This window comes from Nelumbo lutea, chromosome 1, assembly GCF_056320005.1.
Source record: "Nelumbo lutea isolate HS-2025 chromosome 1, American lotus-T2T, whole genome shotgun sequence".
Lineage (NCBI taxonomy): Eukaryota > Viridiplantae > Streptophyta > Magnoliopsida > Proteales > Nelumbonaceae > Nelumbo > Nelumbo lutea.
Window position 1 is genome coordinate 113569908 of NC_142684.1, and position 60948 is coordinate 113630855.

Sequence of the window (60948 nt, forward strand, 5' to 3'; positions counted from 1 at the left end):
ATCTGATCAAGGTCATTTTGATTTTGAACCTCATCTTGCACCAATCATAAATCCAAGACTATAAGTACGTAGATCCCCAAAATCCAAATCCTATGACACCAAGATGACACAAATTTGGCATCGTTTACCCCTTCATTTTAAGACCCAAAGTTGGAACCAATTTCCATTGCCCGATCAGGGTCATTTTGATTGTGAACATCATCTCACACCAAATCAAAAATCCAAGACCATAGGTATGTGGAGCCCCAAATCCAAACCCGACTACACCAAGATCACCCAAATCTAACACCATTTACCCCCTTTATCCTAAGACCCAAAGTCAGAGCTGATTTTAATCGTCCAATTGGAGTCATTTGGATCCTGAACCTCATTTCATGTCAAATCAAACATCCAAAACCATAGGTACAAAGAGACTGAAAATACAAATTTGACAACACCAAGATCACCCAAATCCGACATACCCCTTTATCTTAAGGCCTAAAGCTGGAGCCGGTTCTAATTGTCCAATTAGGATCATATATTTTTTTATCATGAACCATATCCCACATGAAATTTGAAATCCAACCTTGAACAGGGATAGATATCGAAATTCTAAGTCCGACAGTATCAAGATTGCCCAATTCCAACCCTGTTAAGCCCTCCATCTTGAGACCTAAAGTTAGATTCGATATGGGCCCTCTGTTTGGAATCTTCTTCACTACAACTTCAAACCTAGGGCATCCCACGGCCAAACCCTTCCCCTAGCCTCTAGAACCATCTTAAAATTTAAAATCTAACCAACTAAGGAGCCTCTAATCAATCAAGCCAATCACCTAAACTTGGAATGTCCAATTTTGGTAAATTGGTGAAATTTTCCACTATCTTGATTGATTGATAGGATCTCTCTCAAAGCAATCTTGACAGCCCCTTCCCTCAATCAACCTCCCTCAAACAACCCTTTAAACCTTAGCCATTGATCTACCTAGACTTCCTATCTCAACCCTCCATTACCTTCTAAAACCCTTCTCAAAAGTCTATAAATACCCCCCTTCTCATATTTGAGATACAAAATCCAGCTTAGGGAGAGAACTCTACCCCCATTAAGCCTAGAGAGATTACCCTCACTCACTAGTCTAGACAATACCCCCTTCACGTCCCAAGTAGCTCCAACCATTGGCCCCCACCATTTTTCACATCCCTAGAGTACCCCATATCAATACTACAATGCAAAAAATCCCTAAGTCATTCTTTCTATAGGTACATGATGGTCACTTAAACCATCAAAGCACAAAAGGTGTCAAACCAATACTACACAAATGCTTGCGATGAATCCATAATTCATCACACATTTGCGATGAGCAAATAACTTGCATAGACATGAGATGAGCTTATGACCCAAAATGAGTTGTGATGAGCTTAGGACCCACGCGGACCAATGATGAGCTTAAGTTCATTGCACATCCGCAACTGGCGCAAGTTCATCATAGGTCTGAAAGAAGCAAAAGGAATATGTGCATCGTTGATGACATACGTGAATGACGCATGTGACGGGATGTTCCATAGGCTTAAAAAGGACACGCAAGATAAGTAGTGACGTCATTCATGCCATATCGGTTTGAGAGGGCCATGAAAGGAAGTAACACACATATATTATGAGAATGCTCAGACGAAAAGAAATTTCATCCTTGAAATATCTCATAAGACACGTGGTGAAACCCTAGTAGTATTCCCTAACAACTGACACCAAATCCAAGATTCCCTTTCATAATGGGAATCAAACACTTTTGTCTCCTTTCACTCAAGACCCCAAGATCTCTCCCTATAAATGGGGGCCCAACTCATAACGAGATAACCATTCTATCACTTCATTCTCCCTAGCCTTTAGCCTTTCTCCTACACTCGGCTTTCGTTTGTCCTTCAAGGAGACCCTCATATGTAGCCTTACCTCCCTACTCACACTTTCATCAATGGGGTATGCTTTGAAGCGCATTTGATTTTAAAAGAGTGCAGCAAGAAGTCTTAATAATGAAATAGTGTTCCAAACCAATTGGGCCACATCTCCAGCTATGTGAACACCAACCTTGTTGATACACGTTAAAGATCACGGCTTTTGGATTAAACAATAGGGAATTGGTTGCTTTCTTTTCTCGGTTATTCTAGAGAAGAATACTTCCAACCTTTTAGTTTTTGTAGCTTCATTGTTATGTTAGTTATTCTACTAAGGTAATTTCATTTCTCAAGAATTTCACTTTAAAGTAGTTGAATAGAGAATTCTTTTATCAAGGATTGCTTAGACATATAATTAGCATTATTGATTTTTTTTTATTTTACTTAGTAACCAATCTGCTTGGTTTTGCAATTTCTCTTGGCGTTACTTATTCCCCATCTATCATTGACCCAGACAAAAAACGTTAGACCAATGAATCCATTTTTTCCAAATGCCCATTTTACCCTTTTGTAATTCTCTCTCTCTCTCTCTCTCTCTCTCTCTCTCTCTCTCTCTCTCTCTCTCTCTCTCTCTCTCTCTCTCTTTAAGCTTTCAAATGTCCCAAGCCTATGCATCAGCATTACTTACAACCGATCCAGCATCTAGAAATGGCTCGATAGTGCCAAAAGTAGAGAAATGTTATTTGTTACAGTAGGTTTTGCACCAACCAGAGCACCACTAATGACTTACAAATGCTTAAATCAGGGTTTCAGCAAATGGGTTCCCATCGTTTTAGGGAATCATTCACCCTCTACTATTGTTGCCGCTGAAACAACCAAATGATTGCTGAAGGGATAGGAAACCATCATATGGACGCCCACGATTGCAGAATAAAAGGGGGGGCGAATTTCAAAAAATTTTCTTTCCCTTCAACTGGGAATCGAATTCCCTATTTAGAAAATCATATTTTCAATGATCATTCTTGAACCATAAACTGAACCAGATCTGAACCAAAAGGAGGAGAGAGAAATAATACCTGATACAGAGAAATAATATCTCTCAACGGAGGTGTTCACGCCCAAGGTAGAAACCAAAATCTGCTCCCACTGAAGATGGCGCAGTGTAAGGCGGAGCAGGTAGCTGAGACAAGCCACCCCAACCAACTTGGTGGCACCACAGTGTTAGCCTTGTCAGGATAGGTCTTCCCAGACCGACCCACTGGCTGTGAACATTCTAAACTAACACGAGACTCATTAAGTGTCCAGTTTAAGGGTATTACACAAAAACATACCAAGGGAACATTAATCAAATATGCACTTTTATTCATTTACAATAAACTCATAAAGTACATCATCTTGATTGAAGCTAAGGGCATACAAATGATTGCAACATTGAAGCAGAAAACAAAGGACCAATCAATAATCTTAAGTTAGGATTTTCAAATACCTAAACTGGTAGCACCTGAAAATGGTCTGACAATCTTTTCTCTTTTTAAAAATAGAAATTCCCACTCATGAGTGTTGATGGTGCGCAATCTGAGAACTCCTAGCTGGCAAGGGGCCACACTCTAAGATGGCGATGGACGGTACCTGAGAAGAAGAAAAGGATGAAGGATTCCAGGGGAGCTCGCCCGGCGGGAACACTCTGATACTTAAGTTAGAACACTGGGAGAGAATTTCTAAGAAGATGAAGAAAGCTAGAGTGCAGATAATGCAAATGCAATTCCCTTTGCCCCTTGAGGGTCGGGGTCTTTTTATACTGATGCCCAATCAAATCTGGCATAACCACCTCTGATTCTCTGCTGCAACCATTACGGTCAGAGCTGAGCTGGTGGGCGCAAGTAACCGTTATAGGGTATGGCCCTGTTAGGCAAGGGATGCTTGTCAAAGCCTGGCATGCACGATGCCGCCTGGCCAGAGACGTGGGTGCAGTCTCTAGATCTAGCAGGTATGGTTGTCAGGCGATACACCGAGTTACCTGGTACCGAGCTACTACTGACATGTCGAGGTGCTTCTACCTGAAGTAAGATTTTAAGGCGGCTACTTAGGTCTGGGCAGGAGCCTACTGGCGAGCTTACTCAAAGTGCCTTCAGTTCGGGATGTTCCTTACACAGGGATCTTAGATCAGGGTGCACCCTTCTTGACGAGGAGCTCGGGGGCTCCTTACTGAGGAGCTTGAGAGCTCCTTGCTAGGGAGGAGCTTGGGGCTCCTCACTTGGAGGGACCTCGGGGGGCTCCCCCTTTGGGAGAGAGCTCGGGGTAAATACCACCTTGTAGTGAGCTACTGCCCATGTCGACCTATCAGGATAGGCTCCAGTGAGCTCATCATGTCGAGTTGCGGCCAGGCTGTCATGCTGAGTTGTCACTTATGTCAAGTCATGTCCACGTGTCCCCCTATTACGAGGTCAGGCCAAATCACCCTTAATCAATTGCCCCCCACTCCCTGTGCTAGGGGTCTTGACACAGCGCAGGGAATTCACGGTGTGAAGGGTGGATTTCATTCGGAGTTCAAGTGTCCAGCCAGGCAACTCGTCAGTCGGACCAGTCCGTTGCTCGACTCAATCAAGGGTGACCCAGGTCATGTGCAGTTCACGCATGGATTGTTAGACAGTTTTGTATGCCCTTAGCTTCAATCTGATTTGATGTACTTTTGTTATTTAGTGGAAATAAATAAAGTGCATGTTTGATTCATGTTGTTTGGTTTAATTCTATGTAAAACCCTAAAACTGGACATTTATAGAGACTCATGTTAGTTTTAAATGTTCACAGCCGTTGGATAAGTCTGGGGAGATTTATCCTGCCAAGGCTGATACTGGTGTGCCACCAAGTGTTGGGATGGCCTGTCTCAGCCATCAGGGTAAGACCCGAGGCACATGCAGTATGGGATTACTTGAATCCTTGAACCGGACCAGATTTCCAGTATTGCCCTGGACCTTGGAGATAGATGGGCAAAACTGGAAAGTTACACCTGACCCCTAGACTCGATTATGACATTTCACTAGGTGTTGGATCAGACTGCCTTTGATATGCCAATCAGTGAGATCCTTAGCGGGGATCAAAACCTGGGTATGTTGGGGCAGTTTGAGAATTCATCTGAGTGGGTGATCATAGTGACAGAATCAGCCACTTTGTCGGACAAAGGGTAATGATCGGGAATGCACTCTCTCTGATGGAAACCAAACTGCCGACAGTTGATTTCAATCGTTGGAATTTTGTTTTGCAAAATTAATATATTTATATATATATGTACGGTTTCGAATTGTTTGCAAATGGTTTTAATTCCCGGGATCCATGTGAGAGGAGAGTGCGGCACTGTTCCTTGCAGCCGAGGGAGAGGTCCTCTCTTGTCGGGCAGTGCTTGATCATTAAGGGCTGAGAGGTTAAGTGTAAGACCATTGAGGATAATACCTGATGGGCTAATCTTGCACCTGCCCACAGTCCCTGGGTTTTTATAAGATGGCTTGGCCCAGGGACCACTTAATGTAAGTGTTGGGCCCATAGGGTCTATATGATGGACTCAAGGGGTTCATTGAGTTTTTCAGTAAATTCGGTTGGGCCTTGTATTAAAGGCTGGGCCGAACCCATGTGGCTGGTGTGTAGATCAATGCTTGGGTCCCACGCCATACAAAGAAGCCCAACTGGGCAGCAGATTGGAAAGTAATTAGACACTGAACACTTAATGGGCCAAAAGCCCATTTCGAGGTGGGCTGATATGATCACCCATCCATGGGGCGAATTTGAGATTAAAGTTAGTAAAAGGATTGGGCCTTTTAGCCTTATCCACTCTAAGAGATCAAATTCAAATTAGATTTGAATCTGGTAACCTCCTGATAAGATCAGGAGTAAGCTAACTCTATCTGCAGAAAGGATTAAGATTATCCCCTATCCAAATACTGATTTGGATTGGGATAACTCCTAAAAAGGAGGTTTCTTAATCAAGAAGAAAGGAGGAGATTTTGAACCACCTTGAAGAGGTATAGGATACCTCCTGCGAATTTAGATCTGATCTGATTTCATACTCTCAAGAAAAATAGAAAAAGCAGTTCAACCTTTTTCGTTTTGGAAATCTCCTCCTGCCGCCGCCATCTGCCATTGCAAGATTAGATCTTTGCAGAGAAGAAAGTCAAGAAATATGTTCTTGACATCAGTCTTGCAAGAAAGACTGAAAGGATTCAGTGTTTAGTACTTCCAGAGGATTCTTGTGAAGGATCCAGTGTGTAGGACGCACCCTGCTGGTTCTGTTCCATCCACAGCTGTGTCATCTTCAGCAGGAACGGATCTTGGAGCATTCTTTGGGCGTGAACACCAACTTTGGGAGATACTGCTTCTCCGGATCAGGTATATTCCTCCCATTTATCTTTTGGTACAGATCTGGTTTGATTATGGTTCAAGTAGGATCCTTGAATATTGTATTCTAAATTTAGGGAATATGATTCCCAGTTGAGAGAAGGTAGGAAATTTTTGAAATTTGCCCACCCATTCCGCAACCTTTATGGCGTCCATTAGATGGATCCTACCATTCTTTCATGGATGTCACACGATTTATAACTCCACGGACGTCAAAAAGGTGCTAAACCGATTTCACCTCGGGCATCGAGTAGCTGGTTTTCTTGAGAGTCGTCAAATCATCTTGATCTTGACCGTTGATGCCCAAGCATAGCAGCTATAAATTCTTCAGTTCGTCAAATCATCTCGCCTTGAGGTTACACAAAAAGTCCTCAGCATGAATTCTTCAGTTCGTCCAACTTTCCCAGTCCAATTGTGTTTCCTTGGGTGTCTCCCTAGCTCCTTCTTTCAGTTCGTTTCTAGTTTTTCAATTTCGTAGTTAGCTTCCTTTAGCCCATTGATCAGTCTGTAGCTATGCCAAACCATAGCTATGACAATCTCTTAGGCGAGCCTTAGGTGGGTGCCCCGGCTCCAATAAATAGTCTATTGGATGAGCTCAAGGTGGATACCTCGAGTCAAGTAAGTACCTCTGAGGCACATTCCACTTACGAGGTGTGGAGGACCTCAGGTAACCCAGCATCCACCTCTAATCAAGGTCATGTACCAGACAAGTTCGGTCCTTCTACCATGATGGTAGACAGGCTTAGGGGCCTGATATCTCGGTACAACCTTCCTAGGGAGTACACCTACCACCTTCCTATGAGCGACTTCCCTTGAGAACACGATCGTAATGAGATCATGAATTTTGGGGAATAGCTCGCGGCCAGACTCCACCTCACACTACACCCCCTCATTGTTGAAGTGTTAAATCACTTCGATGTAACCATAGATCAGATCCACCCGAACTCTGTCTAAAACGTAGTCAGAACAATTTCCCTCTGCTTCGACTACTCCCTTCCTCTTGACCTTGAAATTTTTTCTTCCATCTTGTTGATAAAGAAGAATGCATCTAACGTTCTTCCTGAGCATAGGCGGACCTACTACCTGTTAGACAATGTTGTATGCCCTTGCCTTCAATCAAAATTATGTACTTTATGAGTTTATTGTAAACGAATAAAAGTGCATATTTGATTCATGTTCCCTTGGTATATTTCTATGTAATACCCTTAAACTGGACACTTAATGAGACTCGTGTTAGTTTAGAATGTTCACAGCCAGTGGGTCAGTCTACGGAGACCTATACTGATAAGGCTAACACTTTGGTACCACCAAGTCGATAGGGGTGGCTTGTCTAAGCTACCGGGGTGAGACCCTAGGCACTTACAGTGTAAGATTAATTGAATCTTTGAACTGGACCAGATTTCCAGTATTGCCCTGAACCTTGGAGATTGATGGGCAAAACTGGAAAATTACACCCGACCCCTAGACTCGATTATGATACTGCACTAGGTGTCGGATTGGGCTGTCTTTGATGTACCAATCAGTGAGATCCTTAGAGGGGGTCAAAACCTGGGTATGTTGGGACAGTCTGAGAATTCATTTGAGTGAGTGATCATAGTGACAAGATCAGCCCCTTTGTCGGACAAAGGTAATGATCGGGGATGCACTCTCACTGATGGAAACCAAGACTACCGGCAGCAGATTTAAATCGTTGAGATTTGTTTTTGCAAAATATATTTCATATGAGAATAAAAGTATATAAATTATGGTTTCGAAATGATTTGCAAAAGGTTTTAATTCCCAGGATCCAAACAAGAGAGAGTGCAACACTGTTCCTTGCAGTCGAGGGAGAGGTCCTCTCTTGTCGGGCAATGTATGATCATTATGGGCTGAGAGGTTAAGTGTAAGACCATTGAGGATAATACCTAATGGGCTAATCTTGCATCTGCCCACAGTCCCTGGGTGTTACAAGGTGGCTTGGCCCAGGGACCACTTAGGGTAAGTGTTGGGCCCATAGAGCCCATCTGATGGGTTTCACGGGGTGCATTGTCTTAAACAGTGTATTCGACCAGGCCTTGTAACAAAGGCTGGGCCGAACCCATGTGGCTGATGTGTAGATCAATGTTTGGGTCCCACGCCATACAAGGAAGCCCAACTGGGTAGCAATTTGGAAGGCTAAATGAATACATAACCTTAAATGGGCCTTAAGCCCATTTCGAACTGGGCTAATTTGATTAATCACTTAAGGGGTGAATTCTGAGATAGATCAACTGATAAGATTGGGCCCACACCCTATCCACTTAGAGAGTCCAAGATCTAAATAAGATTTAGATCTAGAAACTACCTAATTAGATTAGGAGATGGCTGATCTAATCTGCAGATAAGAAAAGGATTATCCCTTATCTTGAAGGGACTTCTAATCCAAATATGATTTGGGTTAGCAACTCCTAATGGGATTATGAGATGATCCCTTTAAGTCTATAAAAGGAAGAGGGGGTGGCAGCCTTTAGACACAACAATCACAAGCAACAGACAGTCTTGTCTTCAGAGCTGAAATCACAAAAGAGAGAATTATGCTCCCTGCAAATACTCTCTTGCCGCCTCCCTCCTACAGCCGCCGCCTACAGTAGTTCAATCTCCAGTTCTTGGGAGAAATCAAGACTGGATCTTGATTCCAATCTTTTGGAGAAAAGATTGGTGGGAGTTGTATTCACATGCCGTCCAGGTGATTCTTGAGAAGGATCAAGTTCTATTGGAAGAACACTATTGATTCTGCTTCACCCTACACTGCGCCATCTTCAATGGGAGCAGATTTTGATCCTACCTTGGGCATGAACACCTCCATTGAGAGATATTATTTCTCTGTATCAGGTATTATCTCTCCTGACTCCTTTTTGGTTCAGATCTGGTTCAATTTATGGTTCAACAATGATCCTTGAAAATATAATTTTCTAAATAGGGAATTCGATTCCCAATTGAAGGGAGAGAAAAATTTTTGAAATTCGCCCCCTTATTCCGCAATCTTTGGGCGTCCATATGATGGATTTCCTATCCCTTGACAACCTGTCCCCTCGCCCAGGCTTCAAGTTGTTACATAAGCTTCCCAGTAAAGTCCCAACCTGGAAACGGGACTACTTTGTAGTTCGTAACACTGCGGGGTGGCCTTTCCCCACTCACTAGAGGGTGGCCATTCAAGACTCCGGCATTAAGGTGGACAAGGATACAAGTGAGGTACTTCAGTCTTGGGCGGAGCTCGACTTCGACTACAAGGACTACCTTGCCAAGAACAAGCTTATTAAGGCCAGTTTGAGTCCTGGTAGGTTGCCTTGTTAAGAGTTTAGTATTTTTTCCTTCGGTAGTCAGTTTCTACTTCTTGGTGGCATTACTGATGTCGAACTCTATTGCAAGTGGCATGGAGCGATTTAGTGCGGAAAAACTCTTCGGCAAAATGAAGGAGAGAAAGAAAGTAGCTGCAAAGAGAGCTCGTATTGAATCTCCACGGGCTTCTACTCCCTATCCCGAGCGGCCTGTTGAGCGACCTATTGATGCTCCTCTGGTGATCAACTTGGAGGAGTCGAAGAACCCCTCACCTCGGGAGCCCAAGGCAATTGAGGAGTCTGTTCCCGAGACAACTACGTAGCCCGCTCCTCAGACTGCAGCCACTACTTCTGGAAGTGGGGAATCAACCCGGAATATTCTGAACCCAGAGTACAGCCTCTGGAAGAGCAAAGGGGTTGCATGTGCCGAGGAGGTCTCTAGCTAGGCTGAGCTACCGCCTGCTCAGCTCGGAGCTTGAGCAGCTACCCATTGAAGGGATAGGAAATCCATCACATGGACGCCCAAAGATTGCGGAATAAGGGGGCAAATTTCAAAAAAAAAAATCTCCCTTCGACTGGGAATCGAATTCCCCATTTAGAAAATCAAATTTTCAAGGATCATTCTTGAACCATAAACTAACCATATCTGAACCAAAAGGAGTAGGGAGAGATAATACCTGATATAGAGAAGTAGTATCTCCCAATGGAGGTGTTCACGCCCAAGGAATGATCCAAAATCTGCTCCCACTAAAGATGGCGCAGTGCAGGGTGGAGCAGAATCAGCAGTGTTCTTCCAAAAGAACTTGACCCTTCTCAAGAATCACCTAGACGGCTTGTGAATACAACTCCCACCAATCTTTTCTCCAAAAAGATTGGTATCAAGATCCAATCTTGATATCTCCCAAGAACTGGAGATCGAACTGCTGTAGGCGGCGGCAATGATGTGCATTAATCCATGGTGTACGTAAGAGCCACTGTCGAATGAGCATGGGCTAAGTACTTATTGACCATGTACGTAGCACATCACACATACAAACATCTCATGTAGGGATAAATTGATCCAATCAATTAATTATCTGTAAGGCCCATTGGAAGCCCATTGAAAATCCATAATATTAACCATTAATATTATCTAGGTATATGAGCTGAATTAGGGTTACCCAATTCGGCCCATATAGCTTTATCCTTTCAAATGGGCTTTTAGCAGTTTTAACTATTTAAAACTGGGCCTTGACAGGTTGGGCCGAATTAACCATTTAATTAAATATCAATCCTCAGGCCCATTAGTGGGAAAAATAGGGTTGACTTTCAGCCTTGATTAAACCCTAGATTTGGTCCAAACAATTTGAACCAATCTTGGTTCGAATGGGTCTAGGGTTTGATCTTTAATTAAATCTTAAATTCAAGAAAATAATCTGAAATTAAATAACTGATAAAAGAAAATCAAGAATTGGTTAATCAGGGTTGTTCGCACACTCCATCCTGCAAAACAGAGGTTAGATCACAAATTGCAGTTTCACAAACTGCAAACCGCAGATAGCGAATGTCCCATCTGCGATATCTCCCTTTCTGCGTCGCCATCTTTGATCCAAAATAAAATTAAATAGAAATCCTATTTCTATTACTAATTACATCAGATCGAATGCCTATACATTGAGTCTAAAAAAAAAAATTATTTACAGACCAAATGTAATAAATAAATTCAAGAAACTGCAAATCTTGCAATTCTCCCTGCACAAATCAAGAATTCGATCTCCTCTTGTACGAATAGCCCATAAATCAAGAAAATCGTATAGAACTATTCTAAATAATAATCAGATTTATATAAAATTAATTTCAAATTATTTGCCCATCAATTTTGGGAACAAATTTCCCAAAACCCATATCTACGCAAATTGGGTAGAACACCTTCTCCCCATTTGCGCAGGTTCAGATCTAAAACAGAATGGTTCAAGATTTTAACCATGGCTCTGATAACACTGAAGGGATAGGAAATCCATCACATGGACGCCCAAAGATTGTGGAATAAAGGGGCGAATTTCAAAAAAAAAAATTCTCCCTACAACTGGGAATCAAATTCCCCATTTAGAAAATCATATTTTCAAGGATCATTCTTGAACCATAAACTGAACCAGATCTGAACCAAAAGGAGTAGGGAGAGATAATACCTCGTACAGAGAAGTAGTATCTCCCAATGGAGGTGTTCACGCCCAAGGAAGGATCCAAAATCTGCTCTCACTGAATATGGCGCAGTGCAGGGTGGAGCAGAATCAGCAGTGTTCTTCCAAAAGAATTTGATCCTTCTCAAAAATCACCTAGACGGCTTGTGAATACAACTCCCACCAATCTTTTCTCCAAAAGATCGGTATCAAGATCCAATCTTGATATCGCCCAAGAACTAGATATCGTACTGCTGTAGGCGGCGGCTGCAGAAAGGAGGAGGCAAGAGAGTATTTGCAGGGTGCAGATTCTCCCTTCTTGTGATTTCAGCTTTGAAGACAAAAATGCGTATTTTTGCATGTCATGTCTAAAGGCTGCCGCCCCCTCTTCCTTTTATAAACATAAAGGGGTCAACTCCTAATCCCATTAGGAGTTGCTAACCTAAATCATATTTGGATTAGAAGTCCCTTTAAGATAAGGGATAACTCTAATCTTATCTGCAGATTAGATCAGCAATCTCCTAATCTAATTAGGAGGTTTCCAGATCTAAATCTCATTTAGATCTTGGACTCTATAAGTGGATAGGGTGTGGGCCCAATCCTATCAGCTGATCCATCTCAGAATTCGCCCCTTAAGTGACTAATCAAATTAGCCCAGTTTGAAATGGGCTTAAGGCCCATTTAAGGTTATGTATTCATTTAGCCTTCCAAATTGCTACCCAGTTGGGATTCCTTGTATGGCGTGGGACCCAAATATTGATCTACACATCAGCCACATGGGTTCATCCCAGCCTTTGTTACAAGGCCTGGCCAAATACACTATTATGGATAGTGCACCCCCTGAAACCCATCAAATGGGCTCTATGGGCCCAACACTTACCCTAAGTGGTCCTTGGGCCAAGCCACCTTGTAACACCTACGGAGTGTGGACAGATGCAAGATTAGCCCATCATGTATTATCCTCAATGGTCTTACACTTAACCTCTCAGCCCATAATGATCATACATTGCCCGACAAGAGAGGACCTCTCCCTCGACTGCAAGGAACAGTGTTGCACTCTCTCTTGTTTGGATCCTGGGAATTAAAACCTTTTGCAAATCATTTCGAAACCATAATTTATATACTTTTATTCTCATATGAAATATATTTTGCAAAAACAAATCTCAACGATTGAAATCTGCTGCCGGTAGTCTTGGTTTCCATCAGTGAGAGTGCATCCCTGATCATTACCTTTGTCCGACAAAGGGGCTGATCCTGTCACTATGATTAAACACTCAGATGAATTCTCAGACTGTCCCAACATACCCAGGTTTTTACCCCCGCTAAGGATCTCACTGATTGGTACATCAAAGACAGCCCAATCTGACACCTAGTGCAGTATCATAATCGAGTCTAGGGGTCGGGTGTAACTTTCTAGTTTTGCCCATCAATCTCCAAGGTCCAGGGCAATACTGGAAATCTGGTCCAATTCAAAGATTTAATTAATCCTACACTGTATGTGCCTAGGGTCTCACCCCGGCAGCTGAAACAAGCCACCCCAACCGACTTGGTGGCACCACAGTGTCAGCCTTGTCAAGATAGGTCTCCGCAGACTGACCCACTGGCTGTGAACATTCTAAACTAACACGAGTCTCATTAAGTGTCCAGTTGAAGGGTATTACACAGAAACATACCAAGGGAACATGAATCAAATATTACACAGAAACATATCAAAGAATCAACCCGCGCAGCCCACTCTTATCTAAAACTAGCTCACAACCAAATCCATCGACTGGAGGGCGACGCACTATCTCGGAAAGAGCTAGTTGTGTTGTTGATGTCAGAGAAGGAGGGATGGCAGCGCGAGAAGGAGGAGTGGCAGTGCAAGAAGGAGGAGTGGCAGCGCGAGAAGGAGGAGTTGCTGTGCAAGGTGAAGAACCTTGAGTCGGAAAGGAGAACCCTGGAGTGTCGGGTTGAGAACCTTGAAGCTGATGTTAAGGAGCAAACTGACATCCTTCTTGGTGCTATGGAGGAGGCCAAGGTCAAGGTCATCCAAGACTACATGATGTCAGAGGAGTTCGACGGGGTGATGGTGGATTCCTACTACTCGATGTAAGCACTATCACTACCTTGTGGGTCATAGGGGAGGTAGCCCGCTTAGCCGTCGAGGACCCGGATTCTAAGGAGGAGGGTGACGAAGACATCAGGGAAGCCGACGCTACTGACCTGGCTATCGATCAGGTCGGCACCCCTGCTGAGGTTCCATGCGAGAAGTCCTCCAAGTAGTCTGAATGGTCCTTGTACTGAGACTGTGAGCTCAGTTTTTCTTTTCCTCTTTTTGTACCGAACTCATTGTAATGAAATTCTGGTAATGAAATATGTTTCTTTTCTAAGTGTTGTGCATTTGACCTTCTTGTGCAATTATTCTTTTTTATCAGAATAATGGGTGTAAGGGTTTCCCTGAACTATCAAGCTATTGAGCTAAGTACTAAAAGTGGAGGTTTCTCAGCTATTGTTACCCCGAATTGTCTCCCAGTACTTAGTAGGGGTAACTTTAGGATGTACACTAGGGCGAGCAACATAGTAGGGTATATGCCCGAACAGTCTGCACTTGGGATACTTAAGTTGACATCAGTTGTCCCTAACGGGTTCAACCTGTTGTATGCCAGGGCGGGCTATGCATCATAGGGTTCACACCCGAGCTACCCGTGCCTTGGAATTAAAAGTACTTGGCCCATGCCAACGAAGCGACTAGATTTTATGTGGTGTCGAGGTCTTTTGTTAGCTTGGCGCTTTAGCCCTTAGGCTGGGGGAGCGACTTATAATCCGCTCTCCTAGAGTTCACCCATGCCAAAGAGGTGACTGGGTGTCGAGGTCCTTAGCTCGGCGTTTTGGCTCTTAGGCTGGGAGAGCTACTTAATAGTCCACTCCTCGGGAGTTCGCCCATGCCGAAGAGGCGACTGGGCACCAAGGTCCTTAGCTTGGCGTTTTAGCCCTTAGGCTGGGGGAGCGACATAGTCCACTCTTTTGGAGTTCGCCCATGCCGAAGAGGCAAATAGGTGTCGAGGTCCTTAGCTTGGCGTTTTAGCCCTTAGGCTGGGGGAGTGACTTGTGGTCCACTCAGCTTGGTAATTACATGTAATATTGCCTCAGGTTGACAATATTCCATGCTTGAGGTACCTGCTTTCCTTCTAGGGTTTCGAGCTCATACATTCCTTCCCCGAGAACCCGCTTTACTCGATAGGATCCTTTCCAATTTGGCCCAAGCTTACCAACACAGGGCTCAGGTACTATGACTTTACGAAGAACCATGTCTCCAACACAGAGGTTCCGCTTCTTGACCCTGGCATTATAGTACCGAGCTACTCTCTGTTGGTAGGCCGCGGTCCTAATGTATGCAAGGTCCCGTACCTCGTCAAGTAGGTTGAGGTTGGTGCATAGCTCATCTTCATTTGCATTGTCGTCATACACCTCGAGACGTAGGGTGGGAACCTCGATCTCGGCTGGGATGACTGCCTCGGTGTCGTAAGTGAGATTGAAGGGGGTCTCACCCATTGCAGTCTTCACCGTAGTTCGATAAGCCCATAATACGCTGAGTAGCTTGTCCACCCATAGTCCCTTGGTTCGGGCTAGGCGTGCCTTCAATCTGTGGAGTATGGCTCTATTTGTGACCTCTGCTTGGCCATTCACTTGAGGGTGGGACACCGAGGTAAAATTATGTTGAATTCCCATGTCTTTGCACTAGTTCCAGAAGATGTTATGCACATTCCGTGTTGTGATCATTGCAAGAGGTTTGGCCTCCACCCACTTAGTGAAATAATCGACTGCTACCACTAAGAACCTCCTTTATCCTGTCGCTGGTGGAAATGGTCTGAGTATATCGATCCCCCATTTTGCAAAAGACCACGGACTGGTGAGGTATTTTAGGTCGGCAACAGGCTGGTGGTGGATGTTGGCATGCTTCTGACATTTGTTGCACTTTCGGACGAACTCAATTGCATCAACCTTCATTGTTGGCCAGTAATACCCCTATCGTAGCACTTTCTAGGTGAGAGCCCTGCCTCCCAAGTGTCCACAGCACAGGCCCTCATGAGTGTCGCAGAGGACAAGCTCGGCCTCGGAAGGTCACAAGCAGCGCAAATAGGGGAGCGTGTAAGATTTTTGGTACAACCGTTCATCTATCATGACGTATTTGGTTGCTTAACGCTCTACCCTTCTAGCAGCATTACGATCTATCGGGAGGGTCCTATGCAGCAGAAAGCTCGCAAACGGATCAATCTAGCTCGGCTCTGCTTGCACGATAGGACCGACCTTCTCTGCCCCCCCCCCCCCAAGAATGCTAGTCTGAGGCAAGTTCTCTATGTACACGGTTCTCATGGTATTATCACTTGTGCTGGCTAACTGGGACAGGGCATCGGCCTCAGCGTTCTTAGATCTTGGGATTTGTTTGATGAAGTGGGACTGGAAGTTGAGCAGAGCCTCTCTTACTTTGGCTAAGTAGGCGACCATGGTTGACTCACGAGCTTCATATTCACCTGTGACTTGGTTGACCACGAGTTAGGAGTCACTACAGATAATGATGTGCTTGGCTTTCACCTCATTTACTAGAGCTAGCCCAGCTATTAATGACTCATACCCCGCTTCATTGTTGGACGCAGCGAACTCAAAGCGTAGCGCGTACTCCAGTTTCGCACCGCTTGGCCCGTACAAAACGATTCCAGCTCCGCTGCCTTGCTGATTTGATGAGCCATCCACATGAAGGATCCCGGGCTCCTTATTCTAGTACGGATTTAATCTAACTAGGAGAGAAGCCGTGTTGGTTGCTCCCTCGCGATAATCGGGCTCATCCAGTCTGGGAACTTTGGTGCTGAAACTACATTCTACAACAAAGTCAGCTAAGGCTTGAGCCTTGATAGCAGTTCGCAGCTTGTACTGGATGTCGTACTCGCTGAGCTCGATGGCCCACTTCGTCAACCTACCAGACACCTCGGGCATGAGCAAGACTTGCCTCAGAGGTTTATTGGTGAGAACAACGATAGTATGAGCTTGGAAGTACAGTCGAAGCTTTCGAGCTATAACAACTAGAGCATACACCAACTTTTCAATCTCTAGATATCTCATCTCTACCCCCTGCAACACTTTGCTAACATAGTAGATAGGCCGTTGGACCCGATCTACCTCTTTTATTAGTATCGAGCTGACTACCTCATCACTCGCGGAGAGGTATAGCTCCAAAGTATCTCCCACCTCGGGTTGGGTTAAGGTCGGGATGTGGGTGAGGTACTTTTTGAGTTCGTCGAAAGCGAGCTGACAGTCTTCGGTCCATTCAAAGCCTTTGCTTTTAAATGCTTTGAAAAAAGGCAGGCAGTGATCTGCTGATCAGGACATGAAGCGGCTCAGGGCGGCTATGCGGTCGTTCAACCTCTGAACCTCCTTCAATTTCTGATGTGGTCTCATGTCTAAGATTGCCCTAATTTTTTCAGGGTTAACCTCAATGTCACGTTGGTTGACGATGTAACCTAGGAATTTACCCGATGTGACACCAAAAACGCACTTGTTTGGGTTTAGTTTCATGTTAAATCTACGCAAAATTTTAAAGACAGAATGCAATTCTTTTATTAAATAACTTGAAAACAAAGTTTTGACGACCATGTCATCTACATAGCATTCTATTTTCTTGCCAATCAATGGATCAAACAATTTGTTTACAAGTCTTTGGAATGTTGCCCCGGCGTTTTTCAGTCCAAAGGGCATGACCTTGTACTAGTACAAGCCGAGCTCGATTATGAAGGTTGTCTTTTCTTCGTCAGCAGGGTCCATCTTGATCTGGTTGTAGCCCAAATAGGCATCTAAGAAACTACGCAACTCATGCCCTGAGGTTGCGTCCACCAGACGTTCGATCCTGTGGAGTGGGAAATAGTCCTTTGGGCAAGCTCGGTTCAGGCCACTATAATCGACGCATATGCACCATTTACCGTTAGCCTTTTTTAGCAGAACAGGGTTGGCTACCCAGCTCGAGTAATGAACTTCGCTGATAAATTCAGCTGCAATGAGCTTCCCGACCTCCTCGTCAACTGCACTCCAGCGCTTTGGGGGTAGGTTGCGTTTCTTCCTAACTACAGGATCAGTGTTCAGTTTGTGAGCGATGATGCTTTATGAGAATAAAATTTATCATTGTTAGACAGTTTTGTATGCCCTTAGCTTTAATCAAAATGATGTACTTTATGAGTTTATTGTAAATGAATAAAAATACATACTTGATTCATGTTCCCTTGGTATGTTTCTCTGTAATACCCTTAAACTGGACACTTAATGAGACTCGTGTTAATTTTGAATGTTCACAGCCAGTGGGTCGGTCTGGGGAGACATATCCTGACAAGGTTGACACTGTGGTGCCACCAAGTCGGTTGGGGTGGCTTGTCTCAGCTACCGGGGTGAGACCCTAGGCACATACAGTGTGGGATTAATAGAATCTTTGAACTGGACCAGATTTCCAGTATTGCCCTGGACCTTGGAGATTTATGGGCAAAACTGGAAAGTTACACCCGACCCCTAGACTCGATTATGATATTGCACTAGGTGTCAGATTGGACTGTCTTTGATGTACCAATCAGTGAGATCCTTAGCGGGGGTAAAAACCTTGGTATGTTGGGACTGTCTGAGAATTCATCTGAGTGGGTGATCATAGTGACAGGATCAGCCCCTTTGTCGGACAAAAGTAATGATTGGGGATGCACTCTCACTGATGGAAACCAAGACTACCGGTAGCCGATTTCAATCGTTGAGATTTGTTTTGTTAGACAGCTTCAATCAAAATGATGTACTTTATGAATTTATTGTAAATGAATAAAAGTGCATATTTGATTCATGTTCCCTTGGTATGTTTTTGTGTAATACCCTTAAACTGGACACTCAATGAGACTCGTGTTATTTAGAATGTTCACAACCAGTGGGTGGGTCTGGGGAGACCTATCCTGACAAAACTGACACTGTGGCTTGTCTCAGCTACCGGGGTGAAACCAGGGCACACACTGAAGGGATAGGAAATCCATCACATGGACGCCCAAAGATTGCGGAATAAAGGGGGCGAATTTCAAAAATTTTTCTTTCCCTTCAACTGGGAATCGAATTCCCTATTTACAAAATCATATTTTCAATGATCATTCTTGAATTATAAACTGAACCATATCTGAACTAAAAGGAGGAGATAGGGATAATACCTGATACAGAGAAATAATATCTCTCAATGGAGGTGTTCACGCCCAAGGTAGAAGCCAAAATCTGCTCCCACTAAAGATGGCATAGTGCAAGGTGGAGCAGAATCAGTAGTGTCCTTCCTAAGAACTTGATTCTTCCCAAAAATCACCTGGATGGCTTGTGAATACAACTCCTACCAATCTTTTCACCAAAAGATTGGAATCAAGATCCAATATGGATTTCCCCCAAGCAATGGAGATCGAACTGCTATAGGCGACGGCTGCAGGAAGGAGGCGGCTAGAGAGTATTTGCAGGGTGCAGAATTCTCTCTTCTGTGATCTCAGCTCTGAAGACAAGATAGTTGGTTGTCTGTTGTGATGTGTCTAAAGGCTGCCGCTCCCTCTTCCTTTTATAAACTTAAAGGGATCAGCTCCTAATGCCATTTGGAGTTGCTAACCCAAATCATATCTGGATTAGAAGTCCCTTTAAGATAAGAGATAATCCTTGTCTTATCTATAGATTAGATCAGCCAACTCCTAATCTAATTAGGAATTTTCCAAATCTAAACCTCGTTTACATCTTGGACTCTCTGAGTAGATAGGGTGTGGGCCCAATCCTATCAGCTGATCTTATCTCAAAATTCGCCCCTTAATGACTAATCAAATTAGCCCAGTTCAAAATGGGCTTAAGGCCCATTTAAGGTTATGTATTCATTAAGCCTTCCAAACTGCTGCCCAGTTCGGCTTCCTTGTATGGCGTGGTACCCAAACATTGATCTACACATCAGCCACATGGGTTCAGCCCAGCCTTTGTTACAAGGCATGGCCGAATACACTGTTATGGACAGTGCACCCCCTGAAATCCATCAAATGGGCTCTATGGGCCCAACACTTACCCTAAGTGGTCCCTAGGCCAACCCACCTTGTAACACACAGGGACTGTGAGCAGATGCAAAATTATCCCATCAGGTATTATTCTCAATGGTCTTACACTTAACCTCTTATACCATAATGATCATACACTGCCCGACAAGAGATGACTTCTCCATCGGCTGCAAGGAACAATGTTGCACTCTCTCAAGTATGGATCTCGGGAATTAAAACCTATTGCAAATCATTTCGAAACCATAATATATATACTTTTATATCTCATATAAAATATATTTTGCAAAACAAATCTCAACGATTGAAATCGGTTGCTGGCAGTCTTGATTTCCATCAGTGAGACTGCATCCCCGATCATTACCTTTGTCCAACAAAGGGGCTGATCCTGTCACTATGATCACCCACTCAGATGAATTCTCAGACAGTCCCAACATACCCAGGTTTTGACCCCCGCTAAGGATCTCACTGATTGGTACATCAAAGACAGCCCAACCCGACACCTAGTGCAGTATCATAATCGAGTCTAGGGGTCAGGTGTAACTTTCCAGTTTTGCCCATCAATCTCCAAGGATCAGGGCAATACTAGAAATCTGGTCTAGTTCAAATATTCAATTAATCCCACACTGTGTGTGCCTAGGGTCTCACCCGGGTAGCTGAGACAAGCCACCCCAACCGACTTGGTGGCACCATAGTGTCAGCCTTGTCAGGATACGTCTCCCCAAACCGACCCACTGACTGTGAACATTCTAAACTAACACGAGTCTCATTAAGTGTCTAGTTTAAGGGTATTACACAGAAACATACCAAGGGAACATGAATCAAATATGCACATTTATTCATTTACAATAAACTCATAAAATACATCATTTTGATTGAAACTAAGGGCATACAAAAATTGTCTAACAGCTCCCACTTGCACTTAGGTCCAATCAGGTACTAGTCAGAGTCCCATACTTTCCACGTGTTTCATAAACTCTTTCTGTGTCAGTGGCTTAGTCAATGGGTCTACCTCATTCTCCGCTGATGCTACCTCTTACTATCATCCTCCCGTAGGTCCAGTGTTGTCATACAACAATGGAATGGGTGATGTGCTAAATTCCAAATTCAGGAATGAACACCTTCATTCATAAGGCAACCTCACTTACGGCAATGCACTCGGCTTTGGTTGTGGACTATTAATTTGCTACTTAGGACCCCTGTTTGCTGACATTCAAGAAACAACACACGATCTTATCATGAAAACAAATCCAGATGTAGACTTTCTATCATCTGGATCCAACTACAAATCGGCATCTGTATACCCTTGGATCTATAGTGACCTACTATCGAATACTAGACAAAACTCTTTTGTCCTTCAAAGGTACTTATGTATGTTTTTCACAGCAGTCCAATGCTCCTACCCTGGGATGGCCTGAAATCTACTTACTACACTCAATGCCTGAGCAATGTCAGGGCGAGTGCACAACATGGCATACATGATGTTCCCTACGGCAGAGGCATAGGGAACGTCTTTCATGCCATCAATCTCCTCAGAAGTCTTGGGAGACATCTTCTTGGAGAGAGTGACTCCGTGCCTGAAAAGAACATTTCTTTTCTTGGTGTTTTCCATGCTATATCTTTTGACTATTTTGTCAATGTAGGCAGATTGAGATAATCCTATTATCCGCTTCGATCTATCTCTATATAGTCGAAGATCCAGTATATAGGAGGCCTCTCCAAGATCTTTCACCGTAGTCAACAGTCCTACATCATTCCCAATGAGTAGAATGTCATCTACATATACAACCAAGAAGGTAACCTTATCTCCATTGTACTTCCTGTAAACACAGGGTTAATCCGGATTCTGCTCAAAGTCAAAAATGATTTGATGGCAGAGTCAAAACGGATGTTCCAACTTCTAGAAACTTGCTTAAGTCCATAAATGGATCTATTAAATTTACATACCATGTTTTCCTGACCCGTAGCTATGAAGCCTTGCGGCTGCTGCATATAGATATCTTCAGTAAGATCTCCATTCAGGAATGCAGTTTTGACATCCATTTGCCAAATCTCATAATCATGGTATGTTGCTACAGCTAACAGGATCCTAATGGATTTAAGCATGACCATAGGCGAAAAGGTTTCCTCATAATCGATGCCCTCTTTCTGAGTGTACCCTTTCACCACCAGACGAGCTTTGAAGGTCTCGACTCTACCATCGGGGCCCTTCTTCCACTTGTAAATCCATTTGCAACCGATTGCTTTTACCCCGGAGGGTGGATCTACTAGAGTCCAGACTCCATTGGTCTCCATTGAGTCCATCTCCGCTCTCATGGCCTCCACCCACTTCTAGGAATCTATGTCCAACATAGCTTCTGCGTAAGTCACGTGATCCTCCTCGCTAGTCAAGGTTTCCACCAGATAACTATCCTGGTCATAACCATAACGGACTGGTGGCCTGGATACCCGAGTGGATCTTCTAGGTTGGTCACTACCTGGAACTTGTGGGACATCTCCCACTGCTCCTGAGCTCTCCTCATCAAGAACAATTTCCTGACGATGGGTGTCCATGATATAATTGGTCTCCAAGAACTGGGCATTTCGACTGCAGAACACTTTCTGCTCACTTAGGTCATAGAAAAGGCGACCTACAGAGCCTGTTGGGTAGCCAACAAACAGGCAACGACTGGTCTTGGATTTCAACTTGTCTGCACTTGTTTATTTTAACGTGTGATGGACAACCCCAAATCTTCAAGTGTCTGACACTTGGTTTCTTTCCAGTCCAAAGTTCATATGGAGTGTTCGGAACCGATTTGGTTGGAACCCGATTCAGCACGTAAATCGCAGTCTCTAATGCGTAACCCCAAAATGATGTGGGTAACTTTGAGTGTATGAGAAGTGACCGGACCATATCCAATAAGGTCCTATTCCTCCTCTCTGAAACACCGTTAAGTTGTTGTGTAGCAGGATAAGCTAATTGTGATATTATCCCTTTGTCCTTTAAGTAGTCCATGAACTCGTCAGAGAGATACTCGCCACCTCGATCAGATCAAAGGGCTTTAATTTCTCTCCCCAATTGTTTCTCGACCTCTTGTCTAAACTATTTGAACTTTTCAAAAGATTTATACTTGTGTCTCATTAGGTACACGTAACCATAACGTGAAAAATCATCTGTGAAGGTGATGAAACACACGTGTTGATTTCGTGTCCTAATACTCAGGGCACCACATACATCAGTATGTATTAGGTCAAGTGTGCCTGTACATCTTTCAGGCTTACCGTCAAATGGCCGTTTCATCATCTTGCCTTGTAGGCAATGCTCATAGGTGGGAAGATCTTCTACAGTTAAAAAATTCAAAGGACCATCCTTTGCCAACCTTGTGATTCGGTCAGCACCGATGTGGCCAAATCGGTAGTGCCACAGACACGTGGGATTAACTGTATCACGGGCTCTCTTCTTGGGGATTTCAGCCAACGTAGTTTTGGTTATTTAGTTTCTAGAGAAGGATGTAGAACATAAAGACCGTTCATCAGTTCCCCATATGCAATGAATCTGTTATTTCTTTTAATAGTAATCGTATTACTAAAAAAGACAGAATAACCATCTGCACATAGTTTTGAAACAAAAACCAAATTTCTTCTTAAAATTTGTACATAAAGACAATCATTCAGTACAATTTTTCCTTCTCTAAAAATTAACTTCACGGTTCTTATTGTCGCGGCCGCAACAGTTGCAGTAGTCCCCAAGTAGAGAGTGACTTCTCCTTCACTCAGCCTTCTGCTTACCTTGAACCCCTGCAGTGAGTTACACGCATGAGTTGAAGCCCCGGAGTCAATACACCAGGACGCAGAAGCTACCAATAAATCGGTTTCTATAACACAAGTTTTGAAATTACCTTTCTTAGATTCCAGGTAGGCAGGACAATTCCGTTTCCAGTGGCCGGTCTTCTTGCAGAAGTGACAGGCATCCGATGCTTTGTCTTTCTTATGTCTTTTGCTCTTAGTGGCTTTCTTCTGAGGCTTCTTTGCCTTCCTCTTTCTCTTGCCCGTTTTGCTAGTTTCAACAAGCATAGCTACAGGATCATCATTTTTAATCAGTTCTTCAGCTCTTTGCAACATATTGCTGAGCTCTTGCAAACTATCATTCAACTTGTTCATGTTATAGTTCATGATGAACGGATTAAAGGAAGGAGGCAAAGAATTAAGGATAGCATCTATCTGGGTTGCGAGGTCCAACCCGGATCCAAGAGCCTCCAGCTCGTTGATGTAACCCATCATCCGAAGACAATGGTCGTGAACTTGTTGGCCCTTGGACATTTGAGTGGTCATGAACTGCTTCAAGACCTTTTGCCGAGTAGAACGATTCTGCTCTTCATACATCATCCTCAGGCTGTCCAATATGTCCTTGGCAAGTTCGATCTGATCGAACTGCCTCTGCATTGGGTTGTCCAAGGAGGCGATGATGTAACACTGGGCTAGGGAGTTGTGGCTGATGTGTAGATCAATGTTTGGGTCCCACGCCATACAAGGAAGCCCAACTAGATAGTAGTTTGGAAGGCTTAATGAATACATAACCCTAAATGGGCCTTAAGCCCATTTTGAACTGGGCTAATTTGATTAATCTTTAAGGGGCGAATTCTGAGATAAAATCAGTTGATAGGATTGGACCCACACCCTATCCACTCAGAGAGTCCAAGATCTAAATGAGGTTTAGATCTAAAAACTTCCTAATTAGATTAGGAGATGGCTGATTTAATCTGCAGATAAGATAAGGATTATCACTTATCTTAAAGGCACTTCTAATCCAGATATGATTTGGGTTAGCAACTCCTAATGGGATTAGGAGCTGATCCTTTTAAGTCTATAAAAGGAAGAGGGGGCGGCAGCCTTTAGACAACATCACAACAGACAACCAACAGTCTTGTTTTTAGAGCTGAGATCACAGAAGAGAGAATTCTGCACCCTACAAATACTCTCTAGCCGCCTCCTTCCTGCAGCTGCCGCCTATAGCAATTCGATATCCATTGCTTGGGAGAAATCAAGATTGGATCTTGATTCCAATCTTTTGGAGAAAAGATTGGTGGGAGTTGTATTCACAAGCCATCCGGGTGATTCTTGAGAAGGATCAGGTTCTTTTGGAATAACACTACTGATTCTCCTCCACCCTGCACTGCGCTATCTTCAGTGGGAGCAGATTTCGGATCCTACCTTGGGTGTGAGCACCTCCATTGAGAGATACTATTTCTCTGTATCAGGCATTATCTCTCCCTACTCCTTTTGGTTCAGATCTAGTTCAGTTTATGGTTCAAGAATGATCCTTGAAAATATGATTTTCTAAATAGGGAATTTGATTCCCAGTTGAAGGGAGAGAAAATTTTTTGAAATTCGCCCCCTTTATTCCGCAATTTTGGGCGTCCATGTGTTGGATTTCCTATCCCTTCAATCATATTTGTATCCCCTAATATTCTATCTTTTATACTGAATTAGTATTTAGTTAGACTCATATTTCTTGTAATTCGGTGCAGGGCAAGGAAAGAAGTCGCAAGAAGAAAAACAAGGCTAATCGGATGGGTTTGCACAGTTTCGACAACGATCAGTAATCTAAGCCTAACTTTCATATCTGGGGACCAATTGGGATGATTCAAAATTTATTGGAAATAAAAGAGAGAAAGCTACAACTTTCATGTTTTGGGCTTTCGCAGATTCGGCCTACATCAAAGTCAAATCTGGGCCCAAAGACGGAGCAATTTTGTAGTGAGGCCAAGTTCCCAACTGAAGCCCATCTCGCAGAAGAACATTGAGGCGGCCCAAGATATTAAAGCAGCCCATTCGAATTCAAGAATTCGAGAGTCCTCCTAGATTTAAATTTTTAAATGTAATTCCAGAAAGATTAGGAAAGATTTAGATCATAAGATAGGATAGGATAGGAGGAGCTTGGATCAAGGCTGGATTATCCATTCTTGAGATAACTCCAAGTAATTGTAAGATATATGAGAGGGGGGCGTACCAACCCTAGGGGTATCAAGGATGAACTGGATTGCAGATCTATCAAGAGGAGATCAAACAAATCAATCAACAATTGGAGGAATTCCTGAAGTCCCTCTGAACTCTGAAGTGAATGAAGAAGGTCTTCAAGAACTTCAAGAAGGAGGTGGCGGAAAGAAGAAGAGGAGAGCTCAGCACCCTGGGCCAATTCATGAGTTCTTTCTTTCATCTTGTTTGCTTTATTTCCTTTATTATAAATTGATTTGTTTTTAGCTAGGGTTGTGGAAAGCCGAACCATGATAATGAATATATTTTTATTATTATGATTTATCCAAAATTGTGATTTCCATATAGTCTATGAATTATTTACTTAATGCGATTAGGAGTGGCCATCTCTTAGTTGATTCGGTGTATATGAATGAATCGGGAGAGGAATTTATATACTCGACCACATAGTTCATGGTGTGAATTGAATGGTATATAGGGATATATACATATGATTCATCTGAATATATGAGTTTTTCTGGCACTTCATGCATTTCTATTATTGAGAACTCTAGTCGAGGGATCGAGGGGTTACTTGATAGAAATAGGTTTAATATATATTGGAAAAGAATATTAAATAAAATTGGGAAAAACTTCAACTTATGGGAATAACAATTAATCTTGGTTAATTGCATCCATCAATATTCATTAGATTGGTTGGGCAGACCTAAAGCCCTAGCGTTTTCATCCTTTGCATATTCGGTTGTTCATTGTCCTTGCTTTTATTTTATTTTTTTTCTATTTTTATTTTCAGTAGTTCTTACTCTTAAATCTAAATTTCAATTGTCCAAATCATTAGGGAAGACTATACTTCTAATACTTATTTTGTTAAATCCCCATGGGAACCATATTTTTATACTACTTGATAACTAGTGCACTTGCTAGGGTTATATTTATAATTATCAATGCTAGGGTCTATGCCAGGCAACTCTGCCGCAGACCATGCAAAAACATCTAAATTTCTAAATAAAAAACTTACCAGTTGAGATCGTAGAGGCTCCTCGACTGAAGTGTCGATCTGAAGTGTTCGAGTTGGGTCCTCTATTGAAGTTGGCACGAAAACAGTCTCTTCCGTAGGTGAAGCTCGCTCTTCGCAATGCTCCGCAGGTCACTCCAGTTCGAGGTCATCTATGAAAGAATGGTAGGATCCATCTAATGGACGCTATAAAGGGGTTGCGGAATGGGTGGGCGAATTTCAAAAATTTCCTACCTTCTCTCAACTGGGAATCATATTCCCTAAATTTAGAATACAATATTCAAGGATCCTACTTTAACCATAATCAAACCAGATCTGTACCAAAAGATAAATGGGAGGAATATACCTAATCCGGAGAAGCAGTATCTCCCAAAGTTGGTGTTCACGCCCAAAGAATGCTCCAAGATCCGTTCCTGCTGAAGATGACACAGCTGTGAATGGAACAGAACCAGCAGGGTGCATCCTACACATTGGATCCTTCTCAAGAATCCTCTGGAAGTACTAAACACTGAATCTTTTTCAGTCTTTCTTGCAAGACTGATGTCAAGAACAGATTTCTTGACTTTCTTTTCTGCAAAGATCTATTCTTGCAATGGCAGATGGCGGCGGCAGGAGGAGATTTCCAAAATGAAAAAGGCTGAACTGCTTTTTCTGTTTTTCTGGAGAGTATGAATCAGATCTGATCTGAATTCGCAGGAGATATCCTATACCTCTTCAAGGTGGTTCGAAATCTCCTCCTTTCTTCTTGATTAAGAAACCTCCTTTTTAGGAGTTATCCCAATCCAAATCAGTATTTGGATAGGGGATAATCTTAATCCTTTTCTGCAGATAGAGTTAGCTTACTCCTGATCTTATCAGGAGGTTACCAAATTCAAATCTAATTTGAATTTGGTCTCTAAGAGTGGATAAGGCTAAAGGCCCAATCCTTTTACTAACTTTAATCTCAAATTCGCCCCATGGATGGGTGATCATATCAGCCCACCTTGAAATGGGCTTTTGGCCCATTAAGTGTTCAGTGTCTAATTACTTTCCAATCTGCTGCCCAGTTGGGCTTCTTTGTATGGCGTGGGACCCAAGCATTGATCTACACACCAGCCACATGGGTTCGGCCCAGCCTTTAATACAAGGCCCAGCCGAATTCACTGAAAAACTCAATGAACCCCTTGAGTCCATCATATGGACCCTATGGGCCCAACACTTACATTAAGTGGTCCCTGGGCCAAGCCATCTTATAAAAACCCAGGGACTATGGGCAGGTGCAAGATTATCCCATCAGGTATTATCCTCAATGGTCTTACACTTAACCTCTCAGCCCTTAATGATCAAGCACTGCCCGACAAGAGAGGACCTCTCCCTCGGCTGCAAGGAACAGTGCCGCACTCTCCTCTCACATGGATCCCGGGAATTAAAACCATTTGCAAACAATTCGAAACCGTACATATATATATATAAATATATTAATTTTGCAAAACAAAATTCCAACGATTGAAATCAACTGCCGGCAGTTTGGTTTCCATCAGAGAGAGTGCATTCCCGATCATTACCCTTTGTCCGACAAAGTGGCTGATTCTGTCACTATGATCACCCACTCAGATGAATTCTCAAACTGCCCCAACATACCCAAGTTTTGATCCCCGCCAAGGATCTCACTGATTGGCATATCAAAGGCAACCTGATCCAACACCTAGTGAAATGTCATAATCGAGTCTAGGGGTCAGGTGTAACTTTCCAGTTTTGCCCATCTATCTCCAAGGTCCAGGGCAATACTGGAAATCTGGTCCGGTTCAAGGATTCAAGTAATCCCATACTGCATGTGCCTCAGGTCTTACCCTGATGGCTGAGACAGGCCATCCCAACACTTGGTGGCACACCAGTATCAGCCTTGGCAGGATAAATCTCCCCAGACTTATCCAACGGCTGTGAACATTTAAAACTAACATGAGTCTCTATAAATGTCCAGTTTTAGGGTTTTACACAAAATTAAACCAAACAACATGAATCAAACATGCACTATTTATTTCCACTAAATAACAAAAGTACATCAAATCATATTGAAGCTAAGGGCATACAAAACTGTCTAACAGTCTACCACCTTGGCTTTTCCTTTGAGAGAGGCGACGTAGCACTTGCGAGACTCGAGCTGATAACCTCACACTACCCCAACTCTGAAGTTCGTAGGGAATTTCATCGCCAAATAATAGGTGGAGACCACCGCACGTAGATAATGGGTTATGGGCCGACCTATTATGGCATTGTACGGGGAGGGAGTTGCGACCACAAAAAATTCGTGGCTGAGTCTCACTATGCTAGGCCAGGTGCCGACCTCCACAGGTACAGTGATTCTCCCCAAGGTCCTGACTTCCTCTCCGCTGAAGCCCACCAAGGGAGCACTTGCGGGCTTAAGGTCGCTCTCTTGGAGATGAAGCTTGTCAAACGCGGCTTTGAAGTGGATGTTTATCGAACTATCGGAGTCGACAAGGACACGCTTCACCTCGAAGTCATTAATCCTTATCTTCACGATGAGCATGTCATCATGGGGGTAGTGGACCTCGCGCACGTCGTCCTCGGTGAAGAAGATCGGGTCTTCTGTTCTTGACCGTTTCGGGGGGTTTTGCTCTTCCCTTCCGACCTCGCAGGCTGATGTCCAAGCTATAGCCGAGGTGCAGCCCATGACTATCGATCCTCCAACGATCACATGAATGCTCCCCCGAACTGGCCTCTCTTCAGGGGGCTACCGCTACGGCTGCTCAGCTTGTCTGTTGCTTGACTCAGGAGCATCTCTACCTTGCTCCCCCTGCTGACCTGCCTTATTATTATTATTTTGTACAAAATTTCTTAAGTATCCGCAATGAATGAGCTCTTCTATCTCATTGTGGAGGTTTTTACAATTCTCGGTATTATGACCATGATCTTTATGGAAACTACAATACAAGTTTTTATTCCTTACATTGGGGTCCCCTCTTAGCCGGGGTGGCCACTTCACATACGGGGCGTCCTTGATCGCCATGAGGATCTCAGCCCGCTTCGTGTTCAGGGGTGTATAATCTATCCTTTCTGCGGGAGGAGCTCGGAAAGGCTGGCCTAGCCTCCCTCCCCGAGCTGGGTCTTTTTTCTTCTTGTTGTCCCCATGGATCGATGACTCTGCTTCTCTTTTCCTCTTTTTGGGCACATTCTCACCCTTCTGGATCTCCTCCTTCGTCCCTATGAACCGGTCCGCAAGTTTGAGGAACTCGGTCATAGTCTTGAGCTGATTAACAACCACATGCCACTTGAACTCTTTGTGCGTGATGCCTCTCTTGGCTGCTGTGAGCCGCACTGCGGGGTCCAGGTCAGGTATCTGTAAACAGGCGTCCTTGAACCGCTTGATGTAACTCTACATGGACTCTCCTTCCCTCTGTACTATGCTGAGGAAACTCTCCTAGGTTCTCAGGCACCGCTTGCTGGTGACGAAATGAGAGGTAAAGACTTGCATGAATTGCGCCCAGCTTCTTATTGACCCAGGCGTGAGGTTCCTGTACCACGTGCGGGCTACTCCTTTGAAGGTGGTGGAGAAGGCCGCACACATGTAGGACTCACTGGCCCTTGCCAAGTGCATCTGTGACTAGAAGGCGTCGACGTGGTCATTCGGATCGAATGATCCATCATATTTGTCCAAGAGAGGTTTTTGTTGATTTCTTTAAAAATCCAAAAAATAGTTTTTGTTGATTTCTTTAAAAATGTGCATATTTTATAAAAGGGTAAAATAGTTTTCCGTTAAGTCAGTGACGGAAGAGAGGTTTTTGTTGATTTCTTTAAAAATCCAAAAAAAAATTTGTTAAAGTGAAACTAAAGGGGTTAAAAACTTTAGGGGAGGTTTTTATATGGTCCATCATAGCGTGCAACGAACGCGGAAGCCCCAAAGTTCCTCCTTCCTTTGAATGCACAGAGATTCCGCCTTTTCGTTTTGCCTCGCAGTCTTTTAAAATCCATACTTAAGTCTAGTCCCGCCCACCAAAATCTTCAGCCCTGGCCTACTGCAGTCTGTAATGGAGGTCGCTACTTCTTCGCTAGCCACTGAATCCACCAGTCCCGGTTTCACTTTAACCACAGAAGATGAGGTCGAAGAGGTTGGAAAAGGCCCAACCGTCGAACCGACTGCAAATCACTTTAATCGGACGGTTGAGGTGCCTCCAGCCGACGCAAACGCGAAGCTCTGTTCTTCTCCTTGTCAGAACTCGATACCCATCAACAATGGTGGAACTGTTATCAGGAAGAAGAAGAAGAAGAATAAGGAATTGACCGATTTCTCTAGTTCTGGTTCCGGTGCCTCTTCTTCTCTGTCTTATTTTTCTCACCAAAGGAATGGATTGCGCGGCGTTACGATTAAAAGCCAAACGCCTAAGGTTTCTATTCGCCATAGTCGCCGCAACAAGAGCGATTTAGATGCTCTGGCGCTTCCTCTGGGGATGTCGATTGCCGCCGTTGTTGCTCAGGTTCGAAAATTCTTAGTTTTGATTTTTGGGTTTTGACTTTTTTTGCTATTTTTCTTCTGAATTTTTCGAAAGTTGTGATTTTTATCAATGTCGCCTGCATACACTCGTAGGCTATGTTTGGTTTGATTGAAAATAAGAGACAAACAGAAAGTTGTGGGAAAGTTCTTAACAAAATTTGTGGAATTTTCCTTAACATTCTGTTTATCTGTTATTTTCTATCAAACCAAACACAGCTTTAAATATGCAACTTTTTCCCTTGAGGCTAGACCGATCGTCGGATGTTAGTATTTGTGAAATAACAGTAGTCTGCAATGCAAACCCTTTATGGTCATACAAACAGAGGGAATGCTTAGATTGAGGGGAATGTAAGAAAATATACTTCGGCATTAGCTTACTTTAATTCATCTAAAATCACATAATAGAACGAACGAAGACAAAACTGTGAAATCCTTCTTTTGGTGCAGGTGTGTGCTTGGACTAGGTTCTTGTTCAATATCTGTAAAAGATAAACTTTATACTACCAATTCAGCGTCTGATTAGAAATATCTGGAGTTCCTGTCATAGTTGTTAAGGCACTCACCTAGACCTAGGCATCAACTAGGTGATGAGTTTTGAGAGAAAAAAAAAAGTGGAAATTCTTGGGTCTTTCCTGCTTCAAGTAGCAACTACTAACAATAAATTTTCTATACCAATACAAGTAGCAAACTAGCAATGCAAAATTTCACATATAAAGTCTAGAATTCAACAATAACAAGGGGAGGAAAAATTAACCAATAATTAATTCAGAAAAAAATAAATAAAATGAAGATATATCAGATGTTAATGAAAAAATAAAAAGAGGGAGAACTTACCATGGGTCTGGAGGTAAGTAATCAACTTTAATCTGAATATCTGATGCAATGGAAAAAACGACTGGAGCCAATGTTTTGCACACTGTTATGGAGATGAATAGAAAGGAAGGAATATAATTCTTATCTTTTCTGTATAAAGAAAAATTGGGAAAAGGGACAGAGGAAAGCCTATGGTCTGTTACTTGGGCTGTGTTTTGTTTGAAAGAAAAGGGAGGGAAAGGAAAGGAAATACAAGGTTTGTATAGGTTTCCCTACCTTTCTTTCAAACAAAACACAGCCTTGGGCCGGGGGGGGATAGAAAGATGACAAGTAATTAAATAAAAAAGAAAAAGAAAAAAGAAAACATAAAGGTCAGATCCATACAAACTGAACAAAATGGAGGAATCTTCATTTTATTCTAATGAAGAAAGGAGTGGGAGTGGGAGGAGGGATTAAGAAAATATAAAATGACAAAGCCCCTGATGGTGCCTGATATGTACAAAGGTTCATTTTCAGGGTTGCAGATCTCCAGCCTCATTGTTTTCTTTTCTTCTTCTATTCCTCCTCCCCTCCACTCTAAGCCCTCAATTGTAGTTGAAACCTTTTCCTTTTTCAGCCAAAGTGGCCTTTTATATTATACGTTATAATATTGTAGCATAGTCACCCCATAGGCCATAATATCATACACCAAAAGTCTTAAATCATGTATCCATGTCTAATTATGTTGAGGTATCCATACAAGCCAACTATGGGAAGGTGCGTTAAATGCCTAGCCATTACTTAGGTGCCCACGTAGGCACTACCTTGACAATTGTAGTCTCTATAGTGAGAACCAAAAATATCGAAGGTTAAATAATTTGATTGTATCAAGAAAGATATTTCATTTTACATATTTTTGGGGGTGGGGATGGATTTCTTCAAGAGAGTAAATATATTCAGGGTTCGTTTGGTTCATAGTCAGAATCAGAATTGTAAATTTGTTAGAATCGGAATCACAGTGGTCTATTCCCATAGTCTGTTTGGTTTAGACAGGAATCGGAATGGGAATTGGAATCAGCTGGAATGGGATTTCTTTCCCAAGGGAGGGGTGGGATTTTGATTCCGCCCAACCAAATGATTGGTATCGGAATGGCCCATTCTGATTCTGATTCCAGATCCCTATTCCCACAAATTAAACGGGCCCTCAGTTCTTCTCCATGTTGCATGTAGGTTTCCTAGATCATCATCTACTTCATTTTTTTCTTTTAGGCATGGATTACATAACTTTTAATTCCCTAAGTCCAAGAGGTCACCTTTTGTCACTAATATTTCTAAGGAGAATTGAGGTTTCAAAAATCTTCCAGGATTTAGAGAAGAAAATCTGTTAATAAAATATTTTCATTAAATAAAAAAGAATTTGAGAACAAAAATTATCTCATTACACATAATTGGTTGTCTTCCAGAAGGATTGACTAATAAAACTTATTTTCATCATGCCAATGCATCTTCCCTGTTTTGTCTATTGCATATGTCCAAGTAAATCTCTTTTTTTTTTCTTGATTTGAAACGGTGTCCAAGTAAAATCTCTTTGACACCAAGATATTGCTTTCTGATATAATGTTTGTCCACTTACAACCTGTTGTTTGTTTACATTTAATTAAATCAATAAAAGTGCAAGTATCATTCCTTTCCATGGTTGCAATTTCCTTCATCACCTTCTTCTATGCTAGACAGTCAAGGTCTTTAAGACGTTATGGATTAACTTTTTTCTTTTCTTTTCTTTTCTTTTCTTTTTTTCTTTAAAGACTTGACCATACTCCAATAAATGCATTGTTGAATACAACATTTTCCTTGTGCTGCATATTTGTCAAGACAGGAGGGAAAGGGGTGTTATCTGATGTCAATGCTAAGTAAAAGTGCCTTTTTTTCAGAAGAAATAAAAAATAGTGCCTTTTTTTGTAACCAACATACAGTTTTATATCTATGCCAACTGGTCTTCTACATTGATATCTCTGCATTTTACTTAGAAGAACTGAGGATAGCAAGCCATAGAAGGCATGTGAGGCATAATGAGGTCCAGAGAAATGCACTTGAGCTAATCAGGACACCATTAGAGACCACTTGCAGTTATTAAATCTTTATCATGTTTCCTCAAATATCTTAGCCAGCATAGAAGATGAAATTATAACTAAAGTTACTTTCATTAAAGAGAATATCTGGAACCAAAAACTATTACCCAACCGAGGCCTCTCAAGTGGTTCTTTTCTTAATCACCAAAGCCAACTATATATTGTTCTTTTTTTTATATATATCAGCAAGCCAACTATGTATTGTTGGTGTCAACTCTAAGGCTATAGAATTTCACTTCGTCACCAGTAGCTCTAATACTTTTTTCAAGCCGGTGTTTTAAAACCCAGCCCAAAGGCTGAACTGCTTTTCCCTCTGGGTCAACAGGTCAGCCTGTCAATGGGTCAATCCCTGATGCCATCATCATAAAAAATTCAAAAAAAATTAAAAAAACCAGAAAACAGATGGCCCATTGAACGCATTAGACAAATCATTGGTTCAACTATCCAGATTGATAGGTGGTTGACTGAATCAACAGGCTTTTGTTATATAGCAGATTTGAGGTTGACCCCAACTGAGATTGTGACCAGGGCACTAGGTCAATGGTCCAGCTGGCCAGCTCAACAATGGGTTGAAAACACTGGCTCATGCATCTCTTTTGATTTGATTTCCCACCATTAAATCTATGCAAGATTCAGAAGGCAATTATCATAGTGAGAATAGAAAAAGTCAAAATATGTAGCAAAATATATAGTTTTCTCTTTTTTTTTTTATTTCTTTTCCTTTTTCAACATCCAATTAATACAATCTTTCTCATATTATCAATTAAGAAATAGAGTGATGTACACATGATAGACTTGAGATTCAAAACTAACTCTGAGATTTGAAACATAATTAGTTGTCATGATAGAGCAAGGTGATTGACAGCATTGCCACCATCATTGATGCATGAAAAATGGTTAAGTGAAAAGGATTTTCAAAACTCTGTAGTCATATATTACATAACTAGTAAGCATGATAAGCATATGCCATTGTTTCTTTTTCTATCCATCCCACCACCAGTTTTAAATCCCTTCAATCACCACATTTAGCATTATTCAAATCACTTGCGATTTTAACTCCTTGCAGTACAAGTAATTTAGCTCTAGCCAAGTCCCTCATTACCAACTGGACCTGAGAACAAAGCAACAACATGTCCTTCTGTGTTTTTCAACATCCCTCCTGTTCCAGAGGGGCCCAGGTTACCTTGCCTGCATCCATCAAAGTTTAACTTCATAAAATCTTCAGGAGGTTGCCAAACCATCTGCACCTTTTCCTTCTTAGAAGTTCTAGTCACCACCACCCAGTCTCTTCTCTACACAGAAATATTTGAGTCTACATAGAGAGATTTTTTTTTTGATGATTTACATATAGATATTATAGAGAAATATTGTCAAGTAATATTTCAATAGATAAGCTTGTAAGACTCTTATCTTTATTTATTTATATTTACTCATTATTTTGAAGTCTATTGATTGAAGTTCTATGGTTAAGACCTTGTTTTACCCCTTATTTCTGAGAGGACATGGATTAATTAAATTTGATAGAAGCTGAATAGATTAGAAGAGCTGGGAATATAGGCTAAAAAGGAGATGAGGTGAGAAACAATTTGAGGACTCAATTTAACAATGCCTATAGACCCCCTAATCCTAAAAGAAATTTTAAGAAGAGATGGAGGGGGAGAGAGGTTTCTGAACTGTAGGAAGATGTAGAGCTGAGGTGTCGATTGAAGCTAAGACTTTCAAGTTTGAAGAGGAACAGGTAAGAGGCAAGGAAGCACTAAAAGATAAGAGAAAACAACAGGGCAAAAGTACTGGTTCTAAGTGAAGTCATCGTATGGATGAAAGGATTTGTAGATGGAGCCATCATCTCCGGCAAGGTGAATGGATGGAGAAACTCAATGTCAATTCTAGGCAAGAAGTATGTAATAGAACTGAAGAGGAATCGGAAGGGGTGGTTCATCACAGTGGAGGAGTTCTTTGGAACATCTGGAAAACATGTTGTGTGTACCGGAAGGGAGATTGCAGAAAGGGTGGAAGGGCTTTGTGAAGGTGCTGCAGTCCTTTCTCGAAGTTTTGGAAAATAGAAAGATGGAAGAAGTGGAGGAATCTGGTCAAAACTTAAAAGACCAGGGGCAGAGGAGACAGGAGGAGTCAGTGGCAGTAGAAACTACTGGAAGTGCAGAAGTCCAACGTCTTTAGATGTCCGAAGTGGTGACCTGTTCATCTATACGTTGACGATTTCTGGTGGGAGAAGGGAAGGAGGATTGGAAGAAAAGAATGGTTCTGGTGGCTGATAAAAAAGTGGAAGACTGGAAGAAGGTCTTGGATGTAGTAGCAGGTGAGATAGGTGTTGAGGATGAAGCAACACTGGTTTCATTTGCAGATACGAAGGCTGTGTTGGATGTGAGCGAGCAGGAACTGAGCTTTAAAGCTTTTGCAGTGGACGGGGGCCTTATACAGGTCCAGAAATGGAGCCCCATCTGCAATGAAGTTGCTGCCCAAGATGGGTGTGTTAGGCTGAAACTTATAGGTCTCCCATTCTACCTTTGGTGCGACTCTGTTCTTGAATACATTATACAGAGTCTAGGAGGAGTCTTGGTGGAAACTGATAAACGGAGCTTGGTTGCCATCGAGACAAGTGGCCGGCATCAAGCATGGGAACATGCCGAGGTTCATTGAGGTGTGCTCGAATGATGTGTGGTACAAAGTTTGGGTTGCTGCGGAACTTGAACAGGTGTGGTGGGGAGAGTCCAAGGTTGAAGATGATGAGTCAGTGGGGTGGTGGACATTAAAGGAAGGTTTAATGGGTTGGATGGGGCAGCCCAAACATCAGGCATGCTGATTAAGGAAAATAATTCAAAAAATTTTGAACGAATTAAAAATAAGGCAGGATTAACCTATGCTAATGTGGCAAGGAAACCGAATGGACCAGAGGGTAGAATGGCTCGGTCCGAGCCGGTCGAGATGAAACGAGGGTCGGGTGGGCCAATGAGCAAGCCGGTGACTCTTTTAAGTGACCCATGTGACAACTTAAATGGTCACGTGGGTTGGGGGAAGGGGAGATTAATTCGCACGATGATAGACACAAGTAGTGGTTTATCATCGTCCCAAAAGAGAAAGGAGGTTCAAAATTCTTACCAGCAACCGCGCGCGAACTGGTCGGGGGATTTACAGTGGGTTCCTTGTTGGAACAAGGAAGAGGGGAGCTTCAGACGACGACTCTCAGAGAGGCCAAACCCGAGATACTCGAGGGAGAGAGCCAAAGAGAGAGAGGAAGCGAATGAAGATTGGGTGATGTGCAGCGGTGATGAAGATGATTCAGTTGAAGGGGTAGAGGATGGCACCAGTATCGGTAGTGTGGATGAAGATTATGGTTCCGATACAGATGATAGGGGAGAATGGGACATTGCGAAGATAATCCGGGATGACTCAAAGGAGGACGAGAGGTGTTTAAGAGGAGGCCAGGAAGGTCAGACAGAGGTAACAAGAAGTTTGGGACCCTATGAAACAAGCAAGACTGTAGGTCTGAAGCGGGAAAACCTATTTCCAAGACCTCGAGTTGTGCAAGGCACAAATGAAAGTGCAAATCAGGGGAACCTGAAGCAGAGCTGGAACATACCATTCAGGGGTGAATTAGAGGTACAGAGAAGAGATCACCATGTTGACCAAAGGACATAAAATCTCTCCCACCTACCTAGGGAGACAGATATTGACCAACCTCGAGAACTAGAAAGGGGGGTTGGGAACATTCCTAATCCATTTTCCCTCTCACACCCAAGTAATCAAGTGAATTCGGATTTTGGTACTAATGCTATTTCTGTGTCCCTTGTTCCAGATTCTGCTTCTGATCCTTGTCTTGATGCCCATGTATGTACAGCCAATCAAGAGGGAGGGGTTATGGAAGTATTGGAAAGGGAGGTGAAGAACAACGGAGAGGAGGGGAAGGGAGATATAGAAATGAGAAAGTGTGGGCAATTATTGAGAGGGTATTCAAAGAGGTGGAAGCAAATGGAATATGGGGAAGGGGTGAAGAGGAGAGAAGAGGGGAGGGTTCACCAGAGAGAAGGGAAGAACAGGAGGGCAAGGAAGGAAAGGAAAGTGTGGAGTGCACTGTGGAGGAGGGAGGAAATGTGGTAAGGGTGAGGGATGGAGAGGAGAGAGGAAGGGAGGGATCAGAGGAGAGGAGGGAAGGAGAGGAGGATAGGGCCGGAAAGGAATGTGGAGGAAGGTCAGTTGGGGAGGAACATAAACAAGAAGAGTTAATAGCAGATTTTGTGGGGAAGTTGGGATGCAGGTTAGAAGATCTGAATGTGTTGGAGGGATTACAGAAGAGGAGGGAGGCCAGAACAAAAAGGAGAAAGTTGAGTGAAGTTGAGAGACTAAGAAGAGATGTGGAAGGTGATAAGAAGTTTGGGGCAAAAGGAGATAGGAGGAAGGGGGGAAAGTAGTGGGTAGGTGTGGAAGAGAATTAAGGAAAGAGTTTGAATGAAGATACTAAGCTGGAATGTGAGGGGAATAGAGAGTGCGAGGAAAAGAGCAACAATAAAAGAGGTAATAAAGAGGTATAACCCAGACACTGTAATGTTATAGGAGTCCAAGAGGATGGAATTTAATGATAGATAGGCAAGGAGTGTATGGAAAGCAAGGGGGATCAGTTGGGTGGCATCTCCATCTTGGGGTGCTTTAGGGGGGATAGTGACTATGTGGTAGAAGGATTGGAGGAATTGATTGGAAAATCTCAGTCTTCATGAAATTCAAACAACAAGAGGATGGATATGTGTGGGTGCTCACAAATGTTTATGGGCCAAATGATTATAGAGAGAGAAAAGAGTTGTGGGAGGAGTTGGTTGATGTAAGAGGACTGTGGGATGGGCCTCGATGTGTGGGTGGAGACTTCAATGTGATCAGATATTCAGAGGAAACAAATAAGAGCAATCAGAGGGTGACAACTAGCATGAGGAAGTTTAACAAGTTTGTGGATGCCTTTGAGCTTAAGGAGATACCTCTACCCCAGAAGACTTTTACTTGATTAAATCTCCAATCTAGACCCATTTGCTCTAAGTTGGGATAGGTTCTTGTTTTCTTTGGATTGGGAAGAACACTGGGGGAACATGGCATCTAGAGTCGTACCTAGGGTAACCTCGAATCATTGTTGGCCCATTGTGATCTGCAAGGAAGAAAGAAGGAATGGAGGACCTACTCCTTTTAGATTTGAAAATATGTGATTACTCCATCCCGGGTTTACAATTAGGGTAAGAGAGTGGTGGAATGGAAGGGGATGAGATTTCATAAGAAGCTACAGTTCTTGAAAGCTAAGATCAAGGAGTAGAATATCTTGGAGTACGGGAGGCTAGAAGAAAGGAAGAGAACTCTGATGGGCAAAAATTGAAAGCCTTGACTCTAAAGAAGAAAGAGGGGGGGAGAATTTGGAGAGGGGGACAAGGAATTAGGAGGAGACTTGAGAAGACAAGTAGAGGACTGCCTACATAAGGAGGAAGTTAGGTGGAGGCAGAAATCTAGGTGTAAATGGTTACAAGAGGGGGACATAAACACTAGGTACTTTGGTAGATGGACAGAGGAGAAACTACATTTCCAAACTGGTTGTGGATGGAATTGAGTTAACTCAACAAGAGGAGATTGCTGGGGCATGTGTAGAACATTTTAAATCCATTTTGAGAAGGCCTAGAAGTGAAAGGATGTGGGTGGAGGGATTGGACTGGCCAGATGTAGGGGGGAGAACAAGAGAAGTTTGGAGAGGGGGTTTGACTTGGAAGAGATTAAGGAAGCAGTTTTTTCTATGGATAGAACAAAAGCTCCAGGGTCGGATGGTTTTACAATGGCTTTCTATCAAAATCGATAGGATATTCTAAAAGAGGACCTTCTACAGGTTTTTGAGGAGTTTCATAGGAGAGGAATTATTAATTCGGGGATGAATTTCACTTTCATTGCTCTGATTCCCAAAAAGAATGAAGCCTCATACCCAAGGGACTTTAGACCATTAGTCTGGTCAATAACCTATATAAGATCATTGCAAAGGTATCTTTGAGACTGAAGAAGGTTTTGCTAGACTTAATTGAACAAAATCAGGGTGCCTTTGTGAGTGGAAGACAGATTACAAATCAAATCCTCATTGCCAATGAGTGTGTGGAGAGTTTCAAGAAGGATGCTAGGAAGGGGGTGGTGTGTAAATTGGATTTGGAGAAGGCATATGACATGGTGGCTTGGGAATTTTTGAGGAAAATCATGACCAAATTGGGGTTTGGGGCTAGATGGTGTAATTGGATCATGTGGTGTGTTAGGAATTGTCATTATTCAATTTTAGTGAATGGGGCAGTAGTAGATTTTTTCCCAGCCACTAGGGGTATAAGACAGGGTGACCCCCTATCCCCTTTTTTGTTCCTACTTATTGCTGATGTGTTGGGAAGGTTGATGATCCACAAAGCAGACTCTAGGGGCCTAATTAGAGGGTGGAGGGTTGGTAGGGAGGACATCCCACTCACTCACTTACAGTTTGTTGATGATACGATCTTGTTAGGTGAAGGAGGTAATGTGAGGTTCGTCAGGAATTTGAAGTTAGTGATTCAACTTTTTGAGCAAATGTCAAACTTAAAAGTGAACTTCGGGAAAATTTGTGTTGTAGGTGTGAATATGGAGAAGGAAGAGGTTAGGGAAAATGCAGAAGTGCTTGGGTGTGAAGTCTCTGGTTGGCCGTTGAGTTACTTAGGTTTGTCCCTAGGGGACAAACCCAAGAGAGAGAGCTTTTGGAGCCCGGTGGTGGAGAGGTTTGAAAAAAGGCTTGCTTCTTGGAAAAAAAATTATCTCTCCCTTGGTGGAAGGACCACACTGATCAAGGCCACGCTTGCAAACTTACCTATCTATTTCCTTTCAGTGTTCAAAATTCCAATGAAGGTTTCTAATAGGTTGGAGAGATTAATGAGAGATTTCCCTTGGGAGTCGGAAGAGGAGAAGAGGGACCATAGAGTTAGCTGAAAAATGGTGACCAGGAACAAAGCTTGTGGAGGTTTGGGGCTTAGGAATATTGGGAAAAGGAACTCAGCCCTCTTGAGAAAGCGGTTGTGGAGGTTTCCTTTGGAGCAAGAGAAGCTATGGGCTAGAATAGTGGCAAGCGTCCAAGGGATGGAGTAGAATGGATGGGATGTTGGAATCAGAGCAAGGACCACAAGAAACTCACCTTGGAAAACCATTCATGATTTGCTTCCAGTCTTTTCCCCACTGGTTAGGTATGATTTGAACTTTGGCACTTGCATAAAATTCTGAGAACAAACTTGGGTGGGGAATGTTCCTCTTAAGGACCTGTTTCCCTCCCTGTATGCCCTTTCTGAGTTTAAAAATAAGCCAATTTCTTTTTTCATCACCCCTTCATCCTCTAGTTCTGGGTTTGGGTGGAACTTATGATTGAGGAGGGCTATGAGGGACTGACTTCCACAACGTCTTGAGCCTTCTTGACATCCTTGATAATGTCTTCATTGACCCCTCAAAGGTGGACTCTAGAACTTGGACCCCGACTCCCACAGGCTCTTTTTCCTGTGCTTCATTTTAAAGAGTCTTATGTCAGTCAGACCACACTCTATTTGTGAAAATAGGTGAAGGGAAAATTGCAGCTCTTATTATGTATGTGGATGACATAGTGATCACAGGAGATTGGGAGGCTGAAATACGAAGACTAAAAAAAATTCTTAGCCACTCAATTTGAGGTGAAAGATCTAGGTCCCTTACATTATTTCCTTGGAATTGAAGTTGCCCGCTCTCACAAGGGCATCTTTATTTCCCAATGGAAATATGTACTAGATCTACTTGAAGATACAAGCAAGTTGGGGGTAAAACCAATTGACTCACCAATTGAATCTAATCATCATTTGGGAGACAGTTAGGGAGAGTTTTTGAAAGATGTGAAGAAGTTCCAGAGACTCGTAGGGAGACTTTTGTATTTGTCTATGACCAAGCTTGATATTCCTTATGCAGTGGGTGTCCTTAGTCAGTTCATGCACAACCCTAGGACAACTCACTTTGAAGCTGCAGAGAGGATCCTGAGATACCTCAAGAAGTTTTCCGGAGCTGGTTTGTTGTTCCAGAAACATGGTCACTTAAAGGTGGAAGTATATATTGATGTAGATTGGGCAGGAACAATCAATGACCGAAAGTCTATCAGTGGGTATTGTGCCTTTGTAGGAGGAAATCTGGTCACATGGAGAAGTAAAAAGCAAAGTGTGGTGGCTAGATCTAGGGTTGAAGTAGAGTATAGAGCGATGTCTCATGTGGATAAGAAATCTGTTAGGTGAACTGGGTTTTGAAGTGGATAAGCATATTATTAGAGAGAAACTTATAAATGGAGAAGTGTGTACTCCATATGTCAGCTCAGAAGAACAACTTGCAAATATCTTCACCAAAGGTCTTCATCATGTGTGGCACAAAGATTTGTGTGACAAGTTGGGCATGATTGACATCTATGCTCCAACTTGAGGGGGAGTGTTGAAATAATCTAGTTGTTGGTGTTAGGGTCTGTTTGGCTAGTTAAAGCATTTTTTATTTTTATTTTTTTACTTCTGTTATGTCTGTTTTTGTACTCACTTATAGCAAGGGCACACGGGTCTTTTCCCTTCTTATTTCTGCCACCCTATATAATTTATAATAAAAGCTGGCGCCGCCAACACTGTTACATTGCCAATCCCTTCTCTTTTCTTCCTTCTCTCTTCTTCTTCTCTTCTCCTTTCTCTCTTCTTCTTCTCTTCTCTTCTCTTCCTCTTATTTCTGGTCGGCCACACTGTCAAGATTAAGGAAGTGGGGTGAGATTGCAAGCTGTATGAAGTCCAAATCAGTTGTAAAGTGTCTTGGACACCCCCACCTGCTGGATTCCTAAAACTGAACTTTGATGGGAGTTGTAGGGGGAATCCTGGATAGTCAGGGATTGGGTGTGTTTTTAGGGATGAGAATGAGGTCATTTCAGCCATGTTCTCAGGTCCAATTGGAGTGGGGGAATTTCTTAGAGTTGAGATCTTGGCAGTTATGGAAGGTGTTCAGAAAGCTAAGGAAATAGACGTCAGAAAACTCATAATTGAAGGGGACTCGGAGGTGGTCATAGGGTGCTTGAGGAAAGACAATTGTGAATTATGGAAGTACAGCAATGAGAAAAGAAAGTTCAAGTGGCTGGTGCGGGAAATGGAACTCAGGCTGAGTTGGGTTAAAAGATCAGCTAACTCTTTAGATGATGGGCTAGCTAAATAGGGGATAGAAAGGGATGTAATGTTTTGGGCTAAGTTGTAACTAATTTGCTTCTTTTTTCCTTTCTTTCTTTGAGGACTTAAGTTGTCTTTGGAAGATAAGAGAGTTTGTCTTCTTTGATGTAACTATTCCTGTCATACTTTAATAAATTACTGAAGTTATTATTGATCAACAAAAAACAAAAAAGACCCCCTAATCCTGGTGAAGGCAGGCCTTGATCCCAGATCTCTGCTGCAACCTGCTAAATGCTTTACCAGCAAGCTAGCCGGCACTCCATATTGTTGGACTGAGGCTTTGTTAAGTTGACATTTTTATGCATAATGTAATCAATCGCGGTCATCTCCAAACATCTTATATTCCTAATTGCCTATGAAGGAATAATTGGGTACTGCATTATGGAAAGGATTTTAGTAGTTTGGGCATTCCTTTCATTTCATATCATATAAACATAAGACAAAATGTTTTTTTTTTTTTGTTTTTATCAGTCATAAGACAAAATGACATTCAACACCTTTACTACAGAATGCACCTTTATCCATTTGGTATTTGTTCTTAGCTATGTATGGCATTAGAGTGATACAATAATTTTAAATTGCTTCTGTGTTCATCATTTCTGAAAATATCATTGAATACTTTAAAAGATTAGGCAATGTTAAGCATTTCATGATTTTTTTGCAATAATATAACCAATACTTTCTATTTATGGTAATCAATGTTTTCCACTTTAAATTTGAACTTATGCTCACGATTCTTTTTCTCTGAATATCCTTTTGTCTGTTGATCATGAGGGTTTGGTATATATTTGTCTTAGGTGTTGGACACCAATAATGCAACAAGGGAAAGGATTCCTGTAGATCACCTTTCAAAGGTACTCTTGTTGAACCCTACTGCAATACTAACTGTTTTGGAATGGTAAAATACTGATGTGTTTCATTCTATTGCCAATGGGCATATTTATATAGTAAACTGTTGTAATAAATAGAAAGAAAGAAAAAAAATAGAAAGTACAAAAATAGAAAGAAAAAAACTTTCTAAATCAATCCTTCCACAACCCTAGGAATATATACAAATCTATAAAAAAACTTTCTAAATCAATCCTTCCACAACCCTAGGAATATATACAATTCTATTTTCAGGTCTGAACCAGTAACCCCACGTTTTTCAATACTCTCCCTCGAGTTGGTGAATAGAGATCCTCCATTCCCAGCTTGGCTATAATTCTCCGAAAGTCTGTACTATTGAGCCCTTTACTAAGTACATTGGCCAGTTGTCCTTTTGTAGACACATAGGGAGTGCAAATCAACTTGTTGTCCAGCTTCTCTTTTATAAAGTGTCGGTCAATTTTGATGTGCTTCGTCCTGTCATGTTGAACAGGATTGTGAGCAATATTGATGGCTGACTTGTTGTCACAATATAGTTTCATAGGCTGTTCTCGTGGAATCTTCAGGTCTTCTAAAATTATCTTCAACCAGAGTAATTCACACACTCCTTGTGCCATAGCCCTGAATTCTGCCTCTGCACTTGACCAAGCCACTACATTTTGCTTCTTACTCCTCCAAGTGACTAAGTTTCCTCCTAAGAAGGTACAGTAACCAGAAGTGGACCGTCTATCTACTGGAGATCCTGCATAATCGGCATCTGTATATGCTTTAAGAGTCAGTCCTCCATTTCTTCTTAATAAAATTCCTTTTCCTGGATTGGCTTTCAAATAGTGCAGAATTCGATGAGCAGCCTGCAAATGAACTTCTTTAGGATTATGCATAAACTGACTTATTACACTTACAACATATGCAATATCCGGTCGTGTATGTGCAAGATAAATGAGTTTTCCAACTAGTCTTTGGAACATCTCCTTGTCTACACTTGCATTCTCGTTGGCTTCTCCAAGTTTATGATTGGGATCTATAGGCGTGGAAGCTGGTTTACATGCCATATTTCCTATTTCTTTCAAAAGATCAACAACATACTTTTGTTGAGAGATAAAGATGCCTTGTTTAAAATGTGCAACTTCAATTCCGAGAAAATACTTTAGTCTCCCCAAGTCTTTTATCTCAAATTCTCTGGCAATGCAGTTTTTCAATGCTTCCTTCTCCTTTTTTTCATTCCCAATAACGATTATATCATCCACATAGACTAATAGTGCAGTAACTCTCTCTGAGGTTGTGTGTTTGATAAACAATGTGTGGTCACCTTGACTTTGCTTGTAACCTGTACTCGGCATTACCTTCGTAAACCTTCCAAACCATGCTCTCGGAGATTGTTTGAGACCGTATAGTGCTTTTTTCAACCGACAAACTTTGTTCCCTTTATGCCTTCTCCAAAACCCGGTGGAATGTCCATGTATATCTCCTCTTCTAGATCACCATGGAGAAACGCATTTTTTACATCAAACTGTTGCAAATCCCAATTATAGTTAGCAGCCAACGATAGTAACACCCTTACTGTATTCATTTTAGCTACTGGGGCAAAAGTCTCCTGATAATCTACCCCATAAGTCTGTGTATATTCCTTGGCTACCAGGCGTGCCTTGTACTTTTCCAATGACCCATCAGATTTGTACTTAATTGTGAACACCCATTTGCAACCTATTGTCTTCTTGTTTCTTGGTAGATCCACAACTTCCCATGTGTTGTTTTTTTCTAATGCCTCAATTTCCACTCTCATGGCTTTTCTCCACTCCTTATTAGAAAGTGCCTCGGCTAGAGTATTAGGAATTGGAATGGTGTTAAGGCTGGCTAGAAAACTTTTATGGGATTTAGAGAATCTTTGGAATGATACTTGGCTAAAGGGTACAATGGGCGTTTAGTACATTCTCTGGTTCCTTTTCTTAGTGCAATATGTAGGTCATACTCATACTCAGACTGTGAAGGTGTAGGTTCAGGATCTAAGCATTTCTCAGTTCTAGAATTAGGAGTTGAATCTTGGACTTGCACAGGTTGAGAGGATCTGGATTTTTCCTCCTAGAGTAAACCTGCATATATCTCACATTATCATGCACATCATTCGTGGGGTTAACAGTGTTCGAATTTGGTTCAATGGCCGGGTTGTTTGACTCTTGTTGAGACTCGGGAATGTGGGGCTCAGAGGAATGTGACTCGGAGGGATGTGATTCTTGATGATGTGAGGAGGGTAATACATCTAGGGAGAGTAGATCCGAGGCCTTATCTTCCATTAATGAGGGCTCCCCCTGAAGATAAGGTTGAGTGAAAAAAGATTTTCCTTCCTCAAATGTGACATCGATGGAGGTGTAGAATTTTCTGGTGACTGGATGATAACATTTATAACCTTTCTGAGTTGGGGAATATCTCAAGAAGACACACCTGATTGCTCGTGGGTCTAATTTTCCCTTATTATGGACATGAACAAAGGCAGTGCAACCAAAAATTCTTGGTGTGAGATTATTTGAGGCTCAAATATCAAGGTAAAATTGAGAAAAGACTTATATTGGGCTTCGGTTGTCAAGAACTTTAGATGGTAGCCTATTTATGGTGTAGGCAGCAGTAAGGACAGCTTCCCCCCAATATTGTTTTGGCACCTGATTTTGAAAGAGAAAGGCTCGGGTGGTTTGCAAAAGATGGCCATTTTTTCTCTCAACTACCCCATTCTGTTGGGGAGTGTTAACTGAAAGGGATGAGAGATCCATCACATGGACGCCCAAAGACTGCGGAATAAGGGGCGAATTTCAAAGATTTTTCTCTCCTTTCAACTGGGAATCACATTCCCTTTTTAGAAAGTCATATTTTCAAAGATAAATCTTGAACCTTAAATTGAACCAAATCTGAACCAAAAGGAATGGGAGAGAATAATACCTGATACGGAAAAGTAATATCTCCCAACGAAGGTGTTCACGCCCAAGAAAGGATCCAAAGACTACTCCCACTAAAGATGGCGCAGTGCAGGATGGAGCAGAATCAGCAGTGTTCTTCCCCAAAAACTCTGTCCTTCGCAAGAAACAGTAGAATGGAACGTGAGCATAGCTTCCTTTTCAATCCTTTCTCAAAGAACTGATGTCAGCATCCAATCTTGACTTCTCCCACAGCTGGAGATCGAACTGGAAAATAGGGCGACAAGAGCAGGGAGGCGGCAAGAGAGTATTCGCAGGTTGTAGAATTCTCTCTTCTTGATTTCAGCACTAAAGAGGATCTGATGTGTTTCTTGTTCTCTCTCAAGGCTGCCGACCCCTCCTTCTTTTTGTTAAAAATAAAAGATCAGCTCCTAATCCCATTAGGAGGTGCTTATCCAAATCATATTTGGATCAGCCTTCTCTTCTAGTGATAAGGATAAACCCTTATCTTATCTGCAGATTAGATTAGCTTTATCCTAATCCCATTAGGAGGTTTCTAGATCTAAATCACATTCAGACCTGGACTCTCTGAGTGGATAGGATTAAGACCCTATCCTATATGTTAATCCATCTCAGAATTTGCCCCTTTAATTAACTAAATAAATAGCCTAGTTCGAAATGGGCTTTAGGCCCATCAAGCTTATGCTCACTTAACCTTCCTAACTACTGCCCAGTTGGGCTTTCTTGTATGGCGTGGGACCCAAGCATTGATCTACACATCAGCCGCATGGGTTCGGCCCAGTCTTTGTTACAAGGCCTGGTCGAATACACTGTTAAAGACAGTGCACCCCCTGAAACCCATCAAATGGGCTCTATGGGCCCAACACTTACCCTAAGTGGTCCCTGGGCCAAGCCACCTTGTAACACCCAGGGACTGTGGGCAGATGCAAGATTAGCCCATCAGGTATTATCCTCAATGGTTTTACACTTAACCTCTCAGCCCATAATGATCTTACACTGCCCAACAAGTGAGGACCTCTCCCTCGGCTGCAAGGAACAGTGTTGCACTCTCCACTTATATGGATCCCGGGAATTAAAACCTTTTGCAAACATTTTAAAACCATAATATATATACTTTTATATCTCATATAAAATATACTTTGCAAAACAAATCTCAACAGTTGAAATCGGCTGCCGGCAGTCTTGGTTTCCAACAGTGAGAGTGCATCCCCGATCATTACCTTTGTCCGACAAAGGGGCTGATCCTGTCACTATGATCACCCACTCAGATGAATTTTCGGATTGTCCCAACATACCCAGGTTTTGACCCCTGCTAAGGATCTCACTGATTGGTACATCAAAGACACCCCGATCCAACACCTAGTGCAGTATCATAATCGAGTCTAGGGGTCGGGTGTAACTTTCCAGTTTTGCCCATCAATCTCCAAGGTCCAGGGCAATACTGGAAATATGGTCCAGTTCAAAGATTCAATTAATCCAACACTGTATGTGCCTGGGGTCTCACCCCGGTAGCTGAGACAAGCCACCTCAACCGACTTGATGGCCCCATAGTGTCAGCCTTGTCAGGATAGGTCTCCCCAGACCGACCCACTGGCTGTGAACTTTCTAAACTAACACGAGTCTCAATAAGTGTCCAGTTTAAGGGTATTACACAGAAACATACCAAGGGAACATGAATCAAATATGCACTTTTATTCATTTACAATAAACTCATAAAGTACATCAATTTTGATTGAAGCTAAGGGCATACAAAACTGTCTAACAACTCCCACTTGCACTTAGGTCCAATCAGGTACTAGCCGGAGTCCCATGCTTTCCACGTGTTTCTCAAACACTTTCTGTGATAGTGGCTTTGTCAATGGGTCTGCTACATTTTCCGCTGACGCTACCTTCTGAATCAGGACGTCCCCTCTACCAACAATCTCCCGCAATACGTGGTACTTCCTCTCGATGTGCTTCGACTTCGAATGGGCTCGTGGCTCCTTAGTCTGAGCAATGGCTCCATTGTTGTCACAGCAATGGGATGGGTGATGTGTCGGACGGAACTACTCCCAACTCATGAATGAACTTCTTCATCCATACGGCTTCTTTGGCAGCCTCACTTGCGGCAATGTACTCGGCCTCGGTCGTGGAGTCTGCAGTGGACCCTTGTTTGCTGCTTTTCCAGCAAACAGCACACGATCCTATCATGAAAACATATCCAGATGTAGACTTTCTATTATCTGGGTCTGACTGGAAATCGGCATCTGTATACCCTTGGATCTGTAGTGAACTACCGTCGAATACTAGACAAAACTCCTTTGTCCTTCGAAGGTATTTAAGTATGTTTTTCACAGCAGTCCAATGCTCTTGCCCTGGGTTGGCCTGAAATCTGCTTACTACACTCACTGCCTGAGCTATGTCAGGACGAGTGCACAGCATGGCATACATGATACTCCTCACGGAAGAGGCATAGGGAACGTCTTTCATGCCATCAATCTCCTCAGAAGTCTTGGGAGACATCTTCTTGGAGAGAGTGACTCCGTGCCTGAAAGGAACATTTCCTTTCTTGGAGTTTTCCATGCTGTATCTCTTGACTATTTTGTCAATATAAGCAGATTGGGATAATCCTATTATCCGCTTCGATCTATCTTCATAGAGTCGAAGACCCAGTATATAGGAGGCTTCTCCAAGATCTTTCATGGAGAATTGCTGTGATAACCATACTTTCACCGTAGTTAACATACCTACATCATTCCCAATGAGTAGAATGTCATCTACATACAGAACCAAGAAGGTAGCCTTATCTCCATTGTACTTCCTGTAGACACAGGGTTCATCCGGATTTTTCTCGAAGTCAAATGATTTGACGGCAGAGTCAAAACGGATGTTCCAACTTCTAGAAGCTTGCTTAAGTCCATAAATGGATCTATTAAGTTTACATACCATGTTTTCCTGACCTGCAGCAATGAAGCCTTGTGGCTGCTGCATGTAGATATCTTCAGTAAGATCTCCATTCAGGAATGCAGTTTTGACATCCATTTGCCAAATCTCATAATCATGGTATACTGCTACAGCTAACAGGATCCTAATGGATTTAAGCATGGCCACAGGCGAAAAGGTTTGCTCATAATCGATGCCCTCTTTCTGAGTGTACCCTTTCGCCACCAGACAAGCTTTGAAAGTCTCAACCTTACCATCGGGGCCCTTCTTCCTCTTGTAAATCCATTTGCAACCGATTGCTTTTACCCCGGAGGGCGGATCTACTAGAGTCCAGACTCCATTGGTCTCCATTGAGTCCATCTCTGCTCTCATGGCCTCCACCCACTTCTGGGAATCTATGTCCAACATAGCTTCCGTGTAAGTCACGGGATCCTCCTCACTAGTCAAGGTTTCCACCAGGTAACTATCCTAGTCATAACCATAACGGACTGGTGGCCTGGATACCCGAGTGGATCTTTTAGGTTGGTCACTACCTGGAACTTGTGGGACATCTCCCACTGCTCCTGAGCTCTCCTCATCAAGAACAATTTCCTGACGATGGGTGTCCAGGATATAGTCGATTTCCAAGAATTGCGCATTACGACTGCAGAACACTTTCTGCTCACTTGGGTCATAGAATAGGTAACCTACAGAGCCTTTTGGGTACCCTACAAATAGGCAACGGTTGGTCTTAGATTCCAACTTGTCTGCACTCGTTCTTTTAACGTGTGCTGGACAACCCCAAATCTTCAAGTGTCTGACACTTGGTTTCTTTCCGGTCCAAAGTTCATATGGAGTATTCGGAACCGATTTGATTGGAACCCGATTCGGCACATAAATCGCAGTCTCTAATGCGTAACCCCAAAAGGATGTAGGTAACTCTGAGTGTATGAGAAGCGACCGGACCATATCCAATAAGGTCCTATTCCTCCTCTCCAAAACACCGTTAAGTTGTGGTGTAGCAGGAGGAGCTAATTGTGATATTATCCCATTGTCCTTTAAGTAGTCCTTGAATTCGTCAGAGAGATACTCGCCACCTCGATCTGATCGAAGGGCCTTAATTTCTCTCCCTAAATGTTTCTCGACCTCTTGTCTGAACTCTTTGAACTTTTCAAAGGATTCAAACTTGTGTCTCATTAGGTACACGTAACCGTATCGTGAAAAATCATCTATGAAGGTGATAAAATACACGTGTTGATTTCGTGTCCTAACACTCAGGGGACCACATACATCACTATGTATTAGGTCAAGTGTGCCCGTACATCTTTTAGGCTTACCGTTAAATGGTCGTTTCGTCATCTTGCCTTGTAGGCAAGGCTCACAAGTGGGAAGATCTTCTACAGTTAGAAAATCCAAAGGACCATCCTTTACCAACCTTGTGATTCGATCAACACCGATGTGGCCAAGTCGATAATGCTACGGACACGTGGGATTAACTGTATCACGTGCTCTCTTCTTAGGGATTTCAGCTGACGTAGTTTCGGTTATGTTAATTTCTAGAGAAAGATGTAGAACATAGAGACCGTTCTCCAGTTCCCCGTATGCGATGAATCTGTTGTTTCTTTTAATAGTAATCGTTTTACTAAAGAAGACAGAATAACCATCTGCACAATTTTGAGACAGAAATCAAACTTCTCCTTAAATTTTGCACATAAAGACAGTCTTTCAGTACAATTGTTCCTTCTCTAAAAATTAACTCCACGGTTCCTATGGCCGCGTCTGCAACTGTTGCAGTAGTCCCCAAGTAGAGTGTGACTTCTCCTTCACTCAGCCTTCTGCTAACCTTGAACCCCTGCAGTGAGTTACAAGCATGGGTTGAAGCCCCGGAGTCAATTCACCAGGATGCAGAAGCTACCAACAAATTGGTTTCTATAACACAAGTTTCGAAGTTACCTTTCTTGGATTCCAGGTAGGCAGGACAGTTCCTTTTCCAGTGGCCGGTCTTCTTGCAGAAGTGACAGGCATCCGATGCTTTGTCTTTCTTCTGCTTCTTGCTCTTAGCGGCTTTCTTCTGAGGCTTCTTTGCCTTCCTCTTTCTCTTGCCCGTCTTGCCAGCTTCAACAAGCATGGCTACAGGCTCATCCTTTCTAATCAGTTCTTCAGCTCTTTGCAACATATTGCTGAGCTCTTGTAAGCTGACATTCAGCTTGTTCATGTTATAATTCATGATGAACGGATTAAAGGAAGGAGGCAAAGAGTTAAGGATAGCATCTATCTGGTTGCAAGGTCCAGCCCGGATCCAAGAGCCTCCAGTTCGTTGATGTATCCCATCATCCAAAGACAATGGTCGTGAACTTGTTGACCCTTGGACATTTGTGCGGTCATGAACTATTTCAAGACCTTTTGTCGAGTAGAATGATTCTGCTCTTCATACATTGTTCTGAGACTGTCCAATATGTCTTTGGCAAGTTCGATCTGATCGAACTGCCTCTGTATCGGGTTGTCTAAGGAGGCAATGATGTAACACCGGGTAAGGGAGTTTTTCTCCTCCCATTCTTGATAGTCTCTCCTTCGGGCCTCAGAAGCCCTATCACCCGGACGCTCCGGGGCAGGATTCTTTGCCACTTTGTCCAGCTTTTCAGAAGCTAGGACCAGCATAAGGTTCCTGTACCAGTCAGCATAGTTTGGGCCCTTCAACTTGTTGTCATCAAGCAGTTTTGCAAAAGATCCGTTTGCCATTTTCTGATAAAAGAGCAAACATCAGTCCACAACCTAATTTGATTCATGTTCATTTCATAGATATGGATTTTAATCTACAATCCATTTCCATTTATTCGTCTTTGAGATTTCCCTCCTCTTTCAGTGACGGAGACTACGGGTTGTCTCTGGAAATATGGGAAATCACATAGGGTGCATGGAGCCAACTGTTTCAGCTGCTTAACCCCACCACCTTTCTGTGAAGGATCACATCCACTCATCATATGAGTTTTCCCTTTGGCCTCTGTCAGACAAGGTTCAGAGCCGTTTTCAGGTAAACCTTTCTGTCCAGTGAGGGCTTACACATCATATTCGTGAACGCCAAGGTACCGTGAGACAGTTCCCATTTTCTGGTGAAGCCCCTCCCACATCGGTCTATGACGCCCCTATCATCTTATGAACCAGATCTGAACTAAAAGGAATGGGAGAGAATAATACCTGATACGGAGAAGTAATATCTCCCAACGAAGGTGTTCACGCCCAAGGAAGGATCCAAAGACTGTTCCCACTGAAGATGGCACAGTGCAGGATGGGGCAGAATCAGCAGTGTTCTTCCCCAAAAACTCTGTCCTTCGCAAGAAACAGTAGAATGGAACGTGAGCACAGCTTCCTTTTCAATCATTTCTCAAAGAACTGATGTCAACATCCAAGCTTGACTTCTCCCACAGCTGGAGATCGAACTGGCAAACAGTGCGACAAGAGCAGGGAGGCGGCAAGAGAGTATTCGCAGGTTGTAGAATTCTCTCTTCTTGATTTCAGCACTAAAGAGGATCTGATGTGTTTCTTGTTCTCTCTCAAGGCTGCCGCCCCCTCCTTCTTTTTGTTAAAAATAAAAGATCAGCTCTTAATCCCATTAGGAGGTGCTTATCCAAATCATATTTGGATCAGCCTTCTCTTCTAGTGATAAGGATAAACCCTTATCTTATCTGCAGATTAGATTAGCTTTATCCTAATCCCATTAGGAGGTTTCTAGATCTAAATCACATTCAGACCTGGACTCTCTGAGTGGATAGGATTAAGACCCTATCCTATCTGTTAATCCATCTCAGAATTTGCCCCTTTAATTAACTAAATAAATAGCCTAGTTCGAAATGGGCTTTAGGCCCATCAAGCTTATGCTCACTTAACCTTCCAAACTACTGCCCAATTGGGCTTCCTTGTATGGCGTGGGACCCAAGCATAGATCTACACATCAGCCGCATGGGTTCGGCCCAGCCTTTGTTACAAGGCCTGGTCGAATACACTGTTAAAGACAGTGCACCCCTTGAAACCCATCAAATGGACTCTATGGGCCCAACACTTACCCTAAGTGGTCCCTGGGCCAAGCCACCTTGTAACACCCAGGGACTGTGGGCAGATGCAAGATTAGCCCATCAGGTATTATCCTCAATGGTCTTACACTTAACCTCTCAGCCCATAATGATCTTACACTGCCCAACAAGAGAGGACCTCTCCCTCGGCTGCAAGGAACAGTGTTGCACTCTCCACTTATATGGATCCCGGGAATTAAAACCTTTTGCAAACATTTTAGAAACCATAATATATATACTTTTATATCTCATATAAAATATACTTTGCAAAACAAATCTCAACAGTTGAAATCGGCTGCCGGCAGTCTTGGTTTCCAACAGTGAGAGTGCATCCCCGATCATTACCTTTGTCCGACAAAGGGGCTGATCCTGTCACTATGATCACCCACTCAGATGAATTTTCGGATTGTCCCAACATACCCCAGTTTTGACCCCCGCTAAGAATCTCACTGATTGGTACATCAAAGACACCCCGATCCGACACCTAGTGCAGTATCATAATCGAGTCTAGGGGTCGGGTGTAGCTTTCCAGTTTTGCCCATCAATCTCCAAGGTCCAGGGCAATACTGGAAATTTGGTCCAGTTCAAAGATTCAATTAATCCCACACTGTATGTGCCTGGGGTCTCACCCCGGTAGCTGAGACAAGCCACCTCAACCGACTTGATGGCCCCACAGTGTCAGCCTTGTCAGGATAGGTCTCCCCAGACCGACCCACTGGCTGTGAACTTTCTAAACTAACACGAGTCTCAATAAGTGTCCAGTTTAAGGGTATTACACAGAAACATACCAAGGGAACATGAATCAAATATGCACTTTTATTCATTTACAATAAACTCATAAAGTACATCAATTTTGATTGAAGCTAAGGGCATACAAAACTGTCTAACATTAACATAGGAGGGTTCATGCACAATGCCTTCTTTCTGAAAAAATGGGGACAAATTCTGATTAAAATAATTTGTAGCATTATCAGATCGAAACCTTTTAATTCTCACACCAAACTGAGTTTGGACCATGTTATGAAAGTTGGGAAGAATCGTACCCACATCAAATTTAGATTTAAGAAGAAAAATCCATGTGACCCTAGTGCAATCATCAATAAAGGTGACGAACCATCTGGAATCAGTAATGTTGGGAATTTGAGAAGGGCCCCATATATCCGAATGAATCAAATAAAAAGGAGTTGAAAATCTTTTATTGCTGATTGGGAAAGAAACCCTTTTGTGCTTAGCAAGTTCACAAACATCACAATGAAAGGTTTCAACATCAATTCCTTTAAACAAGGAAGGAAGCATTGTTTTTAAAATAGGAAATGAAGGATGACCAAAACGGAAATGATGACGCCAAATTAAATCATTATTGGAGGTAGATAAGAATGACTCGTGTGTGACATGCATAACAATGTGAGATGATTTGCTGGTTGCTTCAAGGTAGTAGAGTCCATCTCTTTCCTTGGCAAGTCCAATCTTCTTCCCTTAAACCTGGTCTTGAAATACACAGTAAGTAAGGAAGAACACAACATTGCAGTTCACATCCTGGGTGAGTTTATGTATAGAGATAAGACTAGTGGATAACTTAAGAACATGAATGACATTTTTAAGTAATAGGGATGGAGTAATTTGAATATTCCCAATCCCTGCCACTGTGGTGAAAGAACCATCAGCAACAGGAATTTTTCTATTACTAGGATAGGGTGTATAGGTGAGAAAATGTAGTGAAGAGGGTGTCATGTGGTCAGTAGCTCCAGAATCAAGAATCCATGGAAAAACACTAGCCGAGGCATGTAATCCTAGAGATAAAGACTCACCTGAGAGAGCAAGAGAGGTAGAACCACTTCCTGGTTTCAAGGATTTCAGGAAGCACCTTAGCCTTTCAATTTCTTCAACATTAAATGGTCCCTGACTTGAGTGTTCTTGCTGCGGGGTTGTGGAGACATTATGGGCCTGTTGAACTCCTTTTGAAACTCCTCGATTTCCTCATTCCTTGCTGGATGTGGGAGGTTTCCCATGAAGTTTCCAGCACCGATCTTTCGTGTGTCTGGGCTTCTTGCAATAGGTGCACCAGAGGTTATCGTTTGAGTCACAGATGGTTGTGTCACGAGCCAAGTTGTGATTGTTCTCACCCTTTGAACCACTGTAACTTCCTTCGCTTGCCACCATGGCTGAGCCTTCGGGATCTTTAGGCTCAAGCATGATTCCACGACGGCTTTCCTTAGCTCTGACAAGGGCTATGACTTCATTCAATGGAGGCACTTCTTCTTTTCCAAGAATTTGTATTCGGACCTGATCAAATTCAGCATTCAGTTCGACCAAAAAATCATACACCCTATCACTTTCAATAAAATTCTCCAAGATCACATCATCTGTGCATTTTGTCTCAAGAACCCAATAATGATCAAGCTCATGCCATAAATTTTGCAGCAGATTTGCATACTCTGTAACACTCCTGCTCCCTTGTTTGGCCGCCACAGTCTTCACTTTGACCTCATAAACACGAGCAGCATCATGGGCTTTGGAATAGGTTTGTCGGACAGCATCCCAAATAGCCTTTGCAGAGGGAAGAAACATACAAGTATCACTGATCTCGGGTATCATTGAACTCCACAACCTTGACATAATCATGGAGTCCTCTTCGCCCAACCTTGGTCCTGTTCCAAGGAGGTGACTAATTTTTCCCTTTCCCTTCAAATAGGTACGCACTAGTTGTGACCACTTCAAGTAATTCTGGCCATTCAGTCTATATGTTGTCTGAATATTCTACAAATCACCAGTGTGAGGATGAGAATTTGTTGCTCATTCATCGGTTTGGACGGGAGCACTTGTTGCAGTCATGTTGGACATTTTTAATGGAAGAAAAATAAGGCTAGTAGGAAAGGAGAATAAAGGAACACTTCTGGTTATAGATCAACACTGAAGGCTAGAAGAGAAAAACACAAAAAACTGGCAATGAAGGCCGAAAAAATCTCAAGGTTGACAAACCTAGAGCTCTGATACCATGTTTTGGAATGGTAGAATACTGATGTGTTTCATTCTATTGCCAATGGGCATATTTATACAGTAAGCTACTGTAATAAATAGAAAGAAAGAAAAAATAGAAAGAAAAGAAAATAGAAAGAAAAGAAAATAGAAAGAAGAGAAAATAGAAAGAAGAGAAAATAGAAATCAATCCTTCCACAATCCTAGGAATATATACAATTCTATTTTCAGAACTGAACCAGTAACCCCACGTTTTCCAACACTAACATTTATTTTTCTGCTTCCTGCAAATTTGTCTGTGGTCATTGGTTAGGGGCTGTGTACCACCTCTGGATTGTTCTCCAAATATTACATTGGTCTGAATAGTTGACTCTATAGGAACTGCTTAATCACAGTTCCTATCCAGATTGATGAAATTATTGTTGCTTTAAAAGGTGAATCCTACCATCATTGTTGGTTGCCCTTTCCACTTCATATTTTTCCACTTTTTTTCCATCTGTTAGTTCTAACTTTGTTGAGATAACTGACTCCAATACATGGAATGACAATGCAGATTTTCATGCTGGCAGTGAAAGAATCATTAGCCAATGTAAGGCAGATTCCTTTGACTCATCCATCCTATTTTTTTGGTAGAGTTAGGGAGAGATGGATATGACAATCCACCAACTCCTTAATTTTTCATTTGGTTTTCACATTTTTACTATGTTGCCACTTTTTGATATATCAGATCATTCTAGATGCTAGGGGCCATTACTTGGTGTAATGGTAAAATCTCAGGCTGGCAAGCGTGAGAAGAATGTGGGTTGGAATCTGAGGGTGGCCACTTTGTGCGACAAAATGCCAAAGGTTAGGACTGTACGTCTGTGTACCCAGTCTGCCCCTCCCAAAACCCCAGATAGCTGGAACCAACATTGGGTAATGGCCTAGATCATTCTAGACACTCATACATATGGTATTCATTGTACAGACTGTTTTTTGTGCAGGCTTTTGGGTACAAGTTTGACCGTTTTGCAAAGAATTTTGGAAAATCATTTCAGAGCACCCTGAGGACCTTACAGTTGATCAATGAAACATCTCACAATAAGGAAAGAAACGACTGCAACTTAAGATTACAAAATTGTCATCAAGAAATGGTACCACCTGATTCTTTCGATAAACAAGATCCCATAAGCGATTGTGACATGAAAAACTGCCATATTGAAGCCATCCCACCTCAAGCACCATTCAGTACTGTTGAAGAAATGCAAGAGAGTGTGATATCAGAATCTATCAACCAGGACCTCATACTACATGGACAAACAAACCAACAGTTGGCTTGTATTTCATCAAGCACAATGGGTTCTGGTTTTAATCAGTCCATGGTTAGCACCTTTAAGCAGTCTGTCATAGAGCAAGCTCGTTCTAATGATCTCAAGGCATTTGAGATAGGTCTAACTATGAAACGTATGAAACTGAAAGAGTCACAGCTAGTTCTCAACTCTGATTCAAATCGTTTAGAGAGGTTTAAATTATCCATGGGTATTTCAAAAGCATCCTTCAAAGCTGAGAAATTTAAGAACCAATTAGAAGAAACAAGGCATGCAGAGCTGCTCAAGAAGTGCATAGATTGTCTTGTAGCTGGTCTTGTTATCATGTCAGCCTCTCTTGCATATGGGGCTTATGTTTATTCCTATGATCGGATCATGGAGGCCACTGAGTCATGTGTACCTTTGTCCAAGGTTGGTACAATTTCCTGTTCTTGAGTTCTAACTGATTAAAGGTGTCCAAGGTTGGTACAATGTCAGCCTCTCTTGCATAAGAATAAATTGTTGTACACTCCTGATAACTTTTTTTCTTCCAATCAATATACAATAGCCACCATCACATTCGCATTGACTGGGTTGTAGCTTACCCACAGTTGCTTCACTTCTCCATGAATTGAGTTTAATTGAATCAGAGCACATAATGCATTTAAGTGGATGACAGACTGTGGGCAACGTCATCCATGGTGGATAGACGCCCAGGTTATGCTTCCTCCCAATTTTTCTTTTTGCTTATAAGATGTTGATTATCTTTTTATTTTGTTTCAGGAGTCTAAATCTTGGTGGGTCCCTAAGCCAGTTTCATCTTTCAATTCTGGCCTACAAATGCTAAGATGCCAGGTTATAGTTGTCAGCCGGATGCTGTTTGGTATTTTAATGATTCTGGCAATTGCTTATTTGCTTCTGCAACGTTCTTCAACTTCTAAGCAGGTCATGCCAGTGACTTTCATCCTCTTGCTTTTAGGGGTTTTCTGTGGTTTTGTGGGCAAGCTTTGTATAGATACATTAGGAGGGAATGGATACCATTGGCTCTTCTTTTGGGAAGCTTTATGTCTGCTGCATTTCTTTGCAAATATCTGTACTTCAGTTTTGTTTTCTGTCCTGCATGGACCCATCTCTGTGTCCCCCGGAGCTGAAGCTAAGACAATATTGCCGTACTCTATGCGAAGATTTGCCTTTTATGCTATTGTTCTTCTGTTTCTACCAATACTTGGCGGTTTGATGCCATTTGCTAGCCCTAATGAGTGGAAAGATCACTTCTCATTACTGATATCAGAAAGTGTTGTAGTTTATAGGGAGTAGATGACCGTACAGGTGTGCATCAGAGGAAAAGAGGTTTTGAGTGATGCTTGCTTCTTATTTATAGGTTATTTCTGCGACATGGATAATCAAAAGGAATATAGGTATTCAGCACTGCATATCCTGGTATCATTTGTGTAACTTAAACAGTAATACATGTTTATAATTATGAGGAAGAGTCCCTCTTTCTGTGTTGATTTGTTGAATAGTAACTGCAAATATAGCAATTGGCATTCAGTATCTTGATCTTATTACTATTCATTCTATTTCTTGATGGGGCAAGGAAAGGATTTTAGCCAACTATAGAATGTCCGTCACCTTGACATGATGGGGTCTTACCATTGTGAGGATGTGTTTCCCCTCGGCCTAAGACAAAGATGTTTTGGAATCAATGTAGTGAACTTCTGAGGCGCTTGTTGCATCTACCATCTCTGGGTGAACTTATTACTTTGAAGAACTAGCTCCTTGCATATATACCTGAAAGAATGGTAGAATCCATCTAATAGACGCCATAAAGGTTGTGGAATGGGTGGGCGAATTTCAAAAATTTCCTACCTTCTCTCAACTGGGAATCAAATTCCCTAAATTTAGAATACAGTATTCAAGGATCCTACTTGAACCATAATCAAACCAGATCTGTACCGAAAGATAAATGGGAGGAATATACCTGATTCGGAGAAACAGTATCTCCTAAAGTTGGTGTTCACGCCCAAAGAATGCTCCAAGATACGTTCCTGCTGAATATGACACAGCTGTGAATGGAACAGAACCAGCAGGGTGCGTCCTACACACTGGATCCTTCACAAGAATCCTCAGGAGTACTAAATACTGAGTCCTTTTCAGTCTTTCTTGTAAAACTGATTCAAAACAGATTTCTTGACTTTCTTCTCTGCAAAGATCTAATCTTGCAAAGGCAGATGACGGCGACAGGAGGAGATTTCCAAAACAAAAGGCTGAACTGTTTTTCTGTTTTTCTGGAGAGTATGAATCAGATCAAATCTGAATTCGCAGGAGGTATCCTACACCTCTTCAAGGTGGTTCGAAATTTCCTCATTTCTTCTTGATTAATAAACCTCCTTTTTAAGAGTTATCCCAATCCAAATCAGTATTTGGATAGGGGATAATCTTAATCCTTTTGCAGATAGAGTTAACTTACTCCTTATCTCATCAGGAGGTTACCAGATTCAAATCTAATTTGAATTTGGTCTCTAAAAGTGG

General features: G+C 42.4%; 1 protein-coding gene across 1 annotated transcript; it reads left to right on the top strand.

Annotated features, from left to right (window-relative positions):
• The first annotated feature begins 30598 nt into the window (after positions 1 to 30598).
• LOC148876891 (protein CPR-5-like) lies at positions 30599 to 59970 on the top strand. The gene is made up of 5 exons (XM_088976319.1): positions 30599 to 31224; positions 44193 to 44249; positions 57684 to 57719; positions 58114 to 58848; positions 59200 to 59970. Exons 1-5 carry the CDS (start codon positions 30778 to 30780, stop codon positions 59731 to 59733), a joined length of 1809 nt encoding a protein of 602 aa, XP_088832445.1. The 5' UTR covers positions 30599 to 30777; the 3' UTR covers positions 59734 to 59970.
• Positions 59971 to 60948: the final 978 nt, after the last annotated feature.

Bases quoted from the DNA above. Each gene is read 5' to 3' on its own strand.
- LOC148876891 (XM_088976319.1), top strand. From the start codon at position 30,778: ATGGAGGTCGCTACTTCTTCGCTAGCCACTGAATCCACCAGTCCCGGT. The intron at 44,250-57,683 runs GTACTCTTGTTG...ATGACAATGCAG, and splicing joins CTGTAGATCACCTTTCAAAG to ATTTTCATGCTGGCAGTGAA. The intron at 57,720-58,113 runs GTAAGGCAGATT...TTTTTTGTGCAG, and splicing joins TGAAAGAATCATTAGCCAAT to GCTTTTGGGTACAAGTTTGA.